Genomic DNA, 51,158 nt, shown 5'->3' with positions numbered 1-51,158 from the left:
ACCGCTGTTCAAAACTCATGGACAAAAAAAAATCGGGGTAACAAACTAAAACCGAGGGAAACGCATCAAATATAAGAGGAGAACAACGACACAACATTAAAATGTGACACACACAGAAACAGACTAAGCATTAGACAAAATCGTATGAGAATAACAAATCTGACATCAAAACCAAATACATGAATTTGGGATAGATAAGTACCGTAACACGTCTTTTGTAATGTGAATTCACACTCAAAAATAAGAGAAAACAAACGACACAACGGAAACACAACGTTTGAATGTAACACACACGGAAACGAACTATAATATAACAATGGCCATATTCCTGACTTGGTACAGGACATTTTTAAAGGAAAAATTGGTGGGTTGAACCTGGTTTTGTGGCTTGCCAAACCTCACTCTTATATGGCCATGTGAAATATAACATTAAAATGACAACATAACATTACATGACTACAATATAAATAAATAGGGGAACACAATTGACAAAGAAACAAACGAATAATAGCTAACAAAAGGCAACAAGTTTAAAAAAAATTAATACGCCAGAAGTGCATTTTGTCGACACGAGACTTACTAGTGACGCCAAAATATCCTATCAATAAATATAAGACACGTAAGACGATGTTACAAGTAGAAAAACCTGTCTGCATTACAGTCTTGATAAAATCCAACATATTCTATCAATGAATAATAGACGCGTTAGACGATGTTATAAGTAGAAAAAACCTCTCTGCACTACAATCTGTATAACATCCAACATATTCTTTCAATAAATAATAGATGCTTTAGACGATGTTACACTTTCAGTGGCGTAGCTGGGTCATTTTTACGTGTATACCCGAACCTTGGCGAGGGATATGAGGGGTGCCAACCGCTCAATGTAGTGGGTTCGATAGGGACGAAGCCCCCGAAAGCTGTCGAGAATGAGATACCGTAATGATTCCTGTCAATAAAAAATCATTGATAACAACATAATTTTGAGTTTAAATGGTTTATTTTGTTTTTTGTTAAATTTTGTAATATGTTAACTTATTCATCGTGTTAACTGGAAGCTAGCCTAATGGTCATTGGTTTTAGAGAAAACGTCCAAACCAATATTACTTTTAAATAATTACATTAGATGTATGTTTCATTATGATACTTTATTCTGATTGGCTAACTGCACATCACGTGTTATTCCGTAAGCAATTGCATTGCTCAATAAAACTTTTCATTCATGATAACACGTGGTCCCACAATAAAGTGCACAGGTGAATTAAATAAAACAATAACAAAATTCGTGATTTCATGATCATTGCTATAAAAATGTAATTATAAGTATTGAATGCTTCTTTTTGTAATTTCATAGGGTTGTAAAAGCGTTGACCGAAGTACATTTTGTATGAAGCGCGAAAGTTTAAAGGGTGCCGTGAGTGAGCATACAATCGACAAAAGCACCTTTAATGAACACAAAAAAAAAAAATTCTAAGAGGTGTAATATCAAAAAAATTCTGGAAGACCTAGGATTTCTTCCCACAAAAAGTGGAATAATTTATCATTCCTTTAAAGGGATTTAAGAAAAAATCCAAAATTTTCTTTTGATATTTTTTTCTTGATCTGGAATATTTCGTGACAATCTATGAAGGTTTATAAATTGCATGTAAAACAATTAATTGCGTAAAGAAGAGTCCGACTACCTGTCTATCAGAAAGGAACAGAAAAATGAACGAAAACAAATGCTTTCAAAATTTTAGCTTTAGACATTAGTCATAGAAAAAGCTTCTTCGGCATTATTCATAAAATTCGATGAAGGTTCGACAAGTAGTTAATGTAATTGAGAAATAACAAAATGTAATCCCAAAACTGCGACCACTTATTAATTGCAGAAAGAAATACATTTTGTCCTTAAAATGCGGGAAAATTAAAGATATAATTGCATTATTATATTGCTCTGAATACTCTTTTGATCATAAACAGTTCAAGTCTGTACAACTTTCGTAAAATTTCACGGAGAGTCATTCAAAAGACTTTATCCACATTCGGAATCTAAATTTTTACGCCGCGTTGTCTCTCTTTTGGGACATAAATCACATGCTCGAAAAAAATACAAACAGCATATTGAATCTGAGCAGATAATGAATTGCTTTAAATATAAGAAAAGTACGTAGAATTCATAGTAGATTCACACTTTTACAAAAGATTCGAACAAATATATTTAATGATCTATTTGAGTAAATTTAGTCCCTTTTTATTTCAAAATTACAATCCATTAAAAAAAGAAGCACAAGGCTGATGTGCTTTTGACCAGTATTTTTTATTCTATGTCAATTATTTGTTTTATTTTCAAAATTAAAATGAACGCCCGTGCGTTTTGACGTCAACGTAGCGACGCAGATGACTTTTCTACGCTTTAAATGATAATTCCACTTTGTTTCCTTGTCATCCAGTGTGCGTTCGCCATTACAGTCTTTATACGTGTTAGACGAGGTTATAAGTAGAAAGAACCTGTCTGCTTTACAGTCTGTATAACATCCAACACATCCTATCAATAAATAATAGACGGGTTAGACGATGTTATAAGTAGAAATAACCTGTCTGCATTACGGTCTTTATAACATCCAACACATCCTATCAATAAATAATAGACGTGTTAGACGAAATTATAAGTAGAAAAAGCCTGTCTGCTTTACAGTCTGTATAACATCCAACACATCATATCAATAAATAATAGACGCATTAGACGATGTTATAAGTAGAAAGACCTGTCTGTATTACAGTCTGTATAACATCCAACATATCCTATCAATAAATAATAGACGCGTTAGACGATGTTATAAGTAGAAAAAACCTGTCTGCATTACAGTCTGTATAACATCTAACACATCTTATCAATAAATCATAGACGCATAAGACGATATTTTAAGTAGAAAGACCTGTCTGCATCACAGTCTGTATAACATCCAACACATCCTATCAATAAATAATAGACGCGTTAGACGATGTTATAAGTAGAAAAAACCTATCTGCTTTACAATCTGTATAACATCCAACAAATCCTATCAAAAAATAATAGACGTGTTAGACGATGTTATAAGTAGCAAAAACCCTGTCTGCATTTCGAAATTTTGTCTTAAATTGTGATGTAAAATAAATGATTAAACGTTTTAACTCTTGTTTACCGTTTGCACATTAATGACCACCGAGTATATATGTAGTTATTAGTATTTGTTAGTAATTTACACATTATAATGACATAATAAAATAAAAATATATACCATAACAGAAATAACAATTTGAATGTTCCTTAACAATCTAAATAGCTTAAAATTTACTATACTTTAAATAACAAAACATACAGATATATATATAAAAAATATGTTTGAAGTAGAAAAAGAAAGAAAAAATACACAAAATCATAATGAATTCTGCATTATCTAAGACCAGATATTTGAGAAAACTGAGTGGTCTTAATAGTCGATCTACAGTCATTACTCATCTGTCAACATTGACTCCAATTATTTCGATGTATTTCCTTTTTTAAAATGATTTCAAAAGGCTTCTTTCAGCAATAATAATAATAAAACATTATTTGTACTTTCATACTAGAACGAAGCACTAGCGATGGGTCAGTTATTTCTTTAGAAACTTACAGTAATGTCTCTTCTCTTCTTAGACTGTCGCAATATGAAACAATCTATTCAAGCACTGTTAGATTGAATAACAAAAGATACCATTTTTATGAAGACCATCAAACAAATGAATTGCTGTTCACAGACTAAACTAACATATACAAATCTTCTATTTGTAAGGGCATGAAGTCCATACGAATCTTGCACGACAAAATCAGATAGAAATCTCGACAGCATGTTCTATGAATACAATGATATCTTAACGTGATATCGACGTCACTGATCGAAAACTTCTGTTCACCGTCGTTATCAAACAGAATGCAGTGTTTAATAAAAGATGAAAATGTTCATGGATTTGGAAAAAAATTGAAGGACCAATAATGAACAACTGTGTACAACAGTATTATCACGTTGGGTTTTAAAGTCCTGAAACAATATTCATTCCGATTAACACCATATTCAAAGATCTAATAACAGTGTTGAATTGGTTACATTTTAGAATAAGCTTATTTAAATGATAGTTAGAGGAGTCAATACCTTTCACTAATGATTGTCCCCTGCCTGTTCATATCTTATATTTAGCTAAGCACCACATCGTTATATTGTATACTTCTAGATAGCTATGCTATCAAGATGAATCTAGCACGGTCAGCGCAAATTTATCAACGAAATACTTGAAATAGAACAGTTTATGTAAAAATACCATTTGACGACCGAAAATTTTTCAAAACAATTCCGATATTGCACTTATTTGATTACTATGTGCGGCACTATTTTTCTGTGCAGCACTGAAAAATAAAAGCAACAATAGTATACCGCTGTTACGAAACATTCTTCATGTTAATAGTTCATTACTATTAAATAAAGTAAACATGCCATATCTAATTGTATATTACTTGATATACTTGTAATCAGTAAAGGTTGAATAATAATATGTTCTATTCATTTTAGAGGATTCATGTAAATTTATGTTTCATATAATAGTCGATGTGATATCATCAGATGAACACAAAAGAATATTCGGAATGAGATTGTTAGATTTTAGTTACACTACCATAAGATTTATACTTGAGAATTTCTCAATTATCCTTGGTATCAGTTTTGGAATCGATTGAAATAAATAATTTAGAATTAAATTAACAATCTTCGATTTTTATTGTATTTTCAAACAAAATCTATTGACTATCTTAAAATATTAGATATGATTTCCTTTGTTGATGGGAATTCATCCTTGTTTAGTTCTTCCAAATTAAAAGATTGTTGCAGTTGATATAGCGAGAAGCGATTTGGATTTGCAATTTTATAAGTTCCCCGAAATAATTGAAAAAAAACATAACTTATCAAAATATATAAAAAAATAGTCTACGGGAGATAAACAATAAAACGAAATTATCAAATTCCAAGTAAACTGTAAAACGATTTAGTCTCTGGTGGATAGTTGTCTAATTACCAATAATACCTAATCTCCTAGTTTTAGTATCAATGAGTATATATACGCAGTAGAGATTCAAATAAAACTAATTTAAACATGTTAAATGTAAAGTTTTCATTTCATAAAACTTATTAGCTTGACATCAACATGATCGTTCCTATCACTCGGGCAGTATCAGTACCTTTATCAATACCACTACATCGTCGGTATAAAAAAAAATTGGAAGTCTAGACATTATGATACAATCATGTCATCAAACTTAATGACTTGGTGGCCAAGAGGTTTTACAAGTTAAAATTCTGTTTCAGTCTCCTGTCAGCACAGTGGTCTTCAGTTCAAACCTCGAATGTAGCAAGTTCGTTTGATTCCAATTTTATTGAACAAGGATTGCTGGTAGGTAGTCACCTCCAGACAATCCGGCTATTCAGTCATTACAAATTGACGGCCACAACATGATCAATAGTATTGCAAGTGGTATTAGACTCCAATCAAGCATTAACGGATAACAAAAATGAGTACAAAATTTGAAATAAAATACTAATAAAGTCACATTTCAGAGTATGCATGATTTAGCTTAACTTAGTCTTATTGTGTGTAAAGTCATTATATAAAATATGCATATGAAGAGTTGTTTCATTGGCACGCATACCACATCTTCTTATATCTATATATACTTATATCAATGAATATTATTGGTGTTTTTCCTTTTTCTCGCATTCACATAGGTCGACCGAACAAGTTTGCTTTGATTTCCTGTGATTAGGAGTTAAATACTCCCAGATTAAAGTACCTACATGATTTATAACAGTACGATATCCCTTTATAAATTCAAAATATTCAATATTTACCGTTATAGGAAAATAGGTCAAATATTATACTACGGGGAAACAACAAATGAAATATCCAAAACCGTTGCGTTACAAAAAACCCAGATAATTTAGACTACGAAAGCTATTTCAATATAAACAGATATAGGATGACGTTGTGTGGGTACCAATGAGAAAACTCTACATCCAAGTAACAATTTATAAGAGTAAACCATTATAGGTCAAGGTACGACGTTAAACACGGAGCCTTGGCTCACTTCGAACAGCAAGCTATAAAGGACTCCAAAAATTATAAATGTAAAACCATTCAAACTGGAAAACCAATGGTCTAATCTATATAACACGTTGTTTTTCATGAACAATTATTTCATAAACTATTAATACAGAAACATGTCTCGCCTTTTATGTAACTTGTTATCACAATGCCAATGCTGAATTTGAAATAGCAATACTTTAACATGCAAGCTATGCAAAATATTCAAAGTCAATTACCATGACTGAAGATACAGGATCAAACAATCTCCATTGAACTGAAATGTACCATTGCTAATACAACTGCATATCAAATATCAAATATCTTTGTTCTAGAACCAGTGGTTCCTCAAAAACTGGCCTAGTTACAAACTAAAACCATGTATTTCTATTTGTATCAATCAGGTAAGTAAAGCCTTTTTCAACTGATTTGCATAGTTCGTTCTTATGTTGTACTGTTACACCACTGTCCAAGGTTAGGGGAGGGTTGGATTCCCGCTTAAATGTTTAACCCCGCCACATTCTGTATGAATGTGTCTGTCCCATGTCAGGAGCCTGCAATTCAGTGGTTGTCGTTTGTTAATGTGTTACATATTTGTTTTTCGTTCATTTTCTGTACATGACGACGTTAGTTTTCCCGTTTGAATTGTTTTACATTTGTAATTCCGGGCCTTTCATAGTTGACTATGCGGTATGGGCTTTGCTCATTGTTGAAGGCCGTAAGGTGACCTATAGTTGTTAATGTCTGTGTATTTGATCTCCTGTGGATGGCTGTCTCATTGGCAATCATACCACATCTTCTTTTTTTATAAAACAATTTATGTTAAGCAAAAGACTGAAGAGGCGGGGCCAAATAATCTAGGAAATTAGATTTGCAGATGCTAATAAAACGGCCTGTCTAATGCCATTGACTTACCACAAGTGGTTTTCTAATATGAGGCAGGCATAACCTGTGAATGGGGACGAAGTCTGTATGTATTATTTTTTTTTTTTTTACCTCAACATGTTAATAAAGGAAACGGAAATACCGTAACGTTCCCGATTTCGGTTCTGTGGTTAGGGATTTAGCTGTGACGTTGTTTAAGTTATGACGTCATATTCAATGTAAACAAAAGAAACGCTTCCATCAGGTAACGTTTTTTTCAAATCAAACAATTATTAAAAATGAAATTGTATTGAGTTCCAATCTTATATTTTACTAGACTGATACATATAATTTTCTTTTCAAAGTCTCATGCAAACAAGACAGATTTCTGCGCAAATGCGGGGAAAACCGGAACAGGAACTAGATCTGAAAAAAAAAGTTAACGATTTTGAGTTCATTAGTAGAATGAAAAATTCGGGAAATTTTTCCGATTTGTTTTTTTTATTATTGATTTTTCTACCGTAATTGGGGACTTCGTCCCCATATAAACAAACATAATCACACACGGAAACATTTTTCCTTAAATGACGCTCTTCCGACTTATTTTATCAATTTTTAATTCTTGGTTTTTAAAATACATCAAGTAAATCCTTAAGTCTTATGTCCTTTTGTTTTTGTCTATACCTGAATAGTTCATGAATACATATTGATGATTTGCTTAAATCCCCTTTGTAATTTTTTTTATATTCACCTACGTACATTAAACACATTTTGTCTAGAGGGTTATTTATTTGTAAACCGGGGCGATTAACTAACAAACTGAATAAAAGTCCACAGGATTTTAATGTTAAGATATTGAGTAAGAGCCATAATGGCTTTCTAAAATCCATAAATGTTTGATAAACGCAACCGAATCTTAAATGAAATAGTTCCTACCTTAAAAACTTCATTTTAATGAGATATTATCCCAAGTTGAAGCGCAAAAGTAACGGAATAATTTTTCGCTTGAAAATTTTCATTTGTATGACGTCGTGTTTGGTCATGACGTAAATTCGCTATATCATTCATGAAATTTCACGGAATATTATATTAATTTTCATTTAATACATTTATTTTCAAACTTTAAATATATATAAAATGAAGTGGTATAAGTGCCAATGAGACAAATCTCCATCCAAGTCACAATTTGTAAAAGTAAACCATTATAGGTCAAAAGAATGCATTATTAGGTCTTTCCACCTTTCCGTGGAAAGACCTATTGAATTTGTTCTGATTATTATTATTAGGTCTTTCCACCTTTCCGTGGAAAGACCTATTGAATTTGTTCTGATTATTATTATTATTTTTTTTTTTCTTCCGCCTAAATTTTGTTCTTGCGTAGTATTGATGTTTCAAAAGATGTCTCTTAGATATTTGGAATATGATGTCATATAGTTTATTCGCTTTAAAAATTTACAACTGCGTAACAAAATACTTTACATTGTAAGAGTTATCTCCCCAAACACTGTTTTTCTTGTGGCCACTACTCCTTCGCAACCGTAAAAGATTACGACAAATTTATTTTAACAAATTGCTCGTTACTTCTTCAGGATTAGGATATTGATTTGGACCGAAGTTATCCGGAGACTCCATATGAGAGTTATTTCCCCTTATGCATTTGATATAATTGATATGCGTTTCTTACTGGTAAACCATCAGTGATATAGGCCTAGGGTCTTTGGATTTAAGTTCCTTGGTCCAAAAAAATGAAAATGAGGTCAAGGTCAAAGGTCAAGGTAAAATTCTTAATTTTGATTTTGGCTTATTTTCTCTTATTTTCAACAACCGTGAAAGATATTGACAAATTATTTTTACTAAATTGTGAGTTGCGACAAGTTGTAACTTATAGATTTTGGTTGGAAGGGTGCGTTAACAGTAAATGAGAGTTTTCGCCAATCTTATATTTAAATCATGGCTAAAGTGATATAACTCATTAACCATACATATTACAGACCTAGGGTCTTTTTATTTGAGGTCCTTGGTTGGTGACCTTGATATTGAGGTCAAGGTCAAAGGTTAATAGGACGTTCTAGATTTTGACCTTTGCTTTAAATTCATACTTATACATAATAAAGTCAAAGGAACTGACATTTTGGATTGATTTTTTATATTTTGACAATAAAATAGATCTAAACTTGTGGAAAGACCTTCAATTGTTCTTTGAACAATTGGTTTTTAATTATTATTATTATTTTTTTTTTTTTTTTTCTTCCGCCTAATTTTTTTTCTTGCGTATTATTGATGTTTCAAAAGATGTCGCTTAGATATTTGGAATATGGTATCGTATAGTTTATACGCTTTAAAAATTTACAACTGTGTAACAAAATACTTTACGTTGTAAGAGTTATCTCCCCAAACACTGTTTTTCTTGTGGCCACTACTCCTTCGCAACCGTTAAAGATTACGACAAATTTATTTTACCAAATTGCTCGTTACATCTTCAGGATTAGGATATTCATTTGGACCGAAGCTTTACGGAGACTCCATATGAGAGTTATTCCCCCTTTTCCCTTAAATTAAGTGATATGCATTTCTAAATGGTAAACCATAAGTGATAAAGACATAGGGTCTTTAGATTTGGGGTCCTTGGTCGAAAATAATAAAAATGAGGTCAAGGTCAAAGGTCAAGGTCATATTCTAAATTTTGATTTTGGCTTATTTTCATTTATTTTCAAATACCTTATGACATATCGACAAATAATTTTTCATAAATTGTTAGTTGCGACATGTCCTTACTTGTATATTTTGATTGAAAGGGTGCGCAGACAATAAATAGGAGTTTTTGCCCATCTTACATTTAGAATTACGCGTAAAGTGATATTACTAATAAACCAAACATATTAAAGACCTTGGGTCTTTTGATTTAAGGTCCTTGGTTTGTGAACTTGAAATTGAGGTCAAGGTCATAGGTTAATATGACGTTCTAGATTTTGACCTTTGCTTTAAATTCATATAAATACATCATACAGCCATAGGAACTAACATTTTAAACTGATTTTTAATATTTCAATATCAAAAAAGATCTTTTCTAGTGGAAAGACCTACAATTGTTCTCTGAACAATTGGTTTTTAATCTCTTTTTGTTATACATGTATACAACAGAACTATGTCAATTGGACATGCTTTGGTACTATATCTGCCCTTGAATTTTTACTAGATAACATTTTTCTTCGCTTTGGATATTCCGTATATCGTCAAGTTATCGGAATTCCAATAGGGATTTTGTCTATATGTGTTACATTTTAGTGTTATGTCGTTGTTCTCCTCTTATATTTAATGCGTTTCCCTCGGTTTTAGTTTGTTATCCCGATTTTGTTTTTTGTCCATGGATTTATGAGTTTTGAACAGCGGTATACTACTGTTGCCTTTATTTACTGTGCACCATTTATTGCGGACCTGGTTTTGTATTGCTATGAGTTACAATTTATGACTTAAATCAGCAAATATCAATCGAAACAACATCTGATACAAAAAATTAATGATACTTTTAGATATTTGGATGATATATTGGCTCTCAATAACGACGACTTCAGTATGTATACTAAATAAATGTATCCTGTTAAACTTACTTTAAATAAAGCTAATACTAACAATGACCAATGCCCTTTCCTCAATATTGATATCTATATCATTAAAGGGAAGCTTAATACAAAAAGACATGATTTTTTATTTGCTATTGTTAATTATCTATTTTAGATAGTGACGTTCCCTTGTCACCATCTTACGGTGTTTATATATCTCAACTTGTACAATTCCCTTGTGTATGTAACATGTTTTAGATTTTATTGAAATAATTTATGTATCACTGAAAAATTATTACACCAGGGTTTTCGAATTCACAAACTGGTCAAAACATTTTCTTAGTTTTATCATCGGTACAAGGATATCATTCGTAAATATAACTCAACATACAAACTAAAAGTTCAGATATTTCACATCCAATCTTTTATGGTAATATTCTTTACAAAGCACAAACATGTCAATATTCAACTCAGAAGATAACAAAACCTTAAAACAGACTTATTTAGAAGGGATATATTTACGATACTATTGTCAGGTCATTAAAGATTGCATATGTTGGCTTTAATATTGATTCCTTATATGGTCTTTGCATCGGAATTAAACACATTTATTTAAAAACAAGTTGTTGGCATGACACGGGTTATGTTTTTCTCATATAATTTACGCATCAATGTATAACTATCGGAAATTGATGAGACTGTCATTAAAGTGAGAGGGTTAGCGCTATAGAACCAGGTTTAATCCACCATTTTCTACATTTGAAAATGCCTGTACCAAGTCAGGAATATGACAGTTCTTGTCCATTCGTTTTTGATGCGTTTTGTTATTTGATTTTGCCATGTGATTAAGGACTTTCCCAATTGATCTTCCTCTAAGTTCAGTATTTTTGTGATTTTACTTTTTATGATGGTATAATACTAAACCGCTAACGGGAGAGATTGTGCCTGATATTCATATGATGAAGACATAATCTTTCGATCAGTTTAATTGAGGTCTGGAGCTAGCATGTCAGTAACTGCTAGTAGTCTGTTGTTATTTATGAATTATTGTCATTTTTTTATTTTCTTTTGTTCCCTCTTCTGACATCGGACTCAGACTTCTCTTGAACTGAATTTTACTGTACGTATTGTTATGCGTTTTCTTTTTGTCATTGGTTAGAGGTATAGGGGGAGGGTTGAGATCTCACAAACTTTTTTTTTCGTCATTGGTTAGAGGTATAGGGGGAAGTTTTACATGTTAAACTCTGTCACATTTTTGCGCCTGTCCCAAGTCAGAAGCCTCTGGCCTTTGTTAGTCTTGTATGATTGTGATTTTCAATTTTAGTTTCTTGTGTATAATTTGTAGTTTAGTAAGACGTCCATTATCACTGAACTAGTATATATATTTGTTAGGGGCCAGATGAAGGACGCCTACAGGTGCAGGATTTCTCGCTACATTGAAGACCTATTGGTGACTTTCTGATGTTGTCTGCTCTATGGTCGGGTTGTTGTATCCTTGACACATTCCCCATTTCCATTCTCAGTTTTATGTATTAAATAGAAACAAATGTTACATTTTTGTTTTTCAATCTCAATATGCTGAAAATCGCGAAATCCCTGCATGCATGAGTATCGCGCCTGAATAGATCACAGTGACGGTTACTAAAGTCGTTTGAAAACATGGTTTATCGAGTTGTAAACAAAGAGAAAATAATTATAATTAACCAATCCGTTTCAAGTTTTTATAGATATGGAAATCATATTGTATACATGTAACGACTTCAATATCCTACTTTCGAGGGTTTGCAGCAACAAAAACTGTTTGCAATAATATTTCCTCTAAGGTCATGTCCCTATTTCTATAATACACATCAACGGGTCAAACTACAAGTGCATGAAAAGGACCTGTAGTTGTTAACGGTAATTTCCCATGAAGCGCGGAAAAATACGGTATATGAGGAAACAATTAAATTAATTTACTTCAATCCAACCCAGTTCTATTACACGATTGAAATTACATTTCTTTCCTATTACATCAGTAAATGCCAATAAATGATCACAACTGTGAAATGTTAGTTCAAATAATCAAGGTTTTTCTTGCATTAGATAAGATAAGATAAGATACTTTTATTAACCAATCATGGTGCCCAAAATTTGAGCTATACAATCAAATGAATTACAAAATAAAGCACAGAAAATGATTAGAATGATTAAAGTACACTTAAACAAAAAACCACATGAATACACATTTACACTAATTAACCTGATATAAACCAAGTTATTGACAAAACATAGTTGTTATGGGTGCCACTGTGACCTGGAGAAATTACATAAATCTTTAGGATAGTTCTAGGTCTATGGGAGACAACTCCTGATCAATTTTAATTCCTATATATATATATCTATATATATTTTTCTTCTATTTTTTTTCAAACTGCGATATTTTCTATAATTTTCTTTCGTTCTTCAAAAAGGGAGTGCAATAAATTAGATAAGTTTGAAGTAACAAACAAATCTTCAGATGAAAGAATCCAAACAAATTTCATTTCATCAGATAATCTTGAAAAATTTTTGAATTTAGAATTTAAATTAGATAGATGTTGAGATCGAGTATCTTTTAGAACAGGACATTTTAAAAGAAAATGTAGTTCGTCTTCAACTGCGTTCTTACATAGCTTACACTTTCTGTCTTCAGCTTTAATTCCAATATACCTCCCTCTTTCGACTTCAAGATCATGACAGCTAGTTCTAAATCTTGTGATTATTTGCCTGTCTTTTTTTGAATTCATTTTTAAATATGGTTCAAACATAAAAATATTTTTAAATTTTCTGTTAGTTCTTAATTTATTCCCAGAATTGCTTTCTAAACTAGCTAACCAGCTTTCTTTAAATTTAATAGTTAAAGATGTTTTTACTTTTTTTAGAATATGGTTTTGTTTAAAGTTTGACTGGTTAACAAATAGATATTCTAAGTCTAGAAATTTAAATATATGTTTAATGTTTCCTATCCAAGATTCCTGGTTATGTTTGTCTATAGAATGAGATAGATTTATGGCTTCCCTTAGAATAATATTTGAAGGTTCAATATCTTTCATAAGATGGATCCAATATTTTACCATATTCATTATTACATAATACAGTGTAGGGAGTGAACCTAGTTCTCCTCTACATGCCATATTTGATGTTTTTATATTAGCTTCTAGTGAAAATTTACAAAGCTTAGTATGAATTTTCTCTAGTACAAGATAATCAGTTTCTTTTGATATAAATTTATCCAAATGTATTTGTTTCTTATGTGGTATATAACCCCAAATTTCAGATCCATACAACAAGATTGGTCGGATTGTATGGTTATAGATGTGTAATAGAGTACTAGGTTTTGGGCTTTCCACTGAAAAGGTCTTCCTTAATTTGAAATATGCTTTCATTCCTTTGTTATAAAGTTCTTTCTTTGCTATTTGGAAACTCCCAGATGATGAAAAATTTATACCTAAGTATGTGTAGTTCTGTACACATTCTAAAGTCTGGTTTCCTAATGATATTTTAATATTTTTAAGTCTTCCTGATTTGTTAAATACAAGAACCTTGGTCGTTTTTATGTTAACTGTCATTTTATAATCAACTGTAAATTTATTTAATTTGTTAACACAATTTTGAAGTCCTTGCTCTGATGATGATAAAAGAACTACATCATCAGCATACATTAAAATATTTAAAGGATGTGTATTTAATGGGATTGGGTCACATGTTTGGTCAAAATAGGTTGGCAAATCATTTAAATATATATTAAAGAGACAGGGACTGAGATTATCCCCTTGTCTTACTCCTATATTTGATTTAAAAAGGTTTGTCCTGTGTTGGTCTATTTTTACACAATTTTCTGTGTTTTCATACATACATTTTATAATGTCATAAAATTTTGTTCCAACACCTATACATTTAAGTTTATAAAAAAGGTGGAGATGTGAAACTGAATCAAATGCACGCTTAAAATCTACAAAGCATGCATACAGAGGCTTCGAATTATTTTTTCACAAATTTTTGAATGATGGTATTTAACACATACATATGGTATGTTGTGCGACATCCTTTAGTAAAACCAATTTGCTCACTTCTAATTATATTTCTAGTTTTTAAAAATTGTGTGAACCTGTTATTTAGAATTAAATTAAATAACTTGCCTATGTTATCTGCAATAGTAATGCCCCTGTAGTTTGATGGATCATGATTAGATCCAGACTTGTGAAGGGGGTGATAAAGCCTTAGCCCCATAATTTCGGGTAAATACTACTGGAAAATACTAAATTAAAGAGTTTTTGTATTAGAGGGATACAAACGGTTTGGTTATATTTTATCATTTTATTCGAGATCATGCTGAATCCACTCGATTTAGAATTCTTAAGACTTTTTATTGCTTTTTCTATTTCCTCAGGTGTTATTAAGTAGTCAAGTTCATTAAAAACATTTTCATTATGGAATGATTCAAGTTTCTTCTTAATCGAATCATCACTATATTGTTCATTCTTATTTAATTTTTGAAAATATTCTTGCCATTCAGATGGGTCGATAGTATTCTCAGATTTGTTTAGACTATTATTTGAGATATTTTTAATTTTATCTAGTAGTTGCCAATAGGCTTTGGGATTTTGATCATATAAATTATCGAGTTTATTCATGATGTCTTGTTTGAATTTTCTTATTTTTGCTCTTCTTTGTTTTCGATATGATTTCAGGCATTTAAAAAAGGACCCTCGTACATAAGGATCTGTGTTGTGATTTTGCATTAATTTGTATTTTCGATATAAGTTTTGTTTTAAATCTATTATATCTTGATCTTGCCATTCTCTATTCTTTTTGATTTTCTTCTTCTTGCTTTTTTTGGGTTTTCTAATAATTTTCTTTAGTGATAAATCTGCGGCTTTTAGAAAAATCTTATTTAAATCTTCTGCGGCATTATTAATTGAATCTTGGTCATAGATTTTATCTTTATACTGTCTAATAAAATTTTTGATTTCATTTGAATTTATGGCATCTTGAAATGCTGAGACTGAGTTATCATCCCATATATATTTATCTGGCATTAAAGCTAGATTTAAGTTTCTTTCATAAATTTTTGTGTTTTTGCATTACGTTTCACTGTGAAAATGAAATATATATTTTTTTGATTGAAATATTCATGAAATGATTATATATACTCAAAATGATTACCCCTGTTCCAATACTCCACAAAAATGGAAACATAGTCAATGATCCGTCAGTAAAGTGTTTCCTATTTTGAGCTATATCATTACGCTCGAGACCAAATGATAGTATAAAATACATAAAATATTTTTAGACATCAAAACTTTAAAATCTTTTGACGAAGAAAAGTGGCGTAAAATACGATTTCCGTTTGACCTTCAGTTAAAGACTATTAATATAACTTGTGTTCCGAAAGTTTACATCAAAAATATATTATTTGAAACATGTAAATAACTTTACACTGGCTATTCGACGAATGATTGGCTATGAGAAAGTCATTCATCAAGCATTTTACATACCCAATTTAAGAGACACCTAGTAATGTCAAAACTTTAAAAAGCTATTAAGTGGAAGTTATGAAGACTTCAATAATCCGACTTAGAATTATGAAGAGGTCTCAGACTTACCTATTTTTCTCGTGACTATTCCATTTTGCCATGTTTCAGTGTCAGGGTTGCATTCCGCTACAAGTCGGCATTGTTTGTAGGTCTTATCGTAACTTGACATACAACAATCCTCATCCAATAAACATAAACTGGCACATGCTATATAAGATTCTGTGCTGATGTTAGTTGATAATACACCTAGTACAATTCTTTTGCCATTGTCCGTTTTAAAATTCATTCTGTTTTCGTTTTCTGGGTATCCATGACATACAGAAATCATAAGGAATATTGAATAAACTATAAGTTGTATCGAAGACATGTCGGCAGCACCTAAATGCCAATAAAGAAAGATTGATAAAGTAAATAGATAAATATCGATACCTTGACAACCATATTCAAGTTTCCCATGATGCATTTGAATGAATAGCATACATTGGTAGATTTATTCTTACATAATTTTTAGAGTTTGAAATGAAATATGTATGGGTCATTGTGATTTTTTTACACACTTTTATGATTTTCAAATGGCATTGGTTTTAAAAGAATATTTTACTTTTTTGCTTTTCAAATTTGTACTTGTTTGGCTTTATAACTATTTTGATCTGAGGGTTACTGATGACGCTTATGTAGACAAAACGCGCGTACGGTGTATTAAATTATAATCCTGGTACCTTTGATTACTATTGACGACAGTACTTATCAACCTTTAGACTCCAATATGAAACATAAAACTGACAACAAACAGAACAGCTTTTTATTTTAGGATAAAATAAACATTTAATCAATCTTTATGAGTTTTGACCTGAGTGTTTGTGTTGCTTCGTTTTATTTCTCTGCTAGTTGATGTGTTTCACTATGTTCAGTTGTTATACCCAAATCATTTTCTGTTAATCGATTTGTTACTTTTAAACAGCGGTTTACTTCTGTTGCCTTCACTGACGACAAGCAACATCATACTGTCATTGTTATTATGCTTCACATAATAGTTTATTACGAGCATTGGTTTGAATTTAAATGTTCGTTCACAATAAGCCTTATATTTCGGGGGGAAAGAACTATGTATAAACACTACTAGGGTCATCAAGATAATAGAAATTCAGTCACTTGAGGAAGTCATTGAAGAATTACCATCACTAAATCTTCATTGAAAATAGCACAGACAGCAGTTTTGAAAAACAAATGTATGTTAGTTCAAACTTGTGTATCGTTTCTTGTGTTGACGCATATAATTTAGCGGTTAAGATTATAACACAAGGTTTATCGCTTTATCCTTTTTTTCATTTTTACCTAGTATGTTTGTTTATTTTGTTCATTTCGTATGTGAAATTGATATTGATGCATGCATATGATTTTCTTGCAATAAAGAGCAAATAGAAAGCAAATGCACAGATATTTTGGATGAGAATATGCATTTGCATTATCAAATATGTTTATTCTAAACTCAAATATAATGTTAGTTGAATTCAAATGTCAAACTACCTACCCAAAGTGGTTTGATTGCACACTTATGAATAGTGTTGTCAAATGAAGACAGTGTAAACAAAGTGTAATACAATGTAAAAGAACTAAGATACAATATAAAACAAGGACAAATGATAACAGAGGGACAGTCAAATTCATAGATTGAAAATAAACTGACAAGGCCATGGCTGAAAAATAAAAAGACAAACAGACAAATAATAGTACAGAAGACAACATAAAAAATTAAAGACTAAGCAACACGAACCCCTACAAAAAACTGGGGTGATCTCAGGTGCTCCGGAAGGATAAGCAGATCCTGCTCGACATGTGGCACTCGTCGTGTAGATAATGTTATTACAAATCCGGTAAATACTCTAATTTGGTAGGTCACATTCGTGAAAAGGGAAGGGTATTATAGTTACGACATACGTAACATATCCGATATCATCTGTGAAACGGTTATTCCATAACGGTCAACCAACTCGTGATGACGTCCATTAAATTTACGAAGGGATGATTTCAACTTCACTATTTGGAACTCTTGGTTTAATAGCTTCCTTATGAGTAGCAATCCTCTATCAAGGAAATCATGCTAAGAAAAAGAAGCCCTGGAATATTGTATCATTTGGGAGATATATATACTCCGTATGGAGGCGCTGCTGGAATATCGCTACATAGAAATGGAAAGTTCACAATTGGGAAGTTGAAATAATCTCTTTTGTCGTATAATTTTATTTTCAAAAGATTCGTTTAACATAGTCACCAAATTTTGTATTCTTTAGTGAAAGAATATGATTTATATAGAGGAACGTAAAGTTCCTAAGAAGTTCTGTATGAAGTCAGTCTCATAATAATAAAGAAACATGAAAAACATGAAAATATGTAACTATCTTATTAAACTATAGTTAAGAAATTTAATTAAATATTCAACCCTCACATGGTACTGACATGCTTTTCACAGAAATATGTTTTTTTTTATAATTTTCATTTTGCCTCCTTACATTAATGCAGGCTCTGATGGAAATACAAATTATCATGACGTAAACGTTTACAAATAATGTAATTATTCTTGGACATAATGATTTTATATTTTCAGTTTATTATTGTCAGGTGTATTGTCACTATGCAGATAGCGCGTTTTATTAAACACCACGCACACACAACTCGTACAGGGACTGTTGCAACACATATTTAATTGTATTATCCTCATACTTGTAATATATAAAAGATATTTTACTGCAAATCTAAAGTAAACTTTTCATTTTTTCGATCTAGTTTTACAAATTTTTAAAGGTGATCATCTGAATTTAATTTGACTTGAAAATTCTAACGTTCTTCACCAATCAATTAAATCCTCAAATTAACCGCAATATAGCAACTACCAAATTACAGTGTGTTTTGTAAGATCAATATAAAATTGAGACAGCTGAAGAGTTTTATGAAATTCATAGTTGATTTGACAAAAGATAAACATATTTGGAAAGGTGCAATTCAACAAATGTTTTTTTTCGCTATTAGTCTTTGTTACATTTGCACTTTTTAAAACTTGGTGCAGAATTTATCCTTGTATAGCATGAATAAAGTTTTATCCTGTCCATCATTAAAGATAAAATTTCACATAACATTACATTGTATATTAGATAATAACAATCACTGGAAGTTAACCACGTTTTCACACCTTTCTGTTCCTTTGTACAAGTTTTAGTAAACCATGTAACCTAGGTATCAAAAATATTCTATAGATACATGAAATAAAAAACGAGTTGTGCATTGAAATATGATATACATGTTTTTGACTCAGAATAGTTTTACTGCAATGAAAAGTAGAATTAATTTGCTACTACTGTCAAATTAAAGGAAATATTTTTTCGACCATTTTTCGTATGGCATGAGTTATGACGCATCAATATTTCATCTTATAAGCTTTATGACAAGATGAACAGTTTTCTTCAAGTTTAGCAGCAACAATAAATACATTTTAAAGTATTTCCAAAGTCACTCAACCTTGAACTGCATGTTACGTATTCAAGTGTTGTATTGGTGATTTCTTTTATTTTAGAGGTCTTTGGTTTTTAAGGAAAACCAACGAAATGCAAACTCAACATAGTTAACCAAGTCATTAACGTACAATGTAGGTCATGAAGATAAAATAAATCACCGACTATTCGAGACAATTATTGGTAGTCAAGGTCGTTAAACATCCCATTGTTATAAAATATTAAATGCAAACCAGATTCCACTTGTCGTATATTATTAATTATCCTTATAATTTGTTTCTTCTGCATGAGATGAGGAAATTCACTTCAAAAGTCAAAGTGATAAAACTCTTAAAAAATAATTTTACTGCAAAAAAGCAATAAAGAAACCTCTTTATTCATCACAATTTTTTTGACAAACACAAGGTTATTAATTAATAGTCACTGGGTCGATGCCACTGCTGGTGGAGATTTATTTCCCCGAGGGTATCACAAGCCCAGTAGTCAGCATTTATTGTGCTGACATGAATTGTCATTGATATGGTTTTATTTATAAATTAAATTAACTGTTTTTGAATTTTTTGAAATACTAAGGCTTTTCTACCTCAGGCATAGATTACCTTAGCTGTATTTGGCAAAACTTTTAGGAATTTTGGTTTTCAATGCTCTTCAACTTCGTACTTTATTTGGCCTTTTAAACTCTTTTGGATTCGAGCGTCACTGATGGGTCTTTTGTGAACGAACGCGAGTCTGGCGTATATACTAAATTTAGTCCTGGTATCTATGATGAGTTTATTTATAAGATAGTCATTATGGTTAATATACCATCATGGGAATATAACTCAATACATTAAATTTAAAATACTATAAAGAAGAATGTAAAAATATAAAGGTAGATAGATTTTCTAGTAATACTTTTTTTTTGTTGCAATAAACACATACTCTATTGCATTCTCTAGTTTTAAGCAAGTGCCCTTTATAGCACAATCATGCTATATGCAATGTAGGTTTATATTTAGCCTTATTTTCTCTACTTTAATGTACTTGCTGTAGTTTTTCCCGCACTAAGCATGACTTCTTCTCTTGAAAATATCAAGGTGCTTATTTTTTTTTTTATTGGAATTGTACTTGTCACAACAACAAAAAAGAATACATTCAAAGATTTTAAAAATTCAAAAAGCACAGTTTTTGATTTGATAAAGAGAACCATTAAGTACGTTGGAACATAGAAGTTAAGAAATGCATAAAAACCATATGTATTGAAACAAATAAAATCTTGTCGTATCTTATTATGAGATATCTAAACATAATATTTAACATTTTGAAAAATTACAATAAAATAACTTAAAATAGTGGGGGCATCGATTGCCAAGTGGTCTAAGTAGTTACTACTGTAATCACTAGCCAGTCAACACTGAGATTGTGAGTTCGAACCCAACTCATTCGGATGCACTCGACTTCAATCTTAATTGACTAGGATTGTCAGTTTTCCTATCGAAGGTCGGTGGTTTTCTCCGGACACTACGGCTTCCTCCACCAATACAAACTGGCCACTCAAATGCGGTGTTTAAAAGTTAAAACACAAAAAATCAAATCAATCTTAAAATAGTAAAAAATATCTAAATTGTTTGTTTTTAGATTTTTTTAAAGACCTCATGAATTTGATAATGTTGATGAAAATTTTCAGAATTTTAATTTGTTTCATGTTCTTTTGATTTCAATTCGATTGCTTTGTCTTTGATAGGATTCAAATAAAATAAATCTCATCTATAAATGTAAATAAAGTTGGTACTCTCTTTAATGACTGTGTTCGATGCGTAGCAAAACAAGTTATTAAAAATACATATAGTGAATTCACTACACGGGCAATCATGTTGGTTTTTTTTATTGCAAATTGGCTTGTTATCTACTTTTCGGCATGAACAAATGCAGAGTGCAATACTAACAAGCAAAACCATTAATGCACTAATTCAGATGTTATATCTTACAATGGGATACGATATTACAATAACCCATTTGCTATTTGTTTCAGAACTATACTTTGTCCCTGTGGCAAGGTTTTCCCTTAACTGAATTTCTCATATCAGTCCATGTTTCAGGTGATGAAATATTACAATAGGAAAGACCACAAAATGAATTGTACCATACGAGAACTAGCTTTTCCTTCCTTTGATTATTGGAAATCGTATTATACCAATTCTTGTTTTTTAATTTCTACAATAACAGTATTTTTTTTTAGAATACTTGATTATTATTATATTAAAATTAAATAAATTGAGTGAATACCGAGTTCTAATTTATTATGAAATAAGTATCTTGCATTAGAATACAGTATAATTGTCAAGCGGAATGGGGATGCAGACTTTGTGGACCAGAGGATCGAATTGATACATCTAAAGTGCTTACTACATGTATCATGTTCTCACTAATGTTGTGAGTCGAGCTCTGCTTGTGGCACAATGTGTTCAGCTCTGGAAGTTTAAACTTTAAAAAGATAAACGTTAAATAGACAATTAAAGAAAGGTTTGTTTTAAATCATATCGGTACCGAACTGATAGTAAAATCATCTTGCGTCCAAATCAAATATTACCCACCTGAAAAGGGATCTCTCAAATTCAAATTTGGGTTGTACAAATACCGTGTCACTTCAAAAATAATAAGACCAACAGAAATATGATAGCACAAAGACAAATAAATGTAAACAGTAAAGTTATAAAAAAAGAAAACCCATTTTTGCAAGAACCTTGTACTATTTGTGAAGCAGAAACACAATATTTATCAATTTGGACTTGGCGTTTTCCGATGCACTTTGTTTTTTGAAAAAAGGACGATACGTTCTTTGACAAAACCCTGGCTCCTTGATATTTTAATTCAGACACCGATGATATTATACAAATCTCAGTAGCATCTGCTTGCTCTAGAATATCGAATGAATTAAAGTTATATTCCTCGGGCGATTGGATTTGATATATTGCAGCTAAAGTCTGGTAAATATCATTTTAAAAATCGAAACCGTTTCGTTTGTCATAGATTCTGGTTCTAAACTGACCGCGCTTTTTAGGTGAATGTCTTGAAATGAGGCGACCAAAGCTTCATCTGTGATTACTTTTATCTCTAGGTCAGGAGGATATATAAATCGGAACCGATCTTGTAATGAGGCGTAGAAAGCTTCATCTGTGATAACTCTTATCTCTAGGTCAGGACGATAAATAAATCGGACCCGATCTTGAAATGAGATATAAGAAGCTTTATCTATGATTTCTCTAATTTCTAGGTCAGGAGGACATAAAAATCGGACCCGATCTTGAAATGAGGCGTAAATTCATTTCACGTGTAAATGTTTTACAAAATCAAATAGTGTATTTATTGTCTGTGTGAATGCCATGGTGCCCATCAAGTATTCTTATGAGGGTCTGGATAGGGTTTAAAGAATAAAGAAGATGGGTCAAATTTACAGAAAAATGGACAAAAAAATACAGAATAGAAAAAAAATAAAGAATAGAGAATAATGGGGTGTTAAAATATAAAGAAAAGAGAAAAAAAGGGCAAACCGTTCAAAGAATAGAAAAAAATTACATTGAAAATTAAAAAAAACAGAAGTGAAAGACCTACCATTCACACCATATATTATTCTTATTTGATATCTTTGTAATAACTTAATAAAGTATTTATACTTATTACCAACCGATTTTAGAATATACACACCTTCTATTTCGCGAATCGCATCAAAATGATTTGAACATTATAGAAAGTTGAATGTGCATGTTCAGAAACTTTTCCAACTCATTGTTTCCTGTGGTCAAAACTAGGTAAAAATGTTTGATTCAGTTCTTATCTATTGTTTGTAAATTTACACATCCTATGGATAATGAACCACAACAGATGACTGTGATAAGGAGTGACCTGATTCACTACCTTGAGAGATAAGGCATCCTGCTGGTGCTTTACACTATCAAAGATATAATAATGACAGACATTATTTCACAGATTGCATACACAATGTAATATCCTTACCAATTTATATACTAGTCAGGCATAAAAATTTGAATTGCGTGACCTCCCCCCCCCCTAAAAGATATGTTTTGATGGTAACCAACCCACAGCAATATGATATTTTTGGCAATGACCCCCCTAAAATGCACCAATTGCCTCAGCTGATAAATAATTGCTATTCCCTAAGTTGATGCAGAGTTTATCAATAAAATTAGTCATGCTTCAATTCATGAACATGATAGTTTTAAATATTCAATGCGGTTTTTGGAATCATAAATATTTTTCGATTTAAAACAAATGTGCCAAATTTCATATCACTTGTTTTACCTGTATAGGGTTACAGAAATTACAAAATTTTAATGTCATAAAACTTACAACACCTTAAGCCATAGCTTACTATACTGTATGGTTTTTTTCTCATTGGTAAAGGCCGCACAGTGCAACATTGTTGGTGAATTCCTCATTCGTCTGTTTACAGAAACTTTGTTATTAATGTTTAAAAAAACCTTATGTACATTGTATGCAGTGATATCAAACTATCACTTACATTTACTATCATGATTTTCTTGATAGAGGGTTGCTGCTCACAAGGAAGCTATTACTACAAGAGTTCCAAATGGTCAAGTTGAAATCATTCCTTCGTAAATTTTACGGACGCCATCACGAGTTGGTTGACCGTTAGGGAATAACCGTTTCACAGATGGTATGGTATGTTTTTCTTACTTCGTAACTACAATCCCCTTCCCTTTCATAAATGTGACCTACCGAAGACTATTTACCAGCTTTGTTATAACATGAGCACATGACGGGTGCCACATGTGGAGCAGGATCTGCTTACCCTTCCGGAGCACCTGAGGTCACCCCCAGTTTTTGGTGGGATTCGTGTTGGTTTAGTTTTATATTATGTGTCATGTGTACTATTGTTTGTCTGTTTGTCTTTTTCATTTTTAGCCATGGAGGATCGGGAAAGATTTTGGATAATTTTGGGTGATTGGCGCACCTTTGCCAATTGGCACGGATCAAACGTGAAAGGTTAGTAAAGGCGGGATTGTATGTTAAAACAAATGGAACTATTTTGCTGCGCCTCTTCTTTTTGTACTGTAACAGTTCATTGCGGCTGTTATTGTTAGCACGCGCAAACCCCTTATCTATGTCCCATTTCTTATAACCTCGTTTGAAAAAAAATCCGCGAAGTTTCTGTAACCGCTGAGTGACAGCCTCCTCAGAGGAGCAAATCCGCTTTACTCTGAGAGCTTGACTGTGCGGGATACTTTTTGTACAGTGTTTGGGGTGACAGCTTTGAGAAGAAAGGTACTGATGTTTATCTGTAGGTTTACAGTAGAGGTCTGTTGATATGACACCGTCCTTTATAGATGTAGTTGTGTCTAAGAAAGATATCTTAGAGTCGGATATTTCATATATAAATTTAATTGACTGGTGGGCGTTGTTTGCATGTTTGATAAAAGCATCCAATTTTATATATATATTGGGCCTGTATTATGTTTTCAGTTGGGTTTATATGATCCGTTCATCCTATTTCGACTCTTTACGAGTCAAGAGGCTGTTATAAATTGATGTAAATTTCATGGCCTTCCAAATACTGTTTCGATCCCTAACATCACTGAAGACACATTAATTGTCAAAGTCCGGATATGGTGTACTGAATTTTGCACCTCATGTTTGTGGTATACCATCTTTTCCGCAATTTTTTTGTTCTCTGTTTGATATTAAAATCAATCTTGTTACAACTTATGATCCATTTATTTGGCATTCGCCAATTGCAGTTAGCAAGGTTTAAGAACATCAGTTGTTCAACCTGTTAGTCAAATTCGCTTTGTTAAATATACTTTTCCATCTATCTCAAAAATAGACTTTTCCATATATCTCAAAAATAGACTTTTCCATATATCTCAAAAATAGACTTTTCCATATATCTCAAAAATAGACTTTTTATCATAATGTTCTTCTATGAAATAAAAAAATGATAAATAAAAAAAATTCCACTCAATCATTTGTGGTGCTAGGCAGATTTCGACCACGCATTTGATTGCATGTATGTTTGGTTTTCAACAAGGAAAAGGGATTTGTTTCAGAATGTTGAAGATGAATTGAAGAAAAAAAAATATACGCAGATGTTGCTCTGAAATGTTTTACCACTGATGAGAACTAGTATTTAAGATTTCATTTCAACAATGCTAAACGTAAATGTTGAAGGTCAATGTCTAAAGAAGTTGAAGATGCAAACTTGACCAAAACACTACTAACAGAAATTGTTTGAACTTGCATAAACTATGTTTAAGATTTAGATGAGAAATAATACAAGAAAGTTGAGAATGGAAATGTGGAATGTGTCAAAAAGGCAACAACCCGACCACACAGAACAGAAACTGCCAAAGGTCACCAATGGGTCTTCAACACGGCAAGAAAATCCTGCACTCAGAGGCGGACTTCAGCTGACCAATATGTAAAAAAATGTTTACATGTACATATTCAGAGAAAAAAATTGACGTCACATTGAACTCAAATCCTATATGAATGAACTAAATATTAAAAACGGGACTAACAAAGGCCAGAGGATAGTTTAAACATGTATAGTGAGATATCACCCCTTCCCCTTATACCATTCGCCAATGTGGAATAAATAAACAAACTGAAAACCAAACAGTTAAACTAAGTTTAAAAAAGTCGGAGTCCGATGTCAGAATAAGTAACAAAAAAAAAACAAAGCAAAATGACAATGGTGCACAAAAGGACTACTATCAGTTACTTCCATGCCAGCTCCAGACCTTATTTACACTAATTAAAGATTATGTTTTCAAAATATAAAAATTAGGCACAATCCCTCCAGCTTTTGGTTGAGTATCATAGTACCATCATACAATATGTGAGAACTACACTACTCGTGTCATGTCAACAACTGATTTGAGAATAAATGTGTTTATTAACTATGCAAAGACCCTATGAGTGAATCAATATCAATACCTTAATATTCTATTTTTATGACTTGACAACAGTATCGTAAATATATTGAATTTCCCTCTGAATTAGTTTGTTTAAAGGTTTGGTTACTTTTGAGGTGTAGGTGAATGCCGAAATTGTTTTGCTATGTTAAAAAAAAAATCATCATAAAAATACTGAACTTCGAAGAAAACTCAAAACGGAAAGTCCCTAATCAAACGGCAAAATCAAATGATAAAACACATCAAACGGATGGAAAACAACTGACATATTCCTGACTTGGTACAAAATATTACCATAAAAGATGGGATGTGAAATACCTAAGATACCTTGTACCGATTATAAAAGTTATTAAATATTTTGACTAGTTTGTGATATCGAAAACGCTGATGTAACAATTTTTCAGTAATATAGAGATGAGATAATATGTATTTGTAGAGTACTACATTGTATACACAGGAATTTTGAACACCAACTTTACTTCGGTACATCCGGTTAAGCGGCTAATAAATCGAAAAATGATCCCAGTAACTGGTAGACAAAACTATTCTACTGAAAAAACTTAATTAAATATTTAACCCTGATTTCAGGAAAGACTAAATAAAATGGCTACTCTCACGCGTGTCTTAGCTATATCCATTGATTTGTTTGGTTCAAGGATGGAAATGACGGTCAACATTATTCTAGTTTTTTATTAAGGTTTTATGGGAATTGATAATACACAAAAAGTTAAAAAAATGAACATCAAAATTTAATAAATGACAGGAAATATATTACATCATTTACATATCTAAATATTATTCAAACAAGAAGATAATCTTGTTTCACTCACTTGACCTAAATAAGCTCATTGCTGATTTAAAGGAAACATATAATATTTAAATGATCTTTTGACGAGAAGTCCTTGTTTCAGCAATGACGACCATCTGGGTAGGTTTGCGGGGATATTTGATAGAAAAATCGCATCATATGTCACAAATCATGTCTTTTAACATCAACTTTAAAACATTATTAATAACATTTCACGATACTTTTGTTGTGTACGTTTATGAGGGTCGGTTGAAAACAAAACTTTACAACAAGAGATGAGTTCAGCTTGCCAATTGTGAACTTTCCCTTTCTAAGTAGCAACATTCCAGCAGCACCTGCATACGGGGTATATATCTCCCAATTGAGACAATATTTTCGTGCGTGCATTTCCTATCATGATTTTCTTGATAAAGGGTTGCTGCTCACAAGGAAGCTATTAAACGAAGAGTTCCAAATGGTGAAGTTGAAATCATCCCTTCGTAAATTTTAGATACGCCATCATGGGTTGGTTGACCGTTATGGAATAACCGTTTCACAAATGATATCGGATATGTTCCTTACGTCGTAACTATAATCCCCTTCATTTTCATGAATGTGACCTACCGAATTAGACTATTTACCGGATTTGTTATAACATAAGCAACACGAAGTGTTCCACGCGTGGAGCAGGATCTGCTTACCCTTCTGGAGCACCAGAGATTCCCCTCTATGTTTTGGTGGGGTTCGTGTTGCTTATTCTTTAGTTTTCTATGTTGTGTCATGTTTTCTATTGTTTGTCTGTTTGTCTTCTTTCATTTTTTATTCAGGCGTTGTCAGTTTATTTTCGATTTATGAGTTTGACTCTGGTATCTTTCGTCCCTCTTTTAAGTATGTTTTTGATTAACGGATCTGGTCATAAGGATTCACAGATCAAATTAATGGAACGGAATATCCTACAGATACTGTTATCTTTTCATTTATTAAACATATAATTAAAACTGGTAGAAAAATATAACCCAGAACAAACTACCATGCTTTTTGTTGGACTACCGGGGAAAAAAAAAAGACGAATTGATTTTTTTAATTAAAAAAAAATGTGTGGACTTTAAACCGTTTTTTTTTTTGTGGACTTTAGCAGAAATCTGATTGTGCACTTTAGTGGACAGTTTGTGGACTTACGCGGCATTATGGACTTAAGAAGAAATTAGTTGTAGACATAAGCGGTGTTGTAGACTTTAACGGTTCCACAAAGCCACATTGACTTGAAATTTAAGACACAAGGTACTATTTTGTTATCTTCATTTAACCGCCTCACATCTTCCCATCACTGCTACCATTCTTACACCGAAAAACGCGCGCTAATCTTCACTTCAGAAGAACAGTTGATAGTATGTCATGTAGTATTTTTTTTTACAATACTGTAAAAAAACAATCTGTTTCCATAAATTTGTCATAAAAAAGAAAAGACTGAAAAACTATTTTCTTTGAAAACCCAATTGGTGCAAAAACTAGGGATGGTCAAAAGAGGGTATCGCACAATCGTATGTCGTGCTCACTCAATTAACTTCAAAGTGTTCCCTTTTAGAGCACTTGATATCACCCTCCCTCGGCCCCCTTTTGAGGGGTTCGTGTCTTTACTTTTCAATAAGGTTTTGTGTAATGTTGTTCGTCTTTTGGTCTTTTTGTTTCATTTGCCATGGCGTTGTCACTTTTTTTCGACTTATGAGTTTTAAACGGTTTCACATGCTGCATTTGTATGCACCTGTTCTATTCAGGAGCCTGTTGTTCAGTGGTTGTCGTGTGTTTGTGTAGTTAACAGTTAATACTCTTTTCTCATTTTTATATGGATTAGACCGTTGGTTTACCTGTTTGAATTGTTTAAGGGCTCTTTATATATCAATATTTATAACGGATATAACATATCTAGGACCAGTATTTAAATAATTCAAGAAAATCCTTCGTACTACCAAAATCTGTATAAATGTACTGTTTTAACTGTATTTCTGCTTTGTATCGATCTGATGAGTTAAACCCTTTTCATCTAATTTTTATATTGTCGTCTTATGTACTGTTATATCAATGTTCCATGTAAGAGGGAGGGCTGGCGCTTTCAAAATTGTTTCAACCCACCACATTCTGTATGTGCCTGTCTCTAATAAGGAACCTGTAATTCATTGGTTGTCATTTGTTGCTGTATATCATATTTGTTTTAGGTTCATTTTTTAAATAAACCAGGCCGTAAGAATTCTAGTTTGAATTATTTAAAAATCGTCATTTCAAGGAGTTTTTTAACTGACTTTCCGTTATCGGTTTTAGTCTTTGTTGAAGGCGTACAGTGGCCTTTACTTTTTTTTCTGTCACATTTGTTCAGATGGGGAGTGTTGTCTCTGTAAATCTCATTGGCAATCATACATCTTCTTTTATGTATGCAAGTGATTTTTTGTATCTTCCCGAACACTAATTTGCTGTTATTTTCCCGTATGCAGTGACCTTAACGGCGAAACCTCTAGTGAGAAATCGGCCAACACATAGAGCAAGAGCAAAAGAAAAATCGTAAGAAAAATCGTGACGAAAAAATGTAAATAAAAGTGAACTGCAAGGTAAATAGTAACAACTTATTTTTAGAGAACAAGTATTTTACAAAATATCATTTAGCTAATGTTATGACTGTGTGATGCGCACCTGTATGTGTGTTGTTGTGTCTGTGCTTGTCACTCTCACTTTTAGCATTTATCACTGGCTAGTAGCTTGCTGTAAAAGGAGAGCCGAGTGCGTAAGTCTTTCCTGCCAGTTACAAACTCTCATGCAGTAAGACCTACATGGCCCAGATAAGATCCCCCACGAACGGATAGATGGAAACTGGGCACCTAACAGGCCCAAGGCAAGACCACAAGGTCTCGGAGGAGGTTTGGCCCCTAGATGCAAGGCATGCTAGGCTCATCGGTGATTGAATATACCCTGGTGTCTGTAACTAAATCCCCAGCTATAAGTAAATAGCCCCATTGCCTTGTGGGTGACTGTGGAAGTAAATGCTATGGAAGACAACCCAGAAAAAAGATCCGGACAGATGTAACCGTTAGCAGGGTAATGCAATAATCTACGGGAAGGACTATCTAGATAGAAAATCCGGTCCACCGGAGCGGACCTTAGACGTTGGGCAAACAACCTAGCTCTGTTAAAAAGAGCTTTTTACAGAAACCAGAAACAATTGCTTACACCAGAAAACATCAGTTGTGAAATAAGAAAAAGACGGTGGACATGGATAGGACACAAATTAAGGCTTGAAAGAGACAAGAACAGTTATGTAGCACTACAATGGGCACCAGAAGGGAAAATAACTAGAGGGAAGCCAAAAACTACATGGAGAAGAACAACAGAGGAAAGAAAGAAACCAACAAGTATGGACAAGTTGGAACGTAGCAAGAACAGCGGCAAAAGATAGAAATTGGGGAAATAGCAGCGTGGAGGCCTTATGCGACTTCTGGAGCGGAGAGAATTAAGGAAAGGTAAGGAATGGGAAAGTTTTTAAAAATACCGAATTATAAGGCATGGAAACTATCTTGTTCATCTTGCAATTGGCTGTATCGTTTCACTTGTTCGTCAAATGTTCCACTTGCATTGTTTTGATTGTTATTCAATGTCGCGATCCGGTAATCTTCGGCAACAAACTTAAAAGTTGATTAGCTTTCAATCAACAAATCAGTGCTTAAAATATTATTTGTTAATAATACGTTATATATTCGAAATAAATATATAAAACTTGCATTCAGGACTTAGTTCAATATTCACGTATGCATTGGTTCAGTAATGTCGATAAAATCAGACACCAAACAGTGAAAAACATGCAAAAGTAAAAACCCATAGGAGTCGAAAATATCTATAACAAACGTTTTGGACAAAACGTGCTCCAAACAAATAGGGTTTGTAGTTAGATGCTCAATGGAAATATACTGCAGCATTCATATTAAAAGGTCGAAAGAACATGAAAAACATGTTTGTATTATGAAAGAACAAGATAATCCCTGTGTGTAGCTTTCATTCTTTATGAAAACAAAGTCAGCCATTATTTTAGTGAAAAACTGAAATCAAGGTACATTTGTATTAGTTTTTTATTGATTAATTTTTGCTAGGCCCTCCGAATCATCATACGTGTTGCCTTCAATGAATAGTTATATCCCTTCCAATGACTCCAATTGACACCAATAGCATGAGCACTGTGTTTTCCCTTTAGATACTTCCCGTTTAGATTTGCGCTATGACATCTACTATACCACCATCCGCCTTTATACATCTCAGCACAGTTATGGCCATAAGTATCATTATCTCTATCCCTTGTACTAAATCTATATCCATTATGAGCGCCGAATGAATCACCTGCAAAAAAAATGTGTATGCTTTAAGGATGTACTTAGGCGAAATTAAAAAAATCAAGAATGTAAAATTGATACTTTAAGTCGGAAGAGCATAATTTTATATATAAATTATAAATTATTTTGTATTGTTAATTAGATTTTGGTATCTATATAGTTGTTATAATTATTATTATAATATTCTACTACACTCATCATGAAGTACATTACCTGCGTTTCCGGTGTAACCAGTTACCTCCAGCTTATATCCTGACATCTCGTTTTTAACAACAAATGTATTGTAGATGGCATATCGATGGTTATTATCAAAGTCCCACATATCTATCCTCAATTTGTAATATCCTTGTTCTGTCAGTTTGTTCAAATATTCATTCCCTAAAATTTTAATTGCACAATTTACCGTCACATTTGCCATTATAAAAAAAACATGTGTGAATATTTTTGAAAAAAAAATGCATGTTTTTCATAAATTATTAATAACAATAGTGCAACAGTGTAAATATACCGCACACACTCTCTTATTACGCATATCTTTAAAAAGAAAGAAAAATACTGTTAAAGAAGTGTAAGAAGTTTAGAATATTTAAATCATTCGAAGCCCTTAGATGTTTTCCTCTATATGCATACATTACAATAGTCGGCGCTAAGTTTAAAATAGATATAGGAAGATGTGGTGTGAGTGCCAATGAGACAACTCTCCATATTTTTGTTTTTCAATTTTGTTTCAACATTGTAACTGATTTGGAATGCTAACATTTGGTTTTTTTTTAATTTTAGCGCCAATTAATGGGTCTCATGTTGACAAAACGTGCATTTGGTGTTCTCAAATATGAGCCTGGAATCTTTGAAGCGGTTTTGGATTTGTTTTAAATGTCTGAAAATTAATTTTATATATTTTATTCTGTCAAATAGACTGTCATCAATTTATATTAAGCTTACCCAACCAGAAATCTTCTTTTAAATTCCCAAAGCCATTTTTATACGACGGCCAGTCTCTGTAGAATCCAACAAAACCATTTGTTCTTCGCTGGAATAACTGTGGAAGAGCATGCCTTTTAAATATTATTTCAGCAATGAATGAAATTTGTCTTCGTTAAATGTATGAGAGAAGTTCTATTACTCAGGGGATACTTGTTACATCTACTGTGTGTTCAACAATAAATTATGCTTCTACTTTCATGTCTAAAAACAGCTGAACAAACTCGTAGTGTGTTTGTGTTGATGAAATTATTTTTACACACAAAACACTCTGTTTACGAATCAAGGGCTAAAAATATAGTTACAGGGAAGATAAAGACGTTGCTAACATATATGCAACATGCAATTATTCGCGATGTCAACCTTTTTAGAGAACATGCACTTCAAGGCTAATTTTTATCATTAGATTAAAAACGATTGCATTGACCCCCCTTTAAAAAATAACATTTGAAACTTGTTTGTACGCAAATCATCGAAAAATATCACCAGCGGATCAAAACTGTATCGTACGCTGTTCGCGGACAATGGTTGTTGTTTATCATAAGGGCAACAGTAGTATACCGCTGTTCAATAGTCAAAATAAAATAAAAAATCTGGGTTACAAACTAAAACCGAGGGAAACAACGGAACAATAGAAACACTGAACTGTAACAGAAACAAACGCCAACATTGATAGAAACAAACTGTAGATAACAATTGCCATATATCATACTGATATAATTAATTTAATAATTTTCTGAAATAATTTTCATTTTCTTTTGTATCCTTTCTAAACCATTCATCAAAACTTGAGAGAGGGACGGAAGATACCAGAGGGACAGTCAAACTCATCTATCGAAAATAAACTGACAACGCCAGGGCTAAAAATTAAACGATAAACAGACAAAATATAGGAGACGGAGAAGGGCTGTGTTCTCAAAACACCAGATATCTTTTCCTTATGCTTCCTAATGAATATCTTAGGCTTAGTTCATAAATTTATGGTCTGTTTCCTTTGAATATGTGGATGTTTGTGACATGATCCTAAGCAGTTCTTATTTATTGGGTTGTTGTCTTCTTTCTCTCTTTCTTCGCAATTCTATGGCATTGTTGTTGCATATTAAAATGGATCATGTTATCACCGTACATTTGTACTTATACCGGGATTTTTTATTATACATCTCTGGTTTAAATAAGATAAAACTATTACAGTTTATAATTTTTTTGAATTAATTACATGAACATAAACATAATCAATATATTTTCAATTTTAAAACGGAATTTCGTATACGGCACAACTTTCTATATATATATATTTACGAACCGTCCAACCACCCCCGAAACTCTTCATATCACAATAGACATTGAAACCGGAAGTTCCATCTGGGTATATTTTATATACTCCACTTTTATTTTCTGACTTTCTCAATTCACCACAGTCGGAAGGTCGAGCGCCAAAACCTATATAGAATATAAAAATTAAAAATAAAGATGATAGTACTCTCAAATATGTCATATTTTATCTATTTCATAATTAAGAAACAAAGGTTTCAATCCGCTCTAGCAAAGTTGAACTTGAATGCAGTTGGTTATTCTGCTTACTTCCTTATTGGTCATATAATATAGTTGGCCCAAGACCACAATTAATGACCCCGCTTTTCGTTGTTCACGAATATAGTTCCCTTTAATTATAGTGTATTTCTTCTTAAATTTTTTTCTTTCCTTTTCTCAAACATTTCTTAGCTTTTATAAGGTGGAAATGAAAGAAGAGAGGTGAAATAAATTTTTAGATGTTTAATTTTAACTGATTTTGATATGGAAAGAGTGATTAGGTCAGGTGCAAAAAGGTGATATTTACAGTTTTCGGAACATCTCTTGACTTGTCCATAGGGGTATGGATGTGTATTGGCTAAATTTGTAAGTTTTATACGTGCAATTTTTCTGAAACTTGGACATATTTTTGGACTTGTACTGTACATTACACACACAAAAAATTAGACAAAAAGAATAGGCAAATTTTTTTTAATGCGACAAAACGTTATAAAGAAATGATAGAGGAATTAATTGTGGTCTCGGGCCAGTTACGCTTATCTGACGAAACAAATCTTTAAGTTCGCCGGTTCCTGATGAAAAAAAAAGAAAAGAAAAAAAGCTATTTAGAGGCACGAAATGTATTATGCGTTTTGTTCATTTTCAAATGACAAATAATTTTGTTTTTTAACAGCTTGCCAAAACTGTTGATTTAAAGTAAAAAAAATTTGAAGACGGAAAACATTTTTTATCCGTTAAGTTCAATTTATCTTTTTTTTTAATACCTATGGTTCAAGTAAGAATATTTTTTATAATGTTTGACAGAACCGACCCAAATAAACACATGTGCAAGATTCGTTTTAATTGTAGTACATTACCTGTGGAAGAAGACACTAAGCACTGATTCGTAGTTTCTGTGATAAGATTAGCAACTTTGTCGGCTACGTCCCTGACACATTTCTCTATAATAAATATATGAAGATATCTTATTTCAATTTCAACAAAATAGATATGTTAGAAATGAACTCGAAAACTTTAAACAATATTGATGTAAAGCTGCAAAACAATGTTTTCGTTGCAGAAAATTTTCAATAAAATTGTCATAGAAAAATAAAATTTCAAAAGTGTTTTTTAGAATGTGTAATGGTTTTTTTACATCATATACCAATATGGAATAATAACTTGGTACTTTTTTTAATTTTGTTTTCTTTGTAAATATGTTCGTTGATTTCAAATCAATTTGATCATCAAATCAAACATTATAGTGCAATTTCCTACCTTTGTTTATTTCCTTGCCATAGCTTTGAACAAAAGAGAGAAGAAAGGCAGTTAACAATAAGTCCATATGCATTCTATTCCGATATTGATTGCAAAACTTAACAAATACATGTGAATATCACTACTACTATTTTGACTACATATACTGCCATGTAATTATATTATAGACTTTTACAAATGTTGCTGCGTGATGTATGTAATACGAGAGGCATCGCTTTCCTAATCATTAAATCGACTGAAATTAGTCTTTTTCAAAACAGGTTTGGCATTCTAAAAATTCTTATATGTTTTACATGTCATTGACTCTTCATAAAACTAGGTTAATTCGATACATGTACCATTGAAAAAAAGATGAGTTTGGAAATGAAAAGTCGGACTAAAAATTCGAAAACAAAATAACCTTCAACAAAATTGGTTGTAATATATATTCGTATTTTAGCACTTCAAATGTAAGTAAAAAATAAGTACGAAAGAAAAATAATCCATGTGGCACCGTTAAAGTCGACAATTCATCTAAGGTCCACAACACCGATAAAGTTCACAACAATTTTCTGCTAATTTAAAAGTCCAATAACTTTCCGCTTAAGTCTACAAAATAAGCTCCATTAAAGTCCATACAATTTTCTATTTAATAAAAACAATTGCGCCTTTTATTAACCCGGTAATGTGATAATGAGCATGGTCTTTTGTTCTTGAAATTCAATTCTTATCAGTTTGAATTATGTTTGATAAATGATAAGATTACAGTCGATTTTAACCCCATAAATTAGATCTTTGTGTTGTAATTTTCTGTGAATCAAACAGGCAACGTTTATGAAAGCTTGCACCCATTGGTGCAACCACTAGGAATGCACTATCACATCTTGTGCTCACTCAAATCAACACCATATTGTTCTCTTTTAGAGCCATTGCTATCACCCCTCCGTCGGCCCTCTTTTGGTGGCTTTGTGTTGTTCATTTTTTTGTTTTCTATGTTAATAACATTGTTTTGTGTAATTGTCGTCTTTGGGTCTTGTTATGGTGCTGTCATTTTATTTTCGACTTAAAAGTTTTACGTTTAAATCCGAGGTATTTGTATGCACATGTTCTAATTCAGGAGCCTGTTGTTCAGTGATTGTCGTTTGTTGGTGTATTGAACAGGTGATACTCGTTTCTCATTTTAAATATATAAGACCTTTGGGGCCCTTTATATATCAATCTTTATAACGGACATAGTTTTAACATATTGAGGACCCTCTTTTTTGAGTGAATATTTTAATAATTCTAGAAAATCATCCTTCGTATAACCAAATTCTGTATAAACGTACTGCTATGTATCGATCTGATGAGTTAAGCCATTTTCATGTAATGTTTATTTTTTCTTCTTATGTAGTACTGTTACACCATTGTCACAGGCTAGGGGAGGGCTGGAGCGCCTTCAAAATCATTTAAATTCACCACATTTTGTATGTGTCTGTCCAAATAAAGAGCCTGTAATTGGTAGTCGTTTGTTGCTGTATATCATATTTTTTTCGGTTTATTGTTTTGTAAATGAATCAGGCCGTTAGAAACGTTCGTTTGAATTGTTTAAAAAAAAAAGTCATATCGGTGAGTTTTATCCCCGACAATGCGGTAATGGTTTAACATTTTGTTGCAGGCGTACGTTGACCTTAAGTTGTTAATATCTGTCTCGTTTGGTCACATGTGGAGAGTTGTCTGTGTCTTATTGGCAATCATATCACTTTTTTTTGTATGCAAGTGAATTTTTGATTATTTGTCAATATCACGATCCGTGGCATTCGGCAACAAACTTACAGGGTTTAGTTTAACATTCATGTATGCATTGGTTCAGTAATGTCGATTACATTATAATTACAAGAAACTTGACTCGTATAAAATTCATGAGGGGAAAAAGTAAAATCACAAAAATACTGAACTTCGAGGAAAATTCAAAACGGAAAGTCCCTGACCAAATGGCAAAATCAAAAGCTCTAACACTTCAAAGGAAAGGATAACAACTGTCATATTCCTGACTTGGTACAGGCCTTTTCCCATGTAGGAAATGGTGAATTGAACCTGGTTTTATAGCTAGCTAAACTAGTCACTTGTATGACAGTCGCATCATCAAAAGAGTACGAAAACAAACAGCAAGATAAATGAAAACCATTCAAAAAATAAAAAAGCCGTAGAAGTCGAAAAATATCCATTACAAAATTGTTGGACAGAACGTGCTCTAAACAAATAGGGTACGTAGTGTGTAGCTTTTATTCTTTAAGAGAATAAATGTATCCATTATTTTAGTGAAAAACTGAAATCAAGGTACATTTGTATTAGTTTTTTTATTGATTAATTTTTGCTATGCCTCCGAATCATCATACGTGTTGCCTTCAATGAATAGTTATATCCCTTCCAATGACTCCAATTGACACCAATAGCATGAGCACTGTGTTTTCCCTTTAGTTACTTCCCGTTAATATTCGAGCTATGAAACTTACTATACCACGATCCTCCCTTATACATCTCAGCACAGTTATGGCGGTAAGAATCATTATCTCTATCCCTTGTAGTAAATTTATATCCATTATGAACACCGAATGAATCACCTGCATAAAATAAAATGTTGATGCCATAGCTTGTATATTACATTACAGGGAGATAACTCTGTAAAAGTCAGCTGAATGTTTTAACTATGTTCTATTGATAAGGAAGTATTAAGCTTCTAAATTATTTAAATTAGTATTTATCAAACTGCAATACATCCAATGAATTTTTTCCGTTAGAGTTGGTCAAAGTAATAATTTTAAATTTTATGAAATTAAAACGAGCCAACTTACTTTTCGTCAAAGTGTTTGGTACCACCTTTACTACCTAGTTGGTGTCTGAAAAATGATTTTCAAACAAATATATTATGCATTTATACAAACCTATACCGTATTTCTGTTGAATAGTTTTAACTGATAATATAACGTTAATGAAGTAACAGGACACATTGTCGCGATCACTATATGTATTACTATCATTATCAATACTATCCCCTTAAAAAGCATATACAAGATTTCAATATGTGAGCAATAGAAAAGAATTGCTGTTTAAATGTTAATAACGAAGAAAATAAAAAATATATTATGTAATTATACAAACCTGTACCGTATTCCTGCTGAATATTTTCTAACTGACAATATAACGTTAAGGTCGTTACAGGTAAAAATTGTAGTGTACACTATAATTACAATTATTATCACTAGTATCCTCTTTTGAACATATACAAGATTACAATATGTGAGCAATAGGAAAGAATTGCTGTTTATATGTTAATAACGAAGAAAATAAAAAAAAAGAAATACGAAGGTCATTGAGGGCCATAATGTAGTTCGTTTAATACATTTAAAAATGAAAGTAAAGAGCAAATTGGGACAATCGAGAATGTAGTGTTTTAATGTAGGGAATGATCATTTAAATTTTGGTTGGGTAGTGGTATCGTATACTCCTCATTCCAAAAATATGTTGTTCGTATCACGCAATTAGCATCAAATTATTTTCTTTTGTCGGGCGATTCCCCCCCCCCCCCCCCCCCCCCGGCCAATTTTCAAAGCTGTATATCTCAATCAAAAATATAATTGTTCCTTCTCCGTGCTGAATACATTTCTTTCCTTCTTAGTTGAAAATATTCATTTTTAAACATAACACGAACCACCCTTCCCCTCGGACTTAAATGCTCATTCCCTAGGTTTACTTCTTTAAAGCTGTAATTGTACATATCTCAGTTGATTTACTACGTACATATACATGCATACAGTATACAGACTTCAACTTCATGGCTGCTAAGGCAAACCCCCTTCAGCAGGTTTGTGCGAAAGGACGATTGTGATTTACACTACACAGATTTCCTGGTCACCATTAAGATTTCATCAAATTTATAAAATGGCTTTCAACAGATTTGTGTAATTAAAAGCAACATTATGCCATCAAGTAATCTTAACTTGAAGATACTCATTTATATTGTGTGTACCATATATTTGAACAATACATAAGACAAGTGTCAGTTGCGAAAACTGCAATTTCAAGAATCTGCATTTTCACCATTGAGTATGGTAAATAAATTAATAATTTTTTTGTATTGTTAATTAGATTTTCAGTATCCATATAGTTGCTATAATTATTTCTATGATATTCTATTTAAATTATCATGAAATACATATGTACATTACATGTACCTGCATTGCCTGTGTAATTAGCTACTTCCAGTGTGTATCCTGACATCTCGTTCTTAACAAAAAATGTATTGTAGATAGCATATCGATGGTTATTATCAAAATCCCACATATCTATGCGTAATATGTAATGTCCTTATTCTGTTAGTTTGATCAAATATTCATTCCCTATGTATTGTAAAAGTTGCGCAATTTATTGTCACATTACAATAACAAATAGTGTTTCAATTTCGGACCCAGAAGGAGATTCCGGGGTTGAAACCCCCTTTTCGGTTGATATATTTTTATATATTAAAATTAAAATATTAATGCCAACATTCACCTACATTTGTACTTCATCAAATGAGCAACAGACCAAGAATATAAAATAGAAAAAAAATATCCCTTATACTCATATCTTAGGTTACAAAATAGTGCTGTTAAAACAGTAAGAAGCATAGAATAATAAAGCATTTATAAGCAATACACGTTTAAACCCAAAAGCAATCATGGCATTAGTAATAGTTGATGCACTTAATTGGATTTTTTAGGGTTTCCATTGCCACCTTTGAGTCTCATGAAGACAGAATGCACGTCTGGCGTACTATATGATATGCCGGAATTTCTGAAGAAGTTTAAGATTTTGTTTTTAATTGTATCTAAAATAATAACTATACGTTATTTTTTCTCTGTCATTAATAGACTGACATTAATATATATTGACCTTACCTAACCCGAAAGCCATTTTTATACAATTCCCAGTCTGTGTGCTCGCTTTCGAGATATAACCCATGGTTGAAACTTTTACGTGAATTAATTCTCTCTAGATATTTTCATTTTCCTTTGAAAACTTTATTATTCCATTGGTCGAAATTTGAAAAGGAGGAAGACTGGGTTTTTAAAACAAACAAATTCTAAGATCAAATTTATTCGTTCATTTGCGTTTTTTTATTGAGTTAAGCCTTTCATTTTTTCTATGTTATGATGTTGTGTGGTGTTTCTATTGTTTCAGAAAAAGGGAGAAGGTTTGGTATCATTAAAACGTTTAATACCGCTTCAAATGTTTGCACCTGTCCTATGTCAGGAATCTTATGTACAGCAGTTGTCGTTTGTTTATGTAGTACATATGTGTTTCTCGTTTCTCATTTTTATATAGATTAGACCGTTGGTTTTCCCGTTTGAAAGGTTTTACATTAATATATTTTAGGGCTCTTTATAGCTTGCTGTTCGGTGTGAGCCAAGGCTCCGTGTTGAAGGCAGTACCTTGAACTATAATAGTTTACTTTTATAAATTGTTATTTGGATGGAGAGTTGTCTCATTGGCACTCATATCACATCTTCCTATATGTAAACACATCTTGCCCTTATTCATTGTTATTTGATGTCTCAATCTCTGTTTATATATTTATGTGATGTTTTCCTTTGACTGTGTGGGTGTTTGTGACATGCTCATCAATAGTTCTTCATAAATTATAATGCTAACTAAATCCTACTTTGTAAAGGATCACTCTGATTCGAACAAAAAATTCTCTGAAACTGATATTATTAAGATGCTTGATTTCTTGATTGACAACATATTTGTTACGTTCGGAGGACGTGTTTTTCAACAGACTGTCCGCATTCCAATGGAAACAAACTGTGCCCCTCTACTTGCCGACTTGTTTCTTTATTATTATGAGGCTGACTTCATGCAGGAACTTCTTAGGAAGAAAGATAAGAAGTTAGCACTATCCTTTAACTCTACTTTTCGCTATATAGATGATGTTCTTTCACTAAATAATTCAAAATATGGTGACTATGTGGAACGCATCTATCCAATCGAGCTAGAGATAAAGGATACTACAGATACAGTTAAGTCGGCCTCATATCTTGACTTACATCTAGAAATTGACAATGAGGGTCGGTTGAAAACAAAACTTTACGACAAAAGAGATGATTTCAGCTTTCCAATTGTGAACTTTCCATTTCTAAGTAGCAACATTCCAGCAGCACCTGCATACGGGGTATACATCTCCCAATTGATACGATATTCCCGTGCTTGCATTTCCTATCATGATGTTCTTGATAGATGGTAGCTGCTCACAAGGAAGACTATTTACCGGATTTGTTATCACATAAGCAACACGACGGGTGCCGCATGTGGAGCAGGATCTACTTACCCTTCCGGAGCACCTGAAATCACCCCTAGTTTTTTGGTGGGGTTCGTGTTGTTTATTCTTTAGTTTTAGTTCTTTGTGTCGTCTGTGCTGTTGTTTGTTTGTCTTTTTCATTTTTAGCCATGGCGTTGTCAGTTATTTTTGATTTATGAGTTTGACTGTCCTTCTGGTATCTTTCGTCCCTCTTTTGCAAATTCTAAAAACGGTAATTTAAGGTGAAGAAAACTTACGCACGAGTTATTGCAGTTGAAAGACCAACTCAAAATACATGATGTATAAATTGGAAGAATACACTCAGACACTGTGTATTACAAAGAAGAAGGCTTTTATGAAAAATTACATACCGATTGAAAGATTTATATAATTTTTATAACTAAAATTTTTCATCCTTTTGTTTTTAGTTCAACTTTCTTCGAAGGATAAAACTAAAAATTTTTCAAAACAACATTCTTAAAATATCGAATTCAAAGTCTCTAAAGCAAATTTATTTTCTAAATTGTTTTCACAAATTTCTTTTTCTTCTTCTGTAAATTTACATTCATAGTTGTACAGTGGATAATGATATGGTAACATATCGTTATCATTTCCTGCAATGAAAATAAAAGATACAATAGTATATAAAAACGCATTAAATATTCAATATGGTAATTTAAAAAAAGGATTCTGAATCTACAGAGAGCGCAAGAAGCCCATGCGAAGAATACAATAATTAAGTTTTTATATTATAAACAATCTGTACAATGTGAGATTTTTTTAAGGTATGATGAGTAAAATTGAAAATGGACATGGGGAATGTGCCATAGAGACAACAATCCGACCATAGAGCAGACAACAGTAGTTGATTTTTTTTTTTATGTTAAATGAATCTTTCTGTATATAAAAATCGGATGTGTAATACTGATATGATATCAAAAAGTAAAATCATAAAAATACTAACTCCGAGGAAAATTCAAAACGGGAAGTCCCTTATCAAATGGCAAAATCATGGCTTGGTACATGCATTTTCAAATGTAGAAAAATGCGAATTGAACCTGGCGCTAAAACTCTCAGTTGTATGACAGTCGCATCAAATTCTATTATATTTACAACGATGTGTGAACAAAACAGACATAACAGGTAAAATCGTCAAAATAGGGGTACACCAGTCACCCCCGTCTCACAATCTCAATCGAAAAAAAAAACAAGCAGTTTAATGTTTATATTAAATGACTGTCAAATTAAGGCAGTAAGGTTTTATAAAATCATCAATGATACCAGGCTTAAACACCAGACGCGTTTTTCAGCCAATCAAACCGATAAGAATGCCTCACAAAATAAAAGTAAAAAAATATTTCCCAATCAACTGTACCAAAGTACTTGTACCTGTTGGTGAGGAAGTAAAAGTGCTTAAACGGGATTCGGTTTCTTTTAGAAGGTAAATGATAAACGTGTTTACAGACAGTTGGAAACCTAACGAATTTTTTTGTTCACAAAAAATGCATGCAAAAGACTCTAGAAATTACCAAAAATATCAATCAGTAAAACATACAACAGAAATCCAAAAAATTCGTCTACCTTGAATATTCAATATGGTAATTTTAAAATAATGCGTTTCCCTCGGTTTTAGTTTGTTATCCCGATTTTGTTTTTTGTCCATGGATTTATGAGTTTTGAACAGCGGTATACTACTGTTGCCTTTATTTGACAAAATATACGAACCAACAATGGTAAGCAACATCAAACACGCATTGGTCCAGTTATCCTAACTTTTGACATTTACAACATGTAATGTGGCTTTTATCTGTTTAACATGCAAAGCAATGCTGCCTTAACTCAGCGTAACAACGATTGGTTCTTAAATAACCTGCATTAGGCAGCAGTGATATGTTTATTAAGCAAAAAAGACTTTCTCTACCCTAGAGCAGAGCTCGTGTTTCCTTCCGGAACACGACAAATCATTGCCAGTGAGGCAAATGTTTATTAGCGACCAAATGACTTTATTGTAAGCAATAAAATACCACCGAACGTCCGTCATATATGATACCGGACACACAGGCAAATTTCACTTACATCAATTTCACGTGAATTTAGAATCATGTGTAACTCATGTGAGTTTCACGTGAAAATCACATGAATTTTTTTCGTGTTAATTCACGTGAATTTTTAAAATAACGTTATTCAAATAACATCTTAATTTTCAAATGCAGATAAAATCATTAAAAAATACTAATTAATTTTTTTTGGTAAAGTTCATGTTTAATTCACGTAAAAAAAATGAGATTGACATGAAATTCACGTGAGCAAAATTTGTCTGTATAGGGAGCAATTTAAGGCCATACTTTACAAAACAGAGGCGCCAGATACCAAAGATGCATTCGAATTTCAAAAGTCGAAGAGATACTGACAACATCATGTCAAACAACGAAGCACGACGAAAGACAAACAAGTCCACAAAACGCTTCATAGAAAAATTAAAATAGCACAAAATAAAAACTCAGGTGTATCGAAAGGGTAGAAAAATGTAGAAAAATAAATACTACAAGTTGCAAACTAAGATAACACTTTCCCAGGCAATTGAAGTAAGATACGGGGTTGAAAATGTTCAAAAAATCTAAATCATACTACAATGTATATGTTAAAAAAAGAGGGGCGAAAGATACCAGTGGGACAGTCAAACTCATTAATCGAAAACAAACTGACAACGCCATGGCTAAAAATGTAAAAGTAAGGTAAGTAAATTCAGGAAATGAAATAAAACGTAAACATAAGTTGGAAAAGATTGACTCATCAGATCAACATTAAACTAACAAATATCTAACAAACATAGAAAAACTACAAAGAATTCACAGTTACTGCAATTTACTGTAAACTCTGAAATTATTGCGTGTTTTTAGAAATAGACAAACATACGATATTAATCATTGCGATTATCAAGAAAATCTGCATAGAAATATATCTATCAGATGTCAAAAAAAATATAAGTATCGAAAAGGATGTAGAACCTTAAGTGTTCATAGCTGTATAGAAAAATATATTAATCTATATTATATTAATCAAAAACAAAAACAATTTTAGTAGCGGCCTACTACTGTTGCACTAACAGGTAACTGCAAAGTAAATATTCAAAGATCTTATCAAAATGTTTAATTGAAAACCTTTAAGAATGAGTAACTTCAAATGCTTATCCCGTTAACATTAATCGTATCTGAATTAACAAACTCCAACAACAACGTCACCATAAAATTGAAAATGAGATGTATCGTTTGTAACTTGTGCCACCAACTTCTAATTTTTTATATTTTATTCTTGTTTGCTCTTTTTGTAATAGTCTGTTGTGACATTGTATACCTCAAATAACGTTATCGATGTATAACTAGGATGAAATAAGATATTCCGTTACTAAATTCACTGAAAACCACTGCCAAATTCTTTCATTGGTACAAATATTTGTACCAAATTCTTTCATTGGTACAAAACAGGAAAATGTTAAACAGAATTCACCATATGTTATCCAAAAAGTTATATAACATAAATACTGAGGAAAATTCTAAACGGAAAGTCCCTAAGCAAATGGCAAAATTAATAGCGAAAACACAACAAACGAATGAATTTCAACTGTCATATTCCTTACTTGGTAAAGACATTTTCTAAAGTAGATTATGGTGGATTACCGTAGTGTTACAGAATAAGATTAAATAAAACCCTTTTCGTTGCGAAAATCGTTCATGTTGTAAACCTTCGATTATTCTGAATACATTTGACGGATTTAAGCCAGAATGAAAGAATTTTGAGTCTGGCACTATTCAACTGTAATTCTTAGTTGCGATATCACAGTTTTACATTAGCGTTGACACATTTGACAAAAAGTACATAGCTGCCTATATTGAATCATCAAGACTACCGGGAATAAAAACTTTTTTGTATATTTGTAAGCATAGTCCCTTTAAAAGATAAATAAAGTAAATAATAACTTCTGTTGACAAATATATGAAATGTTATAGAATCATTATTTGATCACTCCGATTTTTTTTTTCATTTTGTAAAGTATCAAAACTTTTGCGTCTTTTCCTTTTATTTCTATACGTGTTGAAATTAAATGCCATCTACTAGATATCAAATCATACCAGGCCTCAATGCCCCACAAAGAACTAATTATACTTTAAAACGTACCTTAAAACATGAACCTTAAAACATAGTATAATGATATTCTGCAAGGTCCACCACACATTTGGGTCTTTTCTCCAGTACATGCCACGTTGCAATCCCTTTCTGGTGTTTTTGGCAATGTTATCGTGTCCATATTGTTCCCACTGAAGCATTCATCAGAATTCTAAATAACAATAAAAGCAAATTCGTTTGATTTTTAATGATAATTTCTTTTCAACCAATCATCAATATATCAATCGAACAAACATTTTGTTAAAGTAATGAATGTTTTGGCTTTCACCGGAAAAGCAAGGGCTTAGGAAAAGATCTTCAATTCCTATCAACCACCCTTAGATAATTTTATCTCGTGTGAAAAACTTATTCTGATGAAATATTAAGAGGATTTACTTTTTGTGTAAAGCGAACAACCAAAAACTAAAGTGCACGTGGAATAACCTTTTCTTTGGTTGACAATTTTGGATATTTACCTCCTCAGCAGGCCATAATTGAATATTGATTAAACGACAATTTTGCAGGGACCCGAGTAATTTCTTCGATTCGTTCAAGTTATAGACACAACCAAGTTCGACACAACGAGGTTCGACTGAACTATATTAATCTAATGTTATAAATCTTTTATGTTTAGATATAATGAGAACTAACCTCCATTCCAAATATCGGCAACCTTGGCATAAACTGTTACAGTTTCCTGAGCTTAAATCAGCTATACGAGACATACCCTTATCACCCAGTATGCGTCCACGATTTGGACAATAATCTGTATAACATCCAGCATATCCTTTAGATAAATAATAGACACGTTATACGATACTTATAGTTCAATAAACGTGTCAGTAATTCAGAATTTTGTCTAGATTGTGATTTCTACGCAACTAATAAACTATTTCTTGTCTTAATCGGTTTAACATTGCTGCCCGGATGGTTTTAGTATTCCAATGTATTGTCAATATATAATCAATTTATATTGTGTAAATTCAGATGTGGAAGTCACAGATTACCTATCGAGACGGGAAGGTGGAATAACATATCAAGAAATGATAGGTTGTGCCATCTTTGCGAATCAAGAGAAATAGGTGATGAATATCATTATGTTATGTCATGTAATGCTCTAAATCAAGAAATATCAACAATTGATGAGCTCTAATAATTATATTGTTCTTGAAAAACTTTGTAGATTTATAAAAAATATAAATGTGAGGGTCACTCCTCCTGGTTAGTTTGTAATTTAATGTTTATGTTTGTATTGTTCACATGTGCTTCAATATTTAATGTAATTGTTTATATATTCTCTGTAACTTTGTAATTTGTAGTTTATGAGAAATAAAATTCATTCATAAACACAGTGATTGTGAGTTCGTCAACCACTAGTGGCAATGTGCATTTTTTTTTAATTGAACATGAATTCCATTTTTCTAAACGAAGGTCTCTTTTGACACTCCGGCTCGATCTGCCAATAAATGTAACGGAGGATGTGCCTATGAACAACATTTGTTACTGCGCTTGCGTATTACCTAATTGAGGAACATTACTCAAGAATGATAAAAAGTATTGTCACCAAAATTCGAAATCAAACTGATTTCTGTGGTAATTAGTATAGTGTATAAGATTCATAACAATACGTTGAGGCAAACTTAAGTTAGAGAAGAGAAACAGCAATTTTCCATTTGGACCGGAGAATAGAAATTAGTTTTGGGACATACGTACACACCAACAGAACACATAACTACTGCAATGGACACACAAACCTACCGCTATATTATAGGATTGGATGCTGAAATAACATAAACGGTACCAATCTTACAAAACCATTACATTTAAACACTAGATACCCTTACATAAATAAGAGCTGACACCAAAATATTTAAACATCCTAAACCGAATAAAAGAATTTGAAGAGTTGATTTCACTAAAAGGACCTGAAATATATGAAAAGTAGGACAATGAATCTTAGTTTGGCGTGAGGTAGATATATTTCTTTTTCCCCAAAAGATTTCAAATAGTTATATCAGCAATAATAACATTCAAACAATTTCCGTATTTTCATGCAAGTAACAAAGAACTGGCTAAAAGTATCGTGATTTCTTCTATCACCAAACGATATCGACTCGGTGGTTGTTAAAACATCAACGGTACCATTTTTACTGCATTAGATGCGCATTTCCAAAAAAAAAAAAGAAAAAACACTAGACACTACTTTTGAAGTTAATATTACGGTTACCGAGCTGACAAATACACCACATCTCCATTTTTTTAATTCATGCATATGGAAATTTGGCACAACATAAATTAATTAGATAAGAATTTCGACAGCACGTTGTAAAGAATAAATTATACTTAAACAATATTTTAGACACCAATGCTATGTATCGAGTACTTCTGTTCCCCGTAGTTATCAAACAAGATGCTGTAGTTGATGTAAAATAGAAAGACAAACTTCATGGAATGTGAACTCATATGTCAAAACTACATCATACCCTCATCAGTTATCATGATTATGGCAATGACGATAAGTGAGTGATTCTTAAAAAAAAAAAAAATAACGGACGTATTTTTTTAATTTCTCTCAAAAACAATATAAAGAAGGATTTTCTAAGATCTTAGAACATGACTTTTTTTAAAACTGTATGTAATACAATTATGTAAAGAAAATAAGGGATGGCGGGCAAAATATTTCATTGCGGTTATTGATAAAAGGATTTTGAATTTCTGTCAATAAGTCAGAAACAACACCCTTATTTAATTTGTTTGAGTTTGTTAGAACAAATTGTTAACTTGCGCGTTTGTCAATGAAACAACAACACAAAAATCATATTCAATTGAGGTCGCGGTACGAGCGGCATGAAAATGTAAATAATAGGTGTTTTCATGATACTACAACGTTCTCATTACGCTTCTACAACGATCCCGCTACGATTATACCACATCCTCATCATACTTTTTTCTGCGACATCACTACAATTATCCCGATTTTACTACGCTTTTCACGTTCTCACTACGACCATACCATGATTTATCCGATTGCATCACGATCTTATCACGCTTCTACTAAGATTATAGCACGCTCTTACCACAATCATATTACTATCATACCACGTTCAAACCGCTCTCAGCAATAACTTCAGCATCGTGTTTTATAAAAATACTGTCCCATTCCATCTTTTTTTCATTTAATACGAAGATTCATCGTAAATAATACAGTTATTCCCCCAAAATCTACCAGGCTGGAAGGTGTTTTGGTATGGGTAGCAGAAGAGGCAGAGTGGACTCTAAAACGAATCCTGATCCAGTAGAAATTTCGAAACGACCAATTAAACCTAAATCTCAACCTATTACTGGTCCATCAAGATGAAATAACGATTCTTTAGTGAAAGGGAGTGGGCACGACAAAGATACATCAATCATGGTTGAGCCGTTATATACAAAGGACATTAATTTATACCCTAAATTTTGAGAGTTTTATCCATTATGTCTGTTTGTTTTGTTCACTTATCGTTGTCAATATAATAGAAGATGATGCAATTGTCATACAAGTGAGAGGTTAAGCGCTATAAAACCAGATTCAATCAACCATTTTATCCATAAGAAAATGCATGTACCAAGTCAGGAATATGACAGTTGTTATTCATTCGTTTCATGTGCTTGAGCTTTTGATTTTGTCATTTTATTAGGGTCTTTCCGTTTTGAATTTTTCTCACAGGTCAGTATTTCTGTGATTTTAATTTTTACATACAGATAAACAAAACCTGGGTAGCGTTTTAAATGTTTTATGTCATAATAAAAACGAGCATGACTAGAACTCGAATTTGATGTAGTATGAACGTAGTCATGTCATATGAAGAGCGTGATGAGGACGGCATTAGCGTGCTAGAATCGTAATATGGTCTTTAACAGCTTGATTTAAACGTCGTATAGTCGAAATAGAAGCGTGGTTGATTCGCGTTGAGAACGTGATGGTCGTATTGAGGTAGCAGTAGCGATGTTGTAAAATCGTAGCGCAGTCTCTTCGAATAAATTGCACTTTCGCTATGACCGTACAGAGACCTTTGCGATCTTACCACGACCTTACTAAATTCTCATTACGCTTCTACTACGAGCTTATTTCGCCACGACCGCACCACGATTGTTTTGAATATGTTCAAAGTTGGCCATGCTCATCTCGATAATGAGGATCTCACCACGACCGTAAAACTACATTACTGCGATCTACAAGATCGCACTACAATCATTAAATTTGCAATTTTTTTATATCGTTATCAACATCTTTCTAGTGACAACTAATCATGTCAAAAATGCAGTTTTTATAGCTGAAAGGTATTGACAATGACAAAAATGACTGAAAATTATGAATAGCTCTATGAATTACTTTTTTTTTTCTAATGACACTTCTATTTTGCCATGGTTCAATCTCAGAGTTGCATTCGTGTACAAGTTTACATTGTTTGTATGTCTTATCATAACTTTATAAGCATCAGTATTCGTTCAATGAACATAAACTGGCGCTAGCAACAAAAGGTACTCTTCTGTCATTGTCCGTTTCAAACTGTATTCTGATTTTGTTTGATGTGTATCCATAACATACAGAATTTTACAAGGAATAGTGAATAAGCTATTAGGTTTATCAAAGACATGTCGTCAGCTTTTAATTGTCAATGAAGATATATTTATGATTTAGTTCAAGAAATATTTGATATCTTGACAACCATAGTTCTCTTGATGCATTTGAATGAATAGTATGCATTGGTTGACTTATTATAAGTGTTTAAGAGATTGAAATGCAGTATTGATTATTCATTTGGGTTTTCTTTTTACAAACGTTTATGATTTTCAAAGGGGATTGGCTGTAAAAAAAAATATGTCGCAAAAATATCGGACTTTGAACTCTTTCATAAAACATTACACAATCAACAAGCATAACAGCTTTTAATTTTCAGAAAAAAAAAAAGAGAGAAACAGCAATGAAGCAATCTTTGAGTTTTGACGACGATAATCATCACATTTTTTGTCATGCATTACATAATTGTATAGTACAATCATATGTTTGAATTCAAACTTTGGTTTCAATATGCCTCCTATTTGGAAAAATATTTAATTTAATATGCTTAACAGTCCATTCAAATTATAAATCAATATATTGTTGAAAATATTTAACATATTGGCTGTTGTAATTCAACAAAATATTAAAATTTAGTTTTCTTTGTACATGTTTGAAATATTAAAAA

General features: G+C 32.1%; 1 protein-coding gene across 1 annotated transcript; it reads right to left on the bottom strand.

Annotated features, from left to right (window-relative positions):
- Positions 1–31,424: 31,424 nt before the first annotated feature.
- Positions 31,425–35,625, bottom strand: LOC139511508 (fibrinogen C domain-containing protein 1-B-like). Its single transcript, XM_071298302.1, has 6 exons — positions 35,469–35,625; positions 35,069–35,152; positions 33,985–34,121; positions 32,643–32,739; positions 31,914–32,078; positions 31,425–31,707 (listed from the first exon to the last, which is right to left on the bottom strand). The coding sequence occupies exons 1-6, from the start codon at positions 35,539–35,541 to the stop codon at positions 31,460–31,462; spliced, it is 804 nt and encodes a 267-aa protein (XP_071154403.1). The 5' UTR covers positions 35,542–35,625; the 3' UTR covers positions 31,425–31,459.
- Positions 35,626–51,158: the final 15,533 nt, after the last annotated feature.

This window comes from Mytilus edulis, chromosome 2, assembly GCF_963676685.1.
Source record: "Mytilus edulis chromosome 2, xbMytEdul2.2, whole genome shotgun sequence".
In the NCBI taxonomy this organism is placed as follows: domain Eukaryota; kingdom Metazoa; phylum Mollusca; class Bivalvia; order Mytilida; family Mytilidae; genus Mytilus; species Mytilus edulis.
Note: the sequence above shows the minus strand (reverse complement) of the source record. Positions and strands in the feature narration are given on the sequence as shown.

Coding starts and splice junctions, on each gene's coding strand:
- LOC139511508 (XM_071298302.1), bottom strand. CDS start 35,541: ATGCATATGGACTTATTGTTAACTGCCTTTCTTCTCTCTTTTGTTCAA. Junction 35,153..35,468: donor TGGCAAGGAAATAAACAAAG/GTAGGAAATTGC, acceptor TATTTATTATAG/AGAAATGTGTCAGGGACGTA. Junction 32,079..32,642: donor AAAAGAAGATTTCTGGTTGG/GTAAGCTTAATA, acceptor TTAAAATTTTAG/GGAATGAATATTTGAACAAA.